At 46.1% G+C, this 71,821-nt stretch overlaps 3 protein-coding genes across 5 annotated transcripts; 2 read left to right on the top strand and 1 right to left on the bottom strand.

The window, feature by feature from the left end:
- The first annotated feature begins 7,928 nt into the window (after positions 1-7,928).
- LOC123408133 (cation/H(+) antiporter 2-like) lies at positions 7,929-10,828 on the top strand. Its single transcript, XM_045101321.1, has 2 exons — positions 7,929-8,255; positions 8,344-10,828. The coding sequence occupies exons 1-2, from the start codon at positions 8,085-8,087 to the stop codon at positions 10,705-10,707; spliced, it is 2,535 nt and encodes an 844-aa protein (XP_044957256.1). The 5' UTR covers positions 7,929-8,084; the 3' UTR covers positions 10,708-10,828.
- A 26,723-nt stretch (positions 10,829-37,551) lies between these two features.
- Positions 37,552-39,465, top strand: LOC123408122 (protein transport protein Sec61 subunit gamma-like). Its single transcript, XM_045101313.1, has 2 exons — positions 37,552-38,437; positions 38,528-39,465. Exons 1-2 carry the CDS (start codon positions 38,344-38,346, stop codon positions 38,641-38,643), a joined length of 210 nt encoding a protein of 69 aa, XP_044957248.1. The 5' UTR covers positions 37,552-38,343; the 3' UTR covers positions 38,644-39,465.
- Positions 39,466-42,983: 3,518 nt separating this feature from the next.
- LOC123427090 (embryogenesis-like protein) lies at positions 42,984-50,008 on the bottom strand. 3 transcript variants are annotated; one of them, XR_006622366.1, is made up of 4 exons: positions 49,481-50,008; positions 43,775-48,327; positions 43,420-43,673; positions 42,984-43,299 (listed from the first exon to the last, which is right to left on the bottom strand). XR_006622366.1 is itself a non-coding variant. In XM_045111047.1 (2 exons), exon 1 carries the CDS (start codon positions 49,933-49,935, stop codon positions 49,525-49,527), a length of 411 nt encoding a protein of 136 aa, XP_044966982.1. In that variant the 5' UTR covers positions 49,936-50,008; the 3' UTR covers positions 49,186-49,371; positions 49,481-49,524. The 3 variants fall into 3 exon arrangements, 1 of the variants encoding a protein (XP_044966982.1); XR_006622365.1 differs by having other exon boundaries at positions 42,984-43,673; XM_045111047.1 differs by lacking the exons at positions 42,984-43,299; positions 43,420-43,673; positions 43,775-48,327 and adding an exon at positions 49,186-49,371.
- Between the last annotated feature and the right edge of the window lie 21,813 nt (positions 50,009-71,821).

Here is a 71,821-nt window from a genome sequence, read left to right as displayed (position 1 = left end):
TGAGAGATCACCTCATAATGCTACCGTCGTTCTAAGCAAAATAAGGTGCATAAAGGATTAACATCACATGCAATTCATAAGTGACATGATATGGCCATCATCATGTGCTTCTTGATCTCCATCACCAAAGCACTGGCACGATCTTCTTGTCACCGGTGCCACACCATGATCTCCATCAACGTGTGGCCATCGGGGTTGTCGTGCTACTTATGCTATTACTACTAAAGCTACTTCCTAGCAATATAGTAAACGCATCTGCAAACACAAACGTTAGTTTAAAGACAACCCTATGGCTCCTGTCGGTTGCCGTACCATCGACGTGCAAGTCGATATTAACTATTACAACATGATCATCTCATACATCCAATATATCACATCACGTCATTGGCCATATCACATCACAAGCATACCCTGCAAAAACAAGTTAGACGTCCTCTAATTGTTGTTGCATGTTTTACGTGGTTGCCATGGGTATCTAGTAGGATCGCATCTTACTTACGCAAACACCACAACGGAGATGTATGAATTGCTATTTAACCTCTCTCCAAGGACCTCCTCGGTCAAATCCGAGTCAACTAAAGTTGGAGAAACCAACACTCGCCAGTCTTCTTTGAGCAACGGGGTTGCTCGTAGCGATGAAACCAGACTCTCGTAAGCGTACGAGTAATGTCGGTCTGAGTCGCTTCGATCCAACAATACCGCGGAATCAAGAAAAGACTAAGGAGGGCAGCAAATCGCACATCACCGCCCACAAAAACTTTTGTGTTCTACTCGAGATAACATCTACGCATGAACCTAGCTCATGATGCCACTGTTGGGAAACGTTGCATGGGAAACAAAAAATTTCCTACGCGCACGAAGACCTATCATGGTGATGTCCATCTACGAGAGGAGATTTGGATCTACGTACCCTTGTAGATCGTACAGCAGGAAGCGTTAAGAAACGCGGTTGATGTAGTGGAACGTCTTCACGTCCCTCGATCAGCCCCACAAACCGTCACATGAACCGTCCCACGATCTGTCCCACGAACCATCCCACGATCCGTCCCACGAACCGTTCCGATCTAGTGCCGAACGGATGGCACTCCGCGTTCAGCACACGTACAGCTCGATGACGATCTCCACCTTCTTGATCCAGCAAGAGGGGGCGGAGAGGTAGAAGAGTTCTCTGGTAGCGTGACGGCGCGCCGGTGGTGGTGATGATATACTCCGGCAGGGCTTCTCCTAAGCTCCGCAGAAATACGATCTAGAAGAAAAATTGTGTGGTATAGGGTTGAGCAGCACGTGGCAAAGTTGTGTCTCAAAAACCCTCAATACCTCTAGTATATATAGGAGGGAGGGAGGGGAGGAGGCAGCCTCAAACCCTCAAGGTTTGGCCGAAATTGGAGGTGGAGGAGTCCTACTCCAATCCTACTTGGAGTAGGATTCCACCTTCCCACTTGGAAACTCTTTCCACCTTGTGTTTTTTTCCTTCTCAAACCTTATGGGACTTAGTGGGAACTTATTCCAGCCCACTAGGGGTTGGTTTATCTCTTACCATAGCCCATGAGACCCCTTGGGGCGTGACACACCTCCCGATGGTCCCCGGCACCCCTCCCGGTACTCCCGGTACACTACCGATGAGCCCGAAACTTTTCCGGTGACCAAAACAGGACTTCCTATATATCAATCTTTACCTCCGAACCATTCCGGAGCTCCTCGTGACGTCCTGGATCTCACCTGGGACTCCGGAACTTTCGGTTACTAACACCTATAACTCAACTATACCGAAACATCACTGAACCTTAAGTGTGCAGACCCTACGGGTTCGAGAACTATGTAGACATGACCCGAGACACTCCTCGATCAATATCCAATAGCGGGACCTCGATGCCCATATTGGATCCTACATATTCTCCGAAGATCTTATCGATTGAACCTGAGTGTCAAGGATTCATATAATCCCGTATGTCATTCCCTTTGTCCTTCGGTATGTTACTTGCCCAAGATTCGATCGTCGGTATCCGCATAACTATTTCAATCTCGTTTCCCGGCAAGTCTCTTTACTCGTTCCATAATACAAGATCCCGTGACATACACTAAGTCACATTGCTTGCAAGGCTTGTGTGTGATGTTGTATTACCGAGTGGGCCCCGAGATACCTCTCCGTCACACGGAGTGACAAATCCCAGTCTTGATCCATACTAACTCAACGGACACCTTCGGAGATACCTGTAAAGCATCTTTATAGTCACCCAGTTACGTTGTGACGTTTGATACACACAAGGTATTCCTCCGGTACGAGTGAGTTATGTGATCTCATGGTCATAGGAATAAATACTTTGACACGTAGAAAACAGTAGCAATAAAAATGACACGATCAACATGCTACGTTCATTAGTTTGGGTCTAGTCCATCACATGATTCTCCTAATGATGTGATCCCGTTATCAAGTAACAACACTTGCCTATGGTCAGGAAACCTTGACCATCTTTGATCAGCGAGCTAGTCAACTAGAGGCTTACTAGGGACAGTGTTTTGTCTATGTATCCACACAAGTATTGTGTTTCCAATCAATACAATTATAGCATGGATAATAAACGATTATCATGAACAAAGAAATATAATAATAACTAATTTATTATTGCCTCTAGGGAATATTTCCAACATGGCCTACCGGAAGTTTGGATAATCCGTCGTGTCCTGAGAACGAGATATGCAGCTCCTATCGGGATCGTCGACACGTCGGGCGGCCTTGCTGGATTAGTTTTACCTTTTAGGAAATATCTTGTGCATCGGAATTCCGGTGATGCTTTGGGTAACCTCAGAGTTGAGGTTTTCCCCTAAGGAATCTGACGAGATCGCGAGCTTCGTGATCGAGGATTTCTATGCGGCTTGTGGTAATTTGTGATGGACTAGTTGGAGCACCCCTACAGGGTTAAATCTTTCGGAAAGCCGTGTCCACGGTTATGTGGCAATGTGGAAACTTTGTTTAACACTGGTTCTAGATAACTTGAAGTTGGCTTAATTAAAATATGCCAACTGAGTGCGTAACGATGACTGTCTCTTTTCGCGAGTTCCTTCTCCGATCGAGGACACGGTGGGGTTATGTTTGACGTAAGTAAGTGTTCAGGATCATTCATTTGATCATCAGTAGTTCATGTCCGTTATGCGTAGATCATCCCCCTCTTATTCTTGTACTCGTAAGTTAGCCACCAAATAAATGCTTAGCCGCTGCTGCAACCTCACCACTTAACCATGCCTCACCCATTAATCTTTGCTAGTCTTGATACCTTTGGAAATGAGATTGTTGAGTCCCCTGCGGCTCACAGATTACTACAACACCAGTTGCAGGTACAGGTAAAGGTTACTTGACGCGAGCGCATTGATTGTTCATTTGGAGTTTCTTCTTCATCATCATCGATCTAGAATGGGTTCCAGGCAGGCAGCCTGGGATAGCAAGGATGGACGTCGTTTTTCTTTTCTCGTTTGTTTTCGTCCGTAGTAGTACCCTGCTCTTCTTTGTGATACTTATGTATTGTACTGATGTGACTCTGATGTAGCATGTGGCGAGTGTAAGCCAATTCCATTTACTCTTCTCTTCAATACATGTACTTGTAACGATATCCATTCTTGCGAAACGAGGAGATGCGCTTCTGTACTTGTCGAGGCCCTCGCGCCAAAATAAGGATAGGATCGCATCTTACGCGTTACAGTGACTCTTCTCTTCTCTTGTGGGGGGGCGAGCACTCATTGGAGAAGTGTCTCGGCCTTCCACAATTGTAGTTGTTTCTTTCATGACTAGATGAACGCTTCTCTTCCTATCTTGAGTTGGAGCTTCTCTCTTTGCCTCTAATCTTGTAGAACTTGTTCAATTTCCTGACCATGAGGCTTATCTCTTGTTTGGTGACAAGGTTGTCATTTGAAATAGCGGGAGTATCACTTGAAGCTTTGTAAGCACCGCTTGACTTGTTATGAAGCTCTTCTTTGTCCTTGAGTGACATTTCATGGGCAACAATCCTTCCAATGACTTCCGTTGGCTTGAGACCTTTGTAGTTTGGTATCATTTGGATCAATGTGCACACAGTGTCATACTTTCCATCCAAGGCTCTAAGGATCTTCCTTATATGAATTTGTCGGTCATCTCTTCGCTTCCAAGGAGGCAATCTCATTTGTGATGAGAGAAAGCCTAGAGTACATCTCAGCGACTCCTTCACTATCCGTCATCTTCAACTTGTCAAGATGTCTTTGCAACACATCCTACTTAGATTTCCTGGCAGATTCGGTACCTTCGTGCATATCGACCAAAGTGTCCCAAATTTCCCTTGCATTCTCAAGACGGCTAATCTTGTTGAACTTTTTGGGGCATAGGCAGTTGAATAGAATGACGCATGCTTGAGAATTGTATTGCAACATCTTCAATTATTTCGTGGTCGCTTCACGATCCGGTTCCCTTCCATGACCAAAAAATTCACCTTGCAAACCAACACAAACAACAGCCCAAATGGCGGGCTTATGACCAAGAATATGCATTTTCATATTATGCTTCCAACTAGCAAAGTTTGTACCATCAAAGTATGGACCTCTATGGTGATAATTTCCCTCACTAGACGGCATACTCTCCTAGATTGTGAAACCAATGCAATAGAGACCAAAGCTCTGATACCACTTGTAGGATCCGAAGTATGACTAGAGGGGGTGATTGGACTACTTGACCAAATAGAAACTTAGACTTTTCCCAATTTTAGTTGTGGGCAAGTTTTAGCAATTGTTGCAAGTCAAGCACACCCTGCACATGCAAGTATAAGAGTATAGCAGCGGAAAGTAAGGACATTCACATGTAAATAGAGGGTAGAGATAGGAAGATCGAACACAAAGATTGACACGGCGATTTTTGGCGCGGTTTCGATAGGTGTTGCTATCGTACGTCCACGTTGATGGAGACTTCAACCCATGGAGGGTAACGGCCACGCGAGTCCACGGAGGGCTCAACCCACAAAGGATCCACGGAGAAGCAACCTTGTCTATCCAATCATGACTTACGTCCACGAAGGACTAGCCTCACTAGGGGTAGATCCTCACGAAGTAGGCATATCCTTGCCCATACAAACTTCTTGGTTCAACTCCACAAACGAAGTAGGAGGCTCTCAAGCGACACCTGACCAATCTAGGAGACACCACTATCCAAAATGTAATAGATGCGATAGTACGATGAACTCCTTGCTCTTGTGCTTCAAAATATAGTCTCCACAACACATAATAACTCTCTCATATATTTGGCATGGATAGAAGAGATTGATTGGATGGAAAGCAATTTGGGGAGGCTAGAAATCAAGATTCAAATGTAGCATTGGAATATCTTGGTCTTAACACATGAGTAGGTGGCTTTCTCTTAGAAAAATGGATATGGAAAGTGTATGTCTGTTCTAAGTGCTTACTCTACGAATAAAAGGTGATGGATGGGTATATACAGGCATCGACAAAAATCTAACCGTTACAACATTATTGCTCAACTTCGTGAAACCGAAGTAAAACTCGGTGGCACCGACTAGTGAAAAATGTGGCAATTGTTGTCTTTTTAGTGAGACCGATATATAAATCTCGGTGGTACCCATACGGGTGTCCTCGGTAGTTTCCAAATCTCGGTGAGACCGATTTCCAAAACTCGGAATTCCGATTCTTGAAAATGGTTAACCAGAAAGTTGGTCACTGATTTCAGTTGCACCGAATGGAATGTTGGTGGCATCGAGATGCTAGGGTTTGGCATGGAATATGACTGGTGGAAAACTCGGTAGAGCCGAATGGAAAGTTGGTGGCACACTGACACCGAATTTTGGACTTTGTGAATTTTGACAGAATATTTGTGGGAGAATTTCATGAGTACTTTTGGTGGCTATCTCTAAGCACTTGAGAAACCATATCATCATAGTCACCTCATCCTCTTTTAATAGTATTGACTTTCCTATGGACTCAAATGTGATTTCTCACAAAATGTAAAATGTAGGGTCTTCAAACTTGCTGCTAATAGATGTTCCTTGCATCTAGGGGTTCTCCTCACAATCCTTAGTGACTCCATCTTTGAACTTCTCTAAAATATACTCGATAGAATCATTAGTTCAATGACACATATATTGTTATTAATTACCAAAACCACCTTAAGGAGAAGTTGTGCTTTCATCTATCAACATTAGTCGCGGTCACTTTGGGTCTGTGCAGTTGTAGTCGAATTGCACCGTTTGAAGTTGCATGTCTAGTGGTGAACGTAGAACTCACGAGACAACCCTCTCTGTCCCTAGTTGAAGTCGTATTCTACCCGTGCAAGCTGTAGCCGAGTTATAACACTTAAAATTATGTGTGTAGTGGTGAACATGCAACTATCTTGATAACCCACAACCCACCATCAATTGAAGTCGCATTGTAGACCATATAGTTGCATTGGATTACAACGCTTGCAATTGTATGTCTAGTGATGAGCACGCAATTAACCCCGACAACTCCCATCCTGACCCTAATTGGAGTCGCTTTCTGCACATGCAGTTGTAGTCAGATTAAAACGCATGCAGTTGCATGTCCACGGGTAGACCTGCAGCTGGCATCAACAACACTCATCCTTAGCACAATTGCATTCGCTTTGTGCCTCTGTAGTTGCACTCCGATTACAAGCATGCAGTTGCATGTCTAGTCGTGGACATGCAACTGGCCTGCGCCCCGCCTCCATCCTATTCTTCCAATCTTACCTTCATTATTGTTTTAAACCTTTTTTCAAAAAAAAACTAACTTTATCAATTTGAAATAACAGTTACATCGTCCATAAGAAGAGGTACAATTTTTCTCGCGCTACTTAAACCATTTTTTAGTCGAGGAAAATCTATCCAACCTAGCAAGTTCACGATCAACCTTATTCGCTTGTATATCATTCCTTCTGTCTCAAAATAAGTGTCTTAAACTTAGTACATTTTTTACTAAAGCTGGTATAAAATTGAGACACTTATTTTAAGACATAGGGAGTACAGTGTTCACAAATAGTAAGAGAAAAATCACAAACAGAAAAATAGCAATCATTACAATTTGTCATGTCGCTCCCACAGAACGTCCTCCGTCTTCATGATGTCTATAACCTCCACATTATTAGCATTAGTAACAAGACGATTGCAGCTTGCCTCTTGCGCGAGAGATTAGCCAAATCATAGCCCAAAGCTTTAGTCGTCGGGAAATCCTCACACTAGTCAATCTTTCGATTTCTGCCAACGATGAATTTTCCTTTGTCATTTGCGCCAGTTGTGTCCTCAGTTCTTCATCAAAAGACGCATCAACAAGTTTTATATATCCCATTTTGGCCACAACATTTGTCTCACCAAATCTCCACCGCAAAATTTCATGACTGGATCAATAAAGTCCGAAACCTTAGACAAAAGATGCCCCCTCTCGACGTAATAACTTTCCTACTCGCACAATTTGAGATCCACATATCTTCTCAAATATTAATATTTTGTTCATTCCTAACTTACCAGATATAACCACGCTTCAAGCAATCTTCAAACAGTCAACTCTCGACATAATACTTTGTCAAGTAAATGAGGAGACTTTTTTTATGCCTGCATTCTTCAAATCACCACCAGAAAAATATTTAGCTCTCAATACAGTAGCAAACAAAGAATGATTATCAATGAGGCGCCAACACAAAAAAATTAGAGTTATCAAGGAACAACAGGTCCATTCCCATCTCGCCAGATATAACCATGCTTCAAACAGTTGACTCCCTCCATATAATACTTGTAGACAACCATTGATCGTTCATTGAGGATGCAAGATGGAACTAACTACGGATTGGCTGGCCATAATTGGTCTATATATTTTTAGAATGGACATCTTTGTCTTGTGGGGCTATGCATATATAAGCTCTGGTAGAAAACCGGGAGAAGCTCTTGTTGATGGATTTAGTTGTAACAACTCATTAAACAAATTAGATTTGTTCATCGATCACGTACGCCACCGGACAAATTAAGAAGAACCGCCTAGCTAGCTCATGAACAACATATATAGCAAACTAGCTCATCGGCGGAGGCCTGTCTGGCCGGCCGGCGACCGAAGAGACCCTGCGAGATATGGCAGAGGACGATGGCAGCAAGTGCTCCGCCGACGTTCTCGCGGGGTCCTACTTCATGGCCAGGTTGATGGTCGTCCTCGGCCTCATGGCCAGCGTCCTCGCCCTCTCCGGCCTTTTCCATTCCGGGCTTCGACGCCTGGGCCAGCCAAGCATCATCTCGCACATCCTGGTACGTACGTTGGTATCTTGGCAGCTTCGATCCATCACCCTAGGCTCCTAGCTAATGGATGATTAATTTGTTGTGCTAATGGATGAAGGCTGGCGTGGTGGTCGGCCCGACGGTGCTTGGTCGCATGGTCAACCTCCGGCAGCTAGGCCTGGAGGACCCCGGCATGGCGCTGGACGACGCCATCTACTACCTCCGCGTCATATTCATGTTCTTCACCGGGCTGGAGATGGACTTGTGTTACCTGCGACGCTACTTGCGTGCCTCCCTCGTCCTTGCCTCCGGCGGCTCCGCGCTGTGCCTCCTGCTCGCCGCCGTCGCCGGCCCATTCTTCTACGGCCTTCTCCACCCAGGGAAAAAGAACTTCTACCCAGACGGCATCTATGCTTCCACCGCTCTCTTCATGCTCGTCCTCACCAGCACCGCCTCGCCCGTCCTCATCCGCATCGTCACGGAGCTCAAGCTCACCGGCTCCGAGACCGGCCAGCTCGCCATCGGCACCGCCTTCGCCAATGACATAGCCAGCCTGGTTGTCGTTAGCATCATGGACGTCGACTGGACCACCTATGACAAGGATGGCAAGGCCAGGCCAGACGACCTTCTCGGGCAGCCGATGGCAAAGCTCATCATCTTCCTCTTCCTGTCGCTCAACGTCTGGATCGCCATACGTATGGTGGTGTGGCTGGTCAGGCTGCTCAACAGGGCCAAGAAGGGGCGGCAATACGTCAGTATGTACGTGCTATGCGCGATGCTCCTCTTCATCGTCAACACCGCGCAGCGCCTCAACGTATTCGGCTACAGCGCCTCCATGACCGCGTTCCTCATCGGTCTCGCCACCCCGCGAGACGGCCCTACGGCGCGCACCCTCATCGATCAGCTCACGTACCCTGTACACCAGATTGTCATGCCCCTCTGCTTTGGGGTCACCGGCGCCAGGCTCGACTTCACCAAGCTCGGCCGCTTCACCGCCACACAACTCATTATCGTGGTCGCCTTCACCACACTGCTCGGCACCACCGGGAGGGTGGCCGGCACGGTGGCAGCGGGGCGGATGATCGGCATCCCTGCGAGGGAGACGCTCGTGCTCGGCTTACTGCTCAACGTCAAAGGCTACGCGGACATCCTCGCCATCAAGCTTGGCGACAAGGCCGGGATTTGGGGCGACGCGGCGCAGAGCGTGCTTCTCTTGTCCTCCATCATCAACACCTTAATGGCCGGGCCGGCGTCCGCCGCCATCGTCCGCCAGCAGCGCCTGGCCTTCCAGTACCGCTCGCACTGCCTCCAGGACCTCAAGTTGGACGAGGAGCTTCGGGTCCTCGTTTGCGTCCACGGCGCCGGGAGCGTCCATGCCATGCTCACGCTGGCCGAGATCTCCAAGGGAACCACGCCGGTGGCCATATACATCCTTCACCTCATCGAGCTCATGACCGCGCACAAGTACGCCATCACGCATCTCTACCACCCCAAGGGCGGCGATCGTGACGACAACGGCCGTTGGGGCCACACCCGGGAGATCGACCAGGTGGTGGCCGCGGTCGACCGCTTCATCAACGATACCATTGTCGCGGTGCGTCCGATGACGGCCATCTCCAACCTCGTCTCCATGGACACGGACGTGTGCAATGCCGTCGAGGACACGCGCGCGTCCCTTGTCATCGTGCCGTTCCACAAGGAGCAGCGCTACGACAAGCGGATGGTGTGCCGCCGCGAGGGCCGGCGGGAGCTCAACCAGAGAATCCTGCAGAGAGCGCCATGCACCGTCGGGGTGCTCGTCGAGCGCCGCCTCGGTACCATAGCGATAGCGGAGAGGCAGCCGACGGCCGAGGGCAACCAGCAGAGCGGGTCGGTAGACCCCGAAGCCAAAGGGTCAGCCCCAGCGCACGACGTGGTGGCTGTGTTCCTCGGCGGACCACACGACCGGGAGGCTGTGGCGTACGCGACGCGGCTGGCGGCTCACCCGTCGGTGAGCGTGACGGTGTCGAGGTTCCTTCCAGAGCGAGCGAGCATGGACGCCACGGCCGAGGCGCGATCAACGACGCCCATGTCCACTACCAACGACTCGGGCGGCGATGATGACCACGTCACGTTGATGGTGGAGGGCAAGGTGGACGAGGAAGGCATGGCGGACGAGGAGTTCATGGCGGAGTTTTACGCGAGGTTCGTGGAGCCTGGGCATGTGTCTTACACGGAGATGTACGTGAGAAACGGGGTGGGGGTGGTGGAATCGCTCTGGTCCATGGTCGGGATGTACTCGTTGTTTATCGTGGGCAAGGGTGGCGGCGGCGGCGGCGCGGCAGCGGAGATGACCAAAGGCATGGGAGGCTTAAACGAGGAATGCCCGGAGCTGGGGCCAATCGGGGACTTCCTGTCCTCGGACGACTTGCTCGGCTACGGCACATCGGTGCTAGTGCTCCGGCACCACGACGTGGCAAAGAAGACGAGACAAACCCAATGATCGTCGCGCTCGCCATATCCAACCAGGAACGACGTCATCAGATAATGGAATATACAGCAATAGCACTGTACAGTGTATTGTATTTCGTGTATACATAAATACTTGTAATTAAAAAGAACTAGTCTATAAGTATTTTATTAGATACAAAAGGAATAGTATATTGTAAATGCGGCGACATAGATCGAAAAGTAACTAATTAATTGTTAGTCGGGGCGATTTGGATTTTTTTACATCGTTCTTTTTCTCTCACCATGACTGAAACCCTAGCCGTCAGGAGAGGCCAGCGTCGTCCTCCGACGGCTCTCCTTCATCGACAACCTCGGTCGTCGGTGCTGACGAGGGTTGACGGATCTACGCATGTGGATAGTTTTAGGTCAAAATAACTTAGTTTTTCTAGGTTGTTCATCTTTTGGCTTCGGCGGCGTCTAGAATAAAGTATTATCGGATCTTATTTCGACAAGACAATCGGTCCTATGATTGGGGATCGATCTGGAATCCAGACTCTTCAAGCAAGGATGATGCAGCGACAGCGGCATCCTTGTGATGGACATGTGCCATCGTGCTCCGTCGTTGTGACGACGTTTGCTCCAGCGCCAACGCAGGAGGTAGCCTAGGAGCAAATGCAGATTTTGGCATGCATCGACGTCATCTAGGAGATGATGGATCGTGTGTTGGGTCCGTGGTACATGGATGGCAGGTATAGTTTCCTCCTCCGACGCCTTAGTCATGCGGGGGTGCCAGATCTGGAGCTCGATGACGTGTCTGGGGTGTTGCCCGGTCTGATTCGGTCAACGATAATGGTTTCATCTTTGACGAGTCATCTTGAAGGTCCGCAAAGCTGCATATTAACGATGAAGCCACGTCAAGCTCGGATGTGAGGTGGTCCATCAATTTTTTTTATGGTTGTTGTGGTGGTGTCACAGGGAGATGATGGGCAAGCTCAGAGGTTTCTTTAGTCTTGTTTGTAATCTTACTTCTTGGTTGATGTTCCTTTTTACAAAGGCTAGCGTTATGTTATGTATTAGTTTTAACAAATCCGTGTGTATGTGTCTTATACTGTGACAGCCCGATGCCGACGTTTCAGAAGATTCCCCTTCTATTCCGTCTTCGTCGTGTGGTTATTTTTATTTGTCGCATCATCATCGCATCATGCGCATCATCAGCATTGCATCGGCATCCCGTTGCCGCCAGTTTTCAAAAGTTGCATCCGTTGTTAGTTCCCGGTTCTCGTCGTTGTCTGTTCTCAGCCCGACCGCACATGGACGCGCCCGCGGCATCGTCAAAACCCTGTTTTAAAAGTGTGTGTAAAACTTTCTCCGATTGGGTTGGAACTTGGCGTGCGGTCCTAATTAGTGGTAGCTAGGCCGTCTGTCAAATTTCGTCGCAATCGGAGTCCGTGTGGCAACCGAACGGTCGTCCGTAGCGGCACCGTATCCGGTCTATCGTGGGACGTCTTTCGATATTTTAAATCTCGTTGCCGGGTGCCCGTTTCCCTCTCTTCATAGCCCATTAGTGCCACCTAGCCCTCCGTTCGTGGTCGTCGGCTCACGATCGGACGGACGAGGTCCACCCCACCATAGCCCAACCCTATATAAGACCGCACCATGGAGAGACCTCTCTCACTTCACTAGGGTTCCCCCTAGTCATTTTTGCAGCCACGCCCCTAGAAAACCCCACCTGCTAGCCCACACCCTTCAAATCCCGCAGCCATAAGCTCCATAGCCTTTCTCAGCCTTCGGATATGAGATCTGGGGCTCAGATTCGCCCAAATTCCCACCTACCGGACATGTCCGCGGTCAAACCGGACACGTCCGGGTGTCCGCAGTGCCAGCGTTCTATCCCGAGAAGCCGCCCGCAGCCGCAGCCCATGGCGCTCGCTGCCCGCGCCGCCCCGAGCGCCTCCCGCGGCTCCTCGTCGTCGCCGACCGGAGCTCGCCGGAGCAGAGCCCCACCGGACCTCCTCCTCCCTTCCCTTCGCCTTCCCTCTCCACCATCTCTCTTTTCCCTCTCTCCTCTAACCTCTCTCTCTCTCTCTCTCCCGTCCTCTATTCTGGCAGGAGCCCTTGCAGGCCGAAGCTATCGCTGGCGGGAAGGGGTGCATCCCCTTGGATCCGGCGGATCCGGCCCTCCCGAGCTTTCCCCGCCGTTCGCCCTGACCTGGCCGGAATCACCCGCCGCCAGGAGCCGCCGCCAGGAGCGTGTGTCCTCGGTCCCAAGGAGGACGACAGCGGAGGCAGTCGAGCGCGTCCCAGATCCTGGACCACTTGCCAGCCGTGTGGGCCGGCATCCCGCGCAGGCCGCCTCGGCCCAGTACCAAGCGCCCCAGGCGGCCTCCCCCTCTTCCTCGCATGGGCCGGCCCCAGGCCCAGTCGGCCACCGCCCCGAAGCTGCTATTGTCTCCCCCTTCATGGGCCGAGCCCACCCGGTGAGAGCCCCCTGTTCTCTATCCCCCGCCCGTGGCGTGATATGCTAAAATGTGCTCTCTCAATTCGGTCCGGCAGTATTTTTATTTAGGGTTTTTCGAATTAGTTAAATTTCAGGGAGATAGGCATATTAAAACGTCTGTATCTTTTAATCCATAAACCGGATCGGGACGTGTTGTATATGACTTTTGTGTAGAATTTCACGTAGAATACGATTTTGCAACTTGCATAATTGTTTGACGTAGTTTAGCATGCCGAATGCCTAGAAACGCGTGTTGTTCTATTATGTTTTCTTCCGTAGTTATTTCTCGTGCGTGTCCGGATTGCTCGAATGCCGTAGTAGAAATGTTCATGTTTTAGGAACCCCTTTGCCATGTATTTTAGAGTAGTCGTTGGTATTTTTGCGTATATATTTCCGACACTAGTTTATTTTACCGTGTCGTGGACTTATTCCCGCATATACGTGTGGCGTTGTTTATATGTTGCAACCCCACATGTTATATATGTTTTCAGGGTCGAAAAATCCATAGGATTTAACTGTCTATTTAGTTTTAGCTTTAGAGCAAGTTAGTTCGCGTGATATTTTGCCGTGATGCCCTTTTGTTTATTCCGTAGGATTTATTCCGTGCTTGATATGATTAAGTTGTCAATTAGAGTTTTGCCCTTGGATGTTTAGTCTAGCCCCTCGTAATTTTGGTTGCAATAGAAATTCATGTTTAGGTGTGGTTTGCTTGCTCTCAAGTTGCTAGAAGATATTGCTGATTTGGAGATGCTGGAATATTTCTAAGTCTGAAATCTGTTATATTTTGTTGATGTCTTTGCATGAGTTTATCTTGTGATATGTAGCTCTTTTGAGGTTGGTGCAATGGAGTTAGTTGTAGACTTTAGGATTCTCTAGCATGGTGTGAATTTTCATGCCATTTGGAGTCATGCAGCTTATGGTTTTGCTGCTGTCAATATGCCTTCAGATCAAAAACTGCACTTTCATGAAGTGTTATTTTCACTAAGTCTGAAACTGTGTGTGAGAAGCCATTTTGTGACTTCTTTACCTAGTGATCCATGCTTCCATGCTATTTGTTGTTAGTTGTATGCAAGGAAAAAAATAGCGCAATAAACGCCGCTATAGCGCGCTAATAGCGTATTTGAGAACTAAACGCTATATTATGCATATTTCACTCGCTATGGCGCTATTCACGCTAAATACGGCAATTTCGTGCTATAGCGCGTATCGGCGCTATTTTTTCGACGCGGCGCTATTTTTTTCAGACGATTTTTTCATCAGCCCACTATTCTTTTGTGCTTTCCGGCCCAGTAACCCTAACCAGCGACGACCAAACCTATAGCAACGACCAGACCTACCGAGAAAACCCTAAATCCCTAACCAAACCTACCAAGCGACGGCGGCAGCGACGGCCACCGGTGCTTCGCCCGTCTCCTCCAGCCACGGTCGACCGCCTCTTGCCGCCTCCTCCGCTCGCAGCCTCCTCTCCTCTTGCCGCCTCTGCTGAAACCTGTCATTTATGTTGGTATATGCTGAAATCCGAACAATGTTTGGTGACACGCTATTTTACAAAATAGCGCGCTATTAGCACGTTATTTCGTTCATAGGGTTTTTTGAAGGCTGCGCTATTTCAAATAGCACGCTATTTTTTCCTTGGTTGTATGTGGTAGTGCTTCTTGCCTTCTAGTGCCTCATGCCTTGGTTGAGCATATTGGGTTTATGTAGCTCGTAGTTGTGGGGTGTAGGAAATGCTATGTGGCTGTTTTTTGGCAGATTGTAGCGATATCTTGTTTTGCCCGTAGTTGTTGAACCGTTGCTCCGTCTTGATCGTTCCCTATATGAAACTTGCCTAGAATCTCGTGTAGTTTCATATTAACTTTCTGGTTGTGTGTTTTGAAGTGCTCGTGACCGTCGTTGCACACATATTGCATTCATGCCATCATATCTTTCGGTGTCCGTATCTTTTGAACCGTAGCTCCGTTGGAGATGTTCTCAATGTGTAAATTGCTTGTAACGACGTGTAGAATCACGTGAACCTATTTGTTTTGCTGTTTAACAACTAATTAAATGTGTTAGTACAGATCTGGACAGAATTGTAAATTAACATGTGAGGTCGTCTCGGAGGTGCTATATGTCATATCCGACCTCATTTAAAATGCCTAGATAGGTAGTTTAATTGCGCTTCACCTCTTGCCATGTGTAACCACATTTAATATTGACGTGTACCTATTCGGGATACAACTAACTAATTCATATGTGGAGTTTCGTCAATATGCATTGCATATTGAACTTCACTTAATGTGTAGTGTTTGATTGTGTGACTTGTCATGCCGTGACTTGCATGTATTCAGATGATCATGCATCATATGTGGCTTGCATCTTGTCGTGCATATACCGTGGTGAATATCGTGTGTTGATGTTTGCTTCCGGTTTCCTCCGTCTCGATAGAGTTCTGCAAGCGTGTCGGATGTGAGGACCCGTTGGACTACATCGGCTCGTCTGCTTCACGGTGTCGTCTTCTTCCAAGCGGGATCTCAGGCAAGATGACCATTTCCCCATATACCATTACTATCATTGTCATGCTAGTATTATCGCTTCTATCGATTATGTCTCGGTGCCTACCACATGTTAAATGTCAGCCTCTCAACAATGCCATAAAAACCTTCAACCTGTTCACAACCTAGCAAACCACTGATTGGCTATGTTACTGCTTGCTTTACCATATGTTAGCATTGCTAGTTGCAGGTGCAGTTGCTTCCATGTGAAAACATTGGTTCATTGTTATATCACCCTATTAATTGCCATTAAATTAATGCAACTATATACTTGGTAAAAGGTGGAAGGCTCGGCCTTTCTAGCCTGGTGTTTTGTTACACCTTTGCCCCCTTAGTTTCGGCTACCGGTATTATGTTCCATAATTGAGCGCACCTAGCACGATCGGGGTTGTTATGGGGACCCCCTTGATAATTCGTTTTAGATTAAAGCTGGTCTGGCAAGGCCCAACATTGGTTCTACATTTTCCCAACATAATAATTGTGTTAAAACCGAAATGCATAGGGAGTTAGCGCTACCCGAGGAGTAATTCTACATAATACAGGGAGGGTCAGTGCTGATGGTGCTGGTCCAAAACAGAGCAGCTTACTAACGCTATCCGGGGCAACTCGGCGTTTAGCGTGGTAACCATCGCTCATCCGTCGTGTATTGAGAATGAGATACGCGGCTCATATCAGGATCGTCGACACGTCGGGCGGCCTTGCTGGATTAGTTTTACCTTTGACGAGATATCTTGTGCATCGGGATTCCGGTGATGCTTTGGGTAATCTCAGAGTTGAGGTTTTCCACTAAGGAATCCAACGAGATCGTGAGTGTCGTGATCGAGGATTTCTATGCGGCTTGTGGTAATTTGTGATGCATTAGTTGAAGCACCCGTGCACGGTTAAATCTTTCGGAAAGCCGTGCCCGCGGTTATGTGGCAACGTAGAAACTTTGTTTAACACTGGTTCTAGATAACTTGAAGTTAACTTAATTAAAACTTGCTTACCGTGTGCGTAACCGTGAATGTCTCTTTCGTGAGTTCCTTCTCCGATCGAGGACACCGTGGGGTTATGTCTGACGTAGGTAGGTGTTCCGGATCATTCATTTGATCATCAGTAGTCACGTCCGCTATGCGTAGATCTTCCCCCTCTTATTTCTTGTACTCGTAAGTTATCCACCAAATATATGCTTAATCGCTGCCACAACCTCACCACTTAACCATGCCTCACCTATTAACCTTTGCTAGTCTTGATACCTTTGGAATTGAGATTGTTGAGTCCCCTGTGGCTCACAGATTACTACAACACCAGTTGCAGGTACAGGTAAAGGTTATTTGACGCGAGCGCGTTGATTGTTCATTTGGAGTTGCTTCTTCTTCTTCTTCATCATCGTTCTGGGATGGGTTCCAGGCCGGCAGCGGGATAGCAAGGGTGGATGTCGTTCTTCTTTTCTCGTTTGTTTTCGTCTGTAGTCGGACCCTGCTCTTCTTCATGATGTTAATGTAATGTACTGATGTGAATCTAATGTAGCTTGTGGCGAGTGTAAGCCAATACCATATATCTCATCTTTTCGGTACATGTACTTGTAACGATATCCATTCTTGCGAAACGACGAGATGCGCTTCTATCCCTGACGAGGCCCTCGTTCCAAATTGAGGATAGGGTCGCATCTTGGGCGTGACATATACTATGATCTTTATAATATAAATAAGATATGTATTATCATGAAAAAATAACTGATTGTTGTGATTTATTCTGTTTCAGCTTTCCAAGGAACACCGATACAACTCATAAGTATACACCAAAATTCTTATGGGTGCAATTAGAGCATCTAGGACGGGACTTGGTAAATCAGCATCCAATACATCCGCTCACAAGTCGGGACGTGTCGGTGGACAGTGACCACACAATTCTCGAATCGCTACACACTCCCTCTGTAAAGAAATATTCACATAAAAATTAGTTCGCACAACAGGATTCCATCCTTGTATCCCTCGTAAGGTAACTCAACTAGTCAACCAGCTCACCTATGTTTTTTTCTTGACAAAACGAAACCAAATAGACTATTTAACTTGTCTCTTCTTCTACGTTTGCACAAAAGTTAACGCAATGTCCAATCTTTTTCACACTTAAGTAAACAATTTTTTATCAATTCATCTAGAGTTGATGACACCGTGGTAATTTTGGTGACGAGGGGGGTACACCCCGTCATTTTTATGTGAATATCATGGTAACTCGCATATCACAGGTCTGATAACTTATATAACCCAGTCTTGATAACTTTAGCGTGGTGGTGAGGGTTGATGAAATATTCCCCGGTAACTTTGGTGTTAATAGCATGGTAACTCACACATCGGTGACCTGATAACTTATGCAGTCCGGTCCTGGTAACTTTGACGAAAAGAGGTGATGGAATATATCTCCAATAATTTTTATGTGAATATCACGATAGCTCACACATCACTAACCACTTATGTACCTAGGTCTTGATAAATTTGGCGACCGGGTGGAGGGAGGCACGTTGATGAAATACCCTCGGTTATTTTTTTGTGAATAGCTTCATTGCATACCTGATAATTTTTAGAAAAAAAGGTGTTGGAACAAATCTTGATGCTAGCAGTTTCCATACTTGTAGTTTTATAGCCTAAAAAATCATGCTAAAGCTGAGAATTGAAGTCAAGAATTGAATATTGAGATCTTAACACACTAGCCAACTCACCCACTACATGGCTCCTGACAAGTTCAAATAAAATACCATTTTTTTGACCATCCGAGGTGAAAAAGTTATTGAAACATACCCCCGGTAACTTCAGTGTAATTAATGATAACTTACGCACAACTAACCTGGTAACTTACATATAATCACACTGATAACTTTTCACCTTGGGCGAAAAGTTCTAGAAATATCCCCTCATAACCGAGTGCAAATAGCATGGTAATTTACGCACCAGTCAGCCGATAACTTACATACAACACATTGATAACTATTTGCCCATGGAGAAAACATTATCAATGTGTTGAAACATGCCCTGGTAACTTCTGTGTAAATAACATGGTCATTTATGCACCGAGGATCTCATAAATTACGTTCAACCACCATGTTAACATTGAGTTTGAGGAAAAAAACATTGAAACATAACTCCTTTGGTAACTTTCATTTAAATTTATGACAACTTTATGCATCAAAGACCTAATATATTAGGTTTAAACACCATGATTTCTTTCATCCAAGGGAGAAAGGTTTTTGAAACATTTCACCAGTAATTTATGTGTTAAACTACTATACTGCCACATGCTTTAACCTTCTCGTACGATAGTTACCAGCCTTATTATAGTATAATTATCATGTTGCTCATACTATATTTATCACGCTGATCATGCCAAAGTTACCAAGCCAATCCTTATTATTTTTTCTGATATCACAGAAATAAGAAAGGTTCAAATAGCATTTTTTATCTATAATAGACATCAACAAAAGATGGCTTAGTTAGTTATTAGGCTCAATAGCTATCCCATAGACCTGGGTTCGAATCCTTTTTCAAACACTTTTATTTTCTTATAATATTATGCAGCGAAAGCCAGAAAAAACTACTAGTGATTCACTACGGTTTTTGAGAGAAAGAAAAAAATCAGTGCAAGCGGGCATGGGATGATAGCGATCACGTACTGTGGTTTTTGAGAAAAGGAAAAAAATCAGTGCAAGCGAGCATGGGTTTAGCACCCAAGATGCGATCCTATCCTTATTTTGACGCGAGGGCCTCGACAGGGATAGAAACGCATCTTGTCGTTTCGCAAGAATGAATATCGTTACAAGTAAATGTACTGAAACAAAGGATAAAAGAATGACGTTCATCCTTGCTTTCCCAGGCTACCGGCGTGAAACCCATCCTAGATCGATGAAGAAGAAGAAGAAAATCCAAATAGAACAATCATCGCGCTCACATCATAATATCACTTTACATGTACCTGCAACTGGTGTTATAGTAATTTGTGAGCCACATGGACTCAACGATCTCATTTTCAAAGGTATCAAGACTAGCAAAGCTTAATGGGTGAGGTATGGTTAAGTGGTGAGTCTGCAGCAAGCGATTAAGCATTTATTTGAGTGGCTAACTTACGAGTACAAGAATAAGAGGAGGATGATCTACGCATAATCGGACGTGATCTAATGATGATCAAAAGAATGATCCTGAACACCTACTTACGTCAGACATAACCCCACGTGTCCTCAGTCGAAGAAGGAGCTCACGAAAGAGACAGTCACGCTTACGCACACAGTTGGCATGTTTTAATTAAGCTTACTTCAAGTTATCTAGAACTGTATGTTAAACAAAGTTTCCAAGTTTGCCATATAACTGCAGGCACGGCTTTCTGAAAGATTTAACCCTACAGGGGTGCTCCAACTAGTCCATCACAAATTACCACAAGCCGCATAGAAAGCTTCGATCACGAAACTCGAGATCTCCTCGATTTCCTTAGTGCAAAACCTCAACTCTGAGATAGCCCAAAGCATAATAGGAATCCCGATGCACAAGATATTTCGTCAAAGGTAAAACAAGTCCAGCAAGGCCACCCGACGTGTCGACGAACCCAATAGGAGTCGCGTATCTCGTTCTCACGACACGGCGGATAAGCGACGTGCACGGTGGCCTCATAGAAATCACCCAACACTACATGAATTAGCTTCTTTGCCGTCTGCCATCACAAACGGCAAAGAGTATATTACAGACGGCAAAGAGTAAATCACAGACGGCAAAGAATCCCACTGTCGGCAAAATTTATGCGTCAACCTACGACGGCATTGTAGCTTCTTTGTCGTGTGCCTCACCGAAGTGAACGGCAAAGAGCTTTGCCGTCAGGTTTTCATAAGAGTAGTCGGCAAATATGTCGAGACGGCAGCCGGCGGGCGTTGCCTCCGTTAGGGGCTAACGGAGGCTTTGTCGTCTGCCTCCCCCTCTTCTTTGTCGTCTGCCTCCCCCCTCTTCTTTGACGACTGCCTCCCCCTCTTCTTTGTCGTCCGCCTCCCCCCTCTTCTTTGCCGTCTGCCTCCCCCTCTTCTTTGTCGTCTGCCTCCTCCTCCTCCCCCCCCCTTCCACTCTTTGCCGTCTGCCTACCCCTCCTCCCCCCTCCTTTGTGCCCTCTTCTTTGCCGTCTGCCCCCTAGAAGCATACGGCAAAGATACTATAGGGCCAGCTGCTGCTGCCCAGGTTGCACAGTTTGGCGCCACGTGGCACCTTTGCCGTCGGTCAACTGATGGCGAAGGCCTTTGCCGTCAGCTGGCAAGCGGCAAAGAGCCCATATTCTCACAGTTTTGTTTGTTTTGTTTATTTCACAACACATATACATATACATAGCACATATATAGGTCACAACACATATACATATACATAGCACATATATAGGTCACAACACATATTCATAGCACAAAGTTTCATCCATATTCATAGCACATATATAGGTCACAACACATATACATATAGTTCCACATATACTTTTCATCCATATATACATATACATATAATTCCACGTTGTTCATCAACTCAAATGAAAACTAGAACTAAAGCACTCCATCAATGCCAGCTTCCATGCATGTAGTACATCCAATCTGCAAAATGGGAATAAGAAAGTTAGAAAAAGAACAACAACATATATATGACAAATAAGCTAAATTGAAGAAGAAAGAGAAGAAGCAAGAATAGAACAAGGAGAAGAAAACAACAAGGAGGAGGAGGAGGAGGGGGAGGAGGAGAAGGAGAAGGAGGAGGAGAAGAATAAAAAGAAGAAGAGAAGGAGAAGGAGAAGGATGAGGAGAAGAAGGAGGAGAAGGAGGAGAGAAGAAGAAGGAGAAGAAGGAGGGCTCCTTCTCCTTCTTCTCTTCCTTCTCCTTCTTCTTCTCCTCCTCCTTCTTCTTCTTCTACTTCTCCTTCTCCTTCTCTTCTTCTTCTTCTTCTTCCTTATTTTCATTTCTCCTGTTCTCCTCTTCTTGGAGCTAAATTAGCTAACTATGTCTTTTTGCAGCTAAATGGGCTAATTATGTCATTCTAGAGGAAAACAAGCTAAGTATATAATATTAATGAGTTAACCAAGGTTCTTATGCCATTTTGAGCTTATAATGTCTTTTCGGAGCTTAATTGGCTAATTATGTCATTGTTGGGGAAATTAAGGCAAGGAGAATATGAAAGAGGAGAAGAAAGAGGAGGAGGAGGAGAAGAAGAAGAAATAAGGAAGAAGTAGGAGGAGGAGGAGAAGGACAAGAAGGTCCTTGGCCTTCTCCTCCTTCTCCTCATCCTTCTCCTTATTCTCTTCTTCTTCTTCTTTCTTTTCATTTTTCATATTTCTTCTCCTCTTCTCCTCTTCTTGGAGCTAAATTAGCTATCTATGTCTTTTTGGAGCTAAATGGGCTAATTATCCCATTTTAGAGGAAAACAAGCTAAGTATATAATATTAATGAGCTAACCAAGGTTCTTATGCCATTTTGAGGTTATTATGGCATTTTGGAGCTAAATGGGCTAATTATGTCATTGTTGGGGAAATTAAGGCAAGGAGAATATGAAAGAGGATAAGAAAGAAGAGGAGGAGGAGAAGAAGAAGAAATAAAGAAGAAGGAGGAGAAAAAGGAGGAGGAGGAGAAGGACTAGAAGGTCCTTGGCCTTCTCCTCCTTCTCCTCCTCCTCCTCCTCCTCCTCCTCCTCCTTCTTCTTCTCCTCCTCCTTCTCCTTCTCCTTCTCTTCTCTTTCTCTTCTTCTTTTTGTTCTTCCTTTTCATTTCTCCTCTTGTCCTCTTCTTGGAGCTAAATTAGCTAACTATGTCTTTTTGGAGCTAAATGGGCTAATTATGTCATTGTAGAGGAAAACAAGCTAAGTATATAATATTAATGAGCTAACCAAGGTTCTTATGCCATTTTGAGCTTATAATGTCTTTTTGGAGCTAAATGGGCTAATTATGTCATTGTTGGGGAAATTAAGGCAAGGAGAATATGAAAGAGGAGAAGAAAGAGGAGGGGGAGAAGAAGAAGAACAAATAAAGAAGGAGGAGAAGGAGGAGGAGGGGGAGAAGGACTAGAAGGTCCTTGGCCTTCTCCTCCTTCTCCTCCTCCTCCTCCTTCTCCTTCTCCTTCTTCTCTTCTTCTTCTTCTTCTTTTCATTTTTCCTATTTCTTCTCCTCTTCTCCTCTTCTTGGAGCTAAATTAGCTAACTATGTCTTTTTGGAGCTAAATGGGCTAATTATCCCATTTTAGAGGAAAACAAGCTAAGTATATAATATTAATGAGCTAACCAAGGTTCTTATGCCATTTTGAGGTTATTATGGCATTTTGGAGCTAAATGGGCTAATTATGTCATTGTTGGGGAAATTAAGGCAAGGAGAATATGAAAGAGGAGAAGAAAGAGGAGGAGGAGGAGAAGAAGAAGAAATAAAGAAGGAGGAGAAGGAGGAGGAGGAGGAGGAGGAGAAGGACTAGAAGGTCATTGGCCTTCTCCTCCTCCTCCTCCTCCTCCTTCTCCTTCTTTTCCTCGTCCTTCTTCTCCTTCTCTTTCTCTTCTCTTTCTCTTCTTCTTTTTGTTCTTCCTTTTCATTTCTCCTCTTCTCCTCTTCTTGGAGCTAAATTAGCTAACTATGTCTTTTTGGAGCTAAATGGGCTAATTATGTCATTGTTTGGGAAATTAAGGCAAGGAGAATATGAAAGAGGAGAAGAGAAACTTACCATAGTGGTCATCAAGGAGGAGAAATACCTGGAGAAGGGTCGTGTGATGCCGCTCGGGAGTTATTCTGCAGAATAGATATTTTGCAATGTCTCAGTTAGCATGATGACACTCAATTATTAATAGTAGTTTATCAGGACAGCTGCTCGACTAGCGCGCCTTGATCTCCGGGAGAGTGAGTGGAAAACGTATTATCCCATCTGCAATGGCTATCGAGCCATGGGGCCTCCCGCCACCAGATATCATCACCAGCTCTGGATCCAAAGGTTCCTGGCTAGGGTTAAAGTCATCTCCTTTCGTAGCCTTCCTCGCTCCACTGTGTGCCACGAGCTTGTGGTGGGATGATATGTTGGTGAAGTTATTTGGATCACCCAGGTCAGACTCAGAGAATGCCTTCGCCTTCTTGTACGAGGCAGTATGGGCCATGCCATAAAGGTCGTACAAGTGTGGCATCTCCGTCTTATTGTGATGCGCCTAAAAGAGAGGAACAAAATATTAGCATGAAGAATGAATTGCATGAATCTTGAAGCAAATCACATACCCAGTTTCTTCCGAACTGAAGTAAGTTGGCGCTGCCTTGATGGTGTGGCACACCAACCATTTGGCTACGCCGATCCTTCGCATTCTCGTGGACGGCTCACCAGCTGCCTGTGCACCACTCATCAACCAATGCCTCCCAACAATCCATCTTATCCGCACACCATCTCGGGGGCACCTGTAAGTTATTAGAAAGAATTTTGAGCGCTACGCCTATGAATGAAATCAAGAAAACTACGTAGAAGGACTTAAGAATAGGTAATTACCCATCCCCTGTAGTATGATAAGGTCAACACATTAGATATTTGACCAAACTTGAAGGCAAAAGCTAAAAAAAGAGTAAATGTACTTACCTATCTCCTTCAGGTTTAATCACCGGCCTCTGCTCGCGGGTAGCCGGCACGACCGGGAGACGTGTACTACCACGCTTGTACACGGTGGCCCCGTCCACCTGCACATCGCCCTCACTATCCGTAAACTCATCCCCGCCATCCCCGCCCCCTGAGCCACCGGGACCCTTTGTCAAATCCGGCAACTCGGTCCGATCCGGCCAGGTATCCCATCCGGGCCTCTCCACGTCGGGTGAAGCCTCCAGAACCGTAGTCTCGTGGACCGAATGCACCTCGACCCGAGGCTGATCCTGGACCGGAGTCTCATGGGACGAATGCCCATCAACACCAGGCTCCTGGACCGGAGTCCCCGTAGCCTCCTCCACAAACGGGTCGACCATAGTAGTCCTATGCTCGGGTGAATGAGCTGGTGGTGGTGGCGAGGACGGCTCAACAGTCCTCCTGGATCTTCCGCGGCCACCACCTCTCCCTGTACCCTTCCCCTTCTTCCCTACCCGACCAGCACCTCTCCCAGTGGGCAATGCCGCCGATGAAGAAGAACCCACGGGTGGTGTCGACAAACTGTCTGCCAAGGCTCCACGGAGAGATAGGGGTGGAAGGGAAGTACCACCCCTTGTGCAGGGCGGCTGGGAAGAACCCGTCGAGCGCTCTGGACCAGCGCCCACCATCTTTCAACACCTGGTGACCTGCCATGATAAAGATTAAAAGAAATTAGTACAACATAAAAAAATTGAATAACTGACATGAATAATAATATGTACATGAATAATAAAGATTAAAATATATATAATTTAAGTTGTGAATCTTACAAACTAATAATCATCATCAATAAATGCATCATCATCATCACTATCACGCATGTCTTCATGAATGACGTGCTCGTCGGGTTCAACGGCGTGAAGTTGTGAAAGACCTTTCTTTAATCGTTGAAGCATTGACAGGTCATCTGCATCAGCAACCTCTACGAGTTCTAGGTCTTCTGGTTCCGGCTCAGGGGTAGAGTCGGATTCATTGTCGCTGTCTACTTCCATGTTCTTGGGTGAAGCACGGCGGTTCTTGAAATGTTTCTTGGAAAGACGTGTTTCTTGGAAGAATTCTCCATCATATGTGTCTGGGTTAATGTAAGGTTCATACTCCTGTTCATTTGGGAGAGGTGGTCTGACATGTGGTGGCACTTCACAAACAACATACCAACCTTCCAGATTCTTATCTGTTTGGCATGCCCACGGTAGATAGAAAACTTGAGTCGTTTGTCGAGCCGTAATATAGACATCAGGAACATCTAAATGGGTGTTTGGATTGATTTCGACTAGTCCTATATGTTCATGAGTCCTTGTAGTCTCCTTCGGCTGGAACCAATAACATTTTAAGACTACGACGTTCGGTGGGTTTTCACCGTAGAATTGAAGTTCATAAATTGCTTCAGCTCTTCCATAATACTCGATAACACCTTCGCCGATAGCAGAGAAACCACAATTTGTATATTTCCGGTCGGGCATAGATAGCTCTTTGCCAAAGGTACGAAACAGATACCTGTTGATGTTGTATTTCTCAAATGAACGGACCTTATAGTCAAAACCATTAGCGACTTGTCTCAATTCGACGTCCATAGACTCTGAATTAGCCTACAAGTTTAATACGAAACGATTGTTCATTAGCCGCAAGTTAGACCAAGAAATGAAATGGCCCATTATTGATAATTACCGTTTGTTTGAACCAAGAGATGAAACCGGGATAGCCGCCTCCTGTCTTTGACAGAAGCTCATACTCTTCGACGAAATCATTTTCGATCACCGCTCCATCCGAGAATTTGGCGACGTAACGGCTGTTTGAAATATCCGGGAATAAGAGCAGTTCAAATGAATTAGAAGTTACGGGAAAATGTGCCGAGAACTCACTCGATGTACGGCGGCACTTCTGTTAGGTTGTTGAAGATATACAACGAAATGTTCTGCCATTCTTCGACATCCAACGTTATTGGTTTCGAAGCACCGGCTGGTGCGAGCTTCCCTTTGAATAGGCTGAGGTTGGACCCACCTTTTTTAGGGTCTGCATCATTGTGCCGAGGCTTCGGCTTATGCAAATGATGATTTTTGGCTTCGTAGTGTGTTGTCACAAAGTTTGCCACCTCCTCAGTAATGAATGCCTCAGCCATCGATGCTTCAATTCTATGCTTATTTTTACATTTAGCTCGAAGGGTCTTCTGCATCCTCTCAGTTGCATAGCACCAACGATCTTGCACGGGCCCACCCAATCTTGCCTCGGTCGGTAGATGTAAAATCAAATGCTGCATTGGATTAAAGAAGCCCGGTGGAAAGATCTTCTCTAACTTGCACAACAACTCCGGTGCAAACTCCTCCATGTCTTCTACCACGCCAGGGGACAATTCTTTCGCACGAAGAACATGGAAGAAATAGCTCAGCTCCGCCAGTACTAGCCATTCATCCTCAGGAATAAAGCCACGTAACATCACCGGCATTACCCGCTCTAGCCATATGTGCCAATCATGACTCTTGAGACAAAGATTTTAATTTTTTCAAGACTCGCTCCCCTCTTTAGATTCGCTGCATACCCATCGGGGAACATCAGGTGCATTTTGACCCACAAGATAATTTCCCTCATAGCTGGCCTTCCAAGATTGAACCAGGCCTTTGGCTTCGACCACTTCTGCTTTCCTTTGCCTTCTCACATGTTTTGTAATGGTCTATGACATAGTGTCTCTTGATCGACTCTAGCCTTAGTATTATCCTTTGTCTTCCCATCTATGTCGAACAATATACCAAAAATAGCCTCTCCGATATTCTTTTCAGTGTGCATCATGTCGATATTGTGTGGAAGAAGGAGGTCTTTGAAGTAAGGCAGATCCCAGAAGCATGGCTTGTGAGTCCAGGCGTGTTTTGAATTATACCCCTTGAAATACCCTGGACGCTCTGGATCAGGCTCGAGGGCGTTTAACTGATCCAGGATCTGTTGGCCTGTCAACGCAGGTGGTGCCAAGCTTTTGATAACTTTACCTTTGGTAAAGTTCTTCTTGTCTTTTCTGAACTGATGGTGAGGATCCAGGAACTGTTTATGCAAGTCAAAGCAAGAATACTTCCGACCCTCCTGCAACCAATGAAACTGAAGAGCTGCCTTGCATTGGGGGCACGGGAACCTTCCATGCACGCACCATCCAGAGAATAGTGTATACGCCGGCAAGTCATGCATAGAGTACATGTACCACACATGCATTTTGAAGTTTTGTTTTCTAGCGGCATCGTATGTCTTGACCCCATTATCCCAAGCGTCTACCAATTCATCCTTAAGCAGCTGCAGGTACACATTCATATTCTTCCCCCGGATAATTGGGCCCTAGAATTATCAACGTCAGAAATATGTTCTTTCTTTGCATAATCTGTCCGGGGGGAGATTGAGTGGAATGACAAATACAGGCCAACAACTATATTTGGTTGTCGTCATGCCGAAGGGATTAAAACCATCCGTGGCGATGCAGACTCGAGGATTCCTTGGATCTGCCGCTTTATCCTGATGCAATCCATCGAAATGTTTCCACGCTTCCCCATCCGATGTATGTACCACCATCTTATTCCCATCCGCATCTAGTTCTGTTCTTTTGCCCAATTTGTGCCATGTCATCTGTCTGGCTGTCTCTTCGACCATGAAAAGATGTTCAAGTCTTGGTACGATTGGCATATACCGAAGAACACTAACTGCGATTTTGGTCTGCCTCTTCTCACCCATACCGTTGTCTACCACAAGATACTTGTAAGACTCGCAATTGGAACAATAGTCCAAGTGTGCATACTCCTTCCTAAATAAGACACATCCTTTCTCACATGCATCTATCTTCTCATAGGGCATCTTAAGTACACGAAGTATTTTGTTCGACTGGTACAGGTTTGTAGGCATGACATGGCCTTTGGGTAGGAAGCGTCCAAATAGTGTCATCATCGCGTCATAGCATTCTCTTCCCAAGTTGAACTGAGCCTTCAGAGCCATTACTTGTGCAATTGCATCCAGCTGACAGAGCTCGGTGTGCTCATGGAGAGGACGTTTTGAAGACTCCAACATTTCATAAAAGGCCTTTGCAGATTCCTCCATCTCATCTTCCGAATCCCGAGCATCATCAAAGTCTTGCACCATGTCTTCGATCCGGTACCATGCTCGTCCGTGCGACGACGGACCACCTCAGCTCTTGTGCGTTGTATAGACTCACCATGAAATGTCCACACCGTATAATTAGGATTAAAACCCCTCCTCTGCAGGTGTTTAATCATTACAGCCTCTGTCGTCTTTTTATAGTAGTCGCATCCAGGACAGGGGCAATAGTTTCTTTCCTGGCCATTTGCGAATGCGGCTTTCACAAATTCCTTTGTTTTTAGAAACCATTCTTTCGTCATCTCTTTCTGACTAGGGTGACCGGTATACATCCACGCACGATCACTCATCTTGCCTAGCTACTAAAGACAGAAGAAATATATTTATATATAATTTAGCATTTATATTCATCGATCGATTAATCAGGTTCGCCATTTTTATTACGTCCAGGCAACCTACACGCTAATAGGTAAAGATAGGTCCTAATCCCACCCAAGTATGTGTAGATTGGGTTCGTTTTCCCATGCTCTGCTCTGGATCCAACGCAAAAATTCGGCAGCACCTCCCCGTTGTTCTCCTGATACACGTCTCCGCAATAAACAGAGAGGATGTGCATCCGGAGAACAACACGGAAGCACTGACGAAATTCCGCATCGGATCCAGAGCACAGCATACGGGAAAACGAACCCAATCTACACATACTCGGGCTGTCCATGGATAATGTTGGACAATTCGAAAGGATGGCGGTTATAAATATGCAAAGACATGCATATTTATAGATGTCGCCCTTTCGAACGGGAGACGCATACTGGTCACGCATACCGATAAATTAATTTAATTACCTAAATCTAGAAAGTTTCATCCGGAAACCGAGCCACAGTAAATGAAGGGGCGAGGAGGAGATGAAATTTGTACTGACCCACGAATGCAGGGGCGGAGCTCGTACAACGCACGGGGAGGTCTTCGCACAGCATACCTCACAACGACAAGACAACTATCACATGTAAATCCACCCGATCAACACAAATATTCTAATTATGTCATTTTAGAGGAAAACAAGTTAAGAATATAATATTCATGAGCTAACCAAGGTTTTTATGCCATTTTGTAGCTAAATGGGCTAATTATCTCATTGTTGGGGAAAATAAGGTAAGGAGAATCAGATAGAGGAGAAGAAAGAGGAGGAGGAGGAGAAGAAGAAGAAGAAATCAAGAACAAAGAGAAGGAGGAGGAGGAGAAGAAGGAGGAGAAGAAGGAGAAGGAGGAGAAGGTATTCTTCTTCTCTTCTTCTCTTCTTCTCTTCTTCTTTTCTTCTTCTCCTTCTTATTTTTGTCTTCTCCTCTTCTTCTTCTTCTTCTTCTTCTTCTTCTCCTCCTCTTCTCCTCTTCTCCTCCTCCTCCTCTTCTTCTTCTTCCTATTCTTTCTATTAAGCTAACTAACTAACTAACCTAACTAACCAAGCTAACTAAACCTATCGCCAAACCTATATAGCACTAAACAGCAAAAAAATAACAAAAACAGAATCTACCACTAAGTAACTAAAAAAGAATCTATCTACCACTAATTAACAAAACAAAATCTACCACTAAACTACCTACTAAATCTACTAATTAACTAACTAAATCTACCAACTAACTAAACTACCACTAAAACTACTAATTAACTAACCTACCAACTAAACTATATATGCCACAACAACTACAATAACAACAACAAATACAACAACTACAATAACAAGAACAACTACTACAACAACAATAAAAAATCATGCTGGTAGTTATAATCTAATTCCAAAAAACTAAATACCAAACAATAAAAAATCAACTTCTTCTTCTTTTTTCTCTTCTTCTCCTTCTTAGTTTTTTCTTATTCTCTTCTTCTCTTCTTCTTTACTTCTTCTCCTTCTTATTTTTTTCTTCTCTTCTTGTTCTTCTTCTTCTTCTTCTCCTTATATTTTTCTTCTCCTCTTCTTCTTCTTCTTCTTCTTCTTTTTCTTCTCGTCCTCCTCCTCCTCCTACTCCTCTTCTTCTTCTCCTCTTCTCGTCCTCCTCCTCTTCTCCTCTTCTCCTCCTCCACCTAACTAACCAAGCTAACTAACTAACCTAACTAATTTAACAAGCTACCACTAATTAACAAAACAAAATCTACCACTAAACTACCTACTAAATCTACCCAACTAACTAAATCTACCACTAAAACTACTAACAAGAACAACTACTAAAACTACTAACAAGAAAAACTACTAAAACTACTAACAAGAACAACTACTAAAACTACTACCACTAAAACTACTAACAAGAACAACTACTACAACAAAAATAAAAATCATGCCGGTAGTTATAATCTAATTCCAAAAAATCATGCAGGTGCGGGGGGGGTGTGGGGGCTCACCGGGAGGGGCGGCTGTGGCGGGGCCGGGGGTGGCGGGGCGGCGGCGCGACGGTGGTGGGGCAGCGGTGGCGGGGGCGAGGTGGGGCAGCCACGCGACGGTGGTGGTGGCTCAGGTGGGCATCGGGGAGAGGTGGGGCAGCGGCGCCAGGGGGCTGTGGGACACCGGGGCGGTGACGAGGGCGGCGGCGCGACGGTGGTGGCGGCGGTGGGCGTCGGGGAGAGGAGTGGGAGAGAGATAAAGGGGCAGGGTGAGCCGTTACACGGTGTGGGTGAGAGAGAGAGGGGCGGGGTGGGGGCAAAGAGCCGTTAACGGAGTTAGCTCTTTGCCGTCTGCCGGCGGACGACAAAGAGTCTAGACTCTTTGTCGTCCGCTAGCAGACGACAAAGAAGGGACTCCAGTTTGACCTAACGTCCCCGCGGTCAGGTGGGCCCATCTACATGTTTGTCGTCTGTTGTGCGACTCTTTGCCGTCTGCTAGCTGACGGCAAAGATGTGACTGATGGCAAAAACACTCTATGCCATCAGCCAGTGCTTTGTCGTCTGCTTTGTGGAAGCTGACGGCGAAGACACTCTTTGCCATCAGCTAGCAGACGGCAAAGATTTGGCAGATGGCAAAAAACTGTTTTCCAGTGGTGCAAGTTGCCCTGGGTTGGCCCCGCACAATGCTCTATTTTGGACCAATACTCATGAGGAGGATTGACCCGGGGGTTGATTAATTATCCGCGGGTGTCGGCGGGTCCCTATGTTTTTTATTAGTTATTGGGCAAATGTAGTACCAAAGTTGGGCCTTGCGAGACCACTCTTAATCTAAAACGAATTATCAAGGGGGTCCCCATAACAACCCTGATCGTGTTAGGAACGCTCAATTATGGAATATAACACCAGTAGTCGAAACTAGGGCGGCAAAGATGAAACAAAACACCAGGCTAGAAAGCCTAGCCTTCCACCTTTTAACAAGTATATAGGTCCATTAAATTAATTAGCAATTATATGATGATATAACAAGGAACCCATGTTATCACATGGAAGCAACGGCACCTGCAACTAGCAACGTTAACACATGGTTAAGCAAGCGGTAACATAGCCAATAAGTGGTTTGCTAGGTTGTAGAAGGTTGAAGGATTCATGGCAATGTTGAGAGGCTGACATTTAACAGGTGGTAGGCAATGAGACAGAATGAAAGAAACGAGACAACTAGCATGGCATTGATAGTAATGGTATCTAGGGAAATAGCCATCTTGCCTGAGATCCTGCTTGGGAGAAGAACGAATTCGTGAAGTAGACGAACCATGTAAGTGGGGTCTAATTGGCCCTCTGATCTAAATCGAATGGTCGCGGTAAAAAATAGGTTAGGGGGTACTATTGAAAAACCAATAACGATTTAGGGTAATACGGGGTTGATCCTGACCGAAAGGTCACGACCACCGGGTTCGGGTCCAGGGAAAGTATCCAGACTAGGTTGCGGGCAGGCCGGTGCACTGTGCAGAGGGGCTAGGCGGAGATGAGAGGGAAAACGGGCAACCCGGCGATAGAGTTTAAAACAACGAAAAACGTCTGACGATGGGCCAGCTATAGAGCCTCTATAGGTTCAACGGTCCGGGTACCAAATGAACTCCGATTGCGATGAAAATTGACAGGCGGCCTACGTACACTATATTAAGACCGCAAGCCAAGTTTCAACCCAATCTGAAAAAGTTTTATACACACTTCTAAAAAACAAGATTAAACAATGTCGCGGGCGTGTGTATGTGTGGTTGGTCTCAAAACAATCAATGACAAAAATGGAGAGAATCGACAACTAATAACGGATGCAAGTTTTGAAAATTGGCGGCAACGAAGTGACGATGCAATGCAGATGATGTGAATGATGCGATGATGAATGCGACAATCACAGGGCGGCAATGGAATAAAAGGGGAATCTTCTGGAGCGTCGGTCTCGGGCTATTACAATGGGTTGATAACGATCACGTACTGAAGGAATCGTGTGAAACTGTCGCTAACCTCCAGCCGACTGGAAGTTAGCACAGTCCATATCTATAACATGCAACGTGATACTAAACTATCGTAGATCATCAAACGGACATAGAAATACACGTAATTCACATAGCCGATCACCAAAAGATTATCACAGTTCACATAATCCACATAACCGATGGACAAGTTCTAAACTAGATTACTGTAACAACGGAGATAAACACGGAGAGAGGGCTGAGCTTCACCACTTCCTCGACGACCCTTTGCCCTTTCGATCACCGTCGTCATCATAAGCGTCAGCAGGAGTTGGGTCGTTAGAAGAGGAGTCAATGAAAATCGCAACCCTCCGAACGACACAGTCATGTTGCCTCTTCAGCTTAGCCGCTACGCCGCCTCGCTTGCGGACAGCTCCAGCCCAAGCCGGTGGGGTCGACGGGCGTCCCTCTCTATCATCGTAAGCGAGCGGCACTAGACCCACGCAAGGAGGCGCTCCTCGTCATTAGGCATCGTCGGCACGCCGTGGCGGCAAGGGGAGGACTATCCAACCGCTTTCAAGGCTGCCGTCCTCTCCCTAGCCCGCTGACGCTCTCGGTGGGCAACATCACCTCAAATTCGGGCGTGCGTCCGCGACGCCGATGGAGCAGGCACTAAAACTCACGATTGCCCTTACAAAGCAGCGATCGGGCGATGGGCCAGTGGCGCGGAGCAACTGCAACCGCTTAGCTCTATGTGTTGCGGGACGAGCCGATTCCGACATCAGAACTACGACGGTGAGCGATATGGCAGAGCGGGAGCTGTCGCTAGTGTCTACCCTCGAGCATTATCGTGTCGCTCGTGTCTACCCTCGAGCATTGTCGCGCCATGAGGAGGATTGTGTGACGCCCTCGGCTTAATCGTACGCTAATCATACACGCAAATGCGTACGATCAAACCCAAGGACTCACGGGGAGATATCACAACACAACTCTAGACACAAATAAAATAACATCAGCTTCATATTACAAGCCAGGGGCCTCGAGGGCTAGAATACGAAAGCTCGATAAACACACGAGTCAGCGGAAGCAACAAATATCTGAGTACAGACATAAAACATGGGGTGCCTTAGAGAAGGCTAGCACAAAAGATACATCGATCGAACGAGGCGAGGCCTCCTGCCTGGGAACCTCCTAACTACTCCTGATCATCAGCGGCCTCCACGTAGTAGCAGGCACCGTCGGGGTAGCAGTCGTCGGCGGCGGGGACCTCCATCTCCTGGGCTCCATCATCTGGTCGCAGCAAACGGATCAAGGGGACAAGGGGGAGCGAAGCAGCGGTGAGTACTCATCCAAAGTACTCGCAAGTCTTACATCAGAACTATTCTAAATATGCATCAGTATCAAAGAAGGGGGTTATATGTGGACTGACTGCAGCAATGCGAGAATAGAGAGAGAAGGCCTAGTCCTATCGAAGACTAGCATCTTCAGGGTCTTGCAGCAATAGACGAGAGTAGAACAGGGGTAACACATTAATAGTCATATTTTTGCAGCAATATTAAAGTGAGGTCACGCCTAAAGATCCTCCCTCGACTCCCTGCGAGGAAGCAATCCCGAGGCAAACTAATTCCAGTTAAGTAACAATTGTAGTTGTAAAAGATCGGGGCACAACTCCAAGTCGTCCTGTAACCGTGGACACGGCTATCCGAATAGTTAATTTTCATCCCTGCAGGGGTGCACCACATGTCCCGTCACGCTCGATAACACTCTGGCCGGACATACTTTTCTGGGTCCTGCCCGGCCTCGGAATATCAACACGTCGCAGCCCCACCTAAGACTAATCAGAGAGGCCAGCCCGTCGGTCTAAATCCTAAGCACAAAGGGTTCGTGGGCCCAGTTCCCCTTCACGCTCCTGCACGTGGCGTGGGCGGCCGACGTTAGTCCTAGCATCCCTTAATCACAAGCGCGATGCATCTCGGGACCACTCGGGCGCGCGCCGCTACATTGCTGGCATCTGAAAAGCTTCGGCTGATACCGCGACGCCGAGTACCCATAATTCTTCCCGCGTAGCCGGTTAGTGCGAAAAGGTCTCCGACCAACCCAGATCAAATACCCAAATCCATTAGCATTTTAATTAAGCCAGCATCACAGTCTCACGGGAATCCACCCGTCTTACAACTAATCACCAATGATCCCAGTAACATGGTCGAGTAACTGTGTGGTTGTAACATCGGGGGAATCCGAGGTATCACCCTCGTTGGATTCCGAACGATGTACCCGTCAAGGTGGGCTTAGAGGAATCACCCTCGGGGGTCCCACACTCGCGGGGTGGCACGACAGAGACGTCATCGGGAATGGTGAAAGAGGAATCACCCTCGATAACCACGACCGACTAGCTATACTACAGAAATATCATCAGGAGTACTTAGCGAGGTGTCACCCTCGGTACCCGATAGTATCTCTGTAGCGTCGTACAACGAACGGGGGTGAATGTGATGTGTCGGGTCTGGCTCGTCGATCAGAGATCGAGATTTGACAACAAGCGGGGCAACTGAACTACGGGGTCAGAGGGGATGACTGCTCCACCTATACTAAGCAGATTAAAGGTACAGGACTAAAAGTAGCAGTTCATCAAAAAATAGGCTATGCATCAGATATAGGAGCTAACTACAACAGTAGCAAAATACTAATGCAAGCAGTAGAAAGAAAGACATAGGCGATATAGGAATGATCAAGGGGAATTTGCTTGCCTTGCTGCTCTGCGGCAAAGGACTGATCGGCAGGGGCGTAGATGTACCCGGCAGCAGCGTCAGTCTTGGGGTCTACCGGTAAGAAGAGGGGTAAGAAACAATAAATAATAGCACCGATGCAACACAAAGCATGACATGGCAAGATGCAGGCTAGACATGAACTAACGCAGCATCATCCGCCATAGACGGGTCGGAAGAATATCTGACGATATTTTCCGGGTCTCGGGCTACTACCGGTTATACTGGAAACGATGGAAAAGTTCCATGTTTGCTATGCTAGGGACGCGTGACAGACGAACGGGCCGTGTATCCGGGTTCGTCTCGCTTTGCTGATCAACTTTCATGTTGAAAATATTTCGATCTGACTTACGGATTTTTTTTATATTAACTTTCAAAGTTTTATAATTATTTAAGAATTAAAAACAGATTTAATTATTTTAATAAAATCCTATTATGACATCATCGCGATGTCATGCTGACATTAACATTTGACTGGTCAACTGACCAGTGGGTCCCGAACGTCATAGGCACAAGTTTTATTTAAGATTAAATATTATTTAATCAGATTAATTTAGTGGGGGACCCGCGTGTCATACTCTAATTATTCTAATTAATTAATTTAACTAATATATCTATTTATTTATTTAATAAAAACATTATTTTTATTATTTATATTAACTACCGCGTGGGGCCTCCCTGTCATAGACAGCGGGTGCTTTGGCCCCACCGGTAAGTGACCTAATGCCATTTACTCGTTTCATTAATCACAAATACATAACCATACACATGTCGTATTCCTCTAAATATTCATATACGCAAATACATACATCGCATCTCATACATACATACATACATACGCGTCTAATACATCATTTATTTTTATTTTTTTTCTCTCAAAACTCTCATCTCCCTCTCTGCTAACAAAGAGACACAGAACTCTCTCCAAACTAACATAGAAGAACCTAAACTTCAATCCCTCCTACCGGTGTCTACCGTTGACGGATCGAGGTCCCGTTTGCCGGAACGGAACCGGGGCGGTGAGGAGATCGACATGGTGGGAGGAGCCCGAGGAGGGGCTCACCGACGGTGACGAGACGGCCCGATGAAGCCGGAGTTCGCACGAAGGTGAAGGTGACGACGGTGACGCGGTTCCGGTGAAGACGGGCGTGCCGGCGAGGAGGAGCCGACCGGAGGTTCGCCGAGAGGGGCCCCGGTGAGGAGGGCCCCCCGGAGATGGAGTCGGCCAGAGTGGGTGAGGCCGGCAAGAGGGACCTCGAGGAGGCCGGGGCCCCTACCGGCGGGGTGGAGGCCGAGGGGGGGCGGCTCGCCGGCGGGAAGGAGGGCCGAGGGGGGGCCGGGGCTCGCCACGGGAAGGAGGAGGCCAGGGGGGCGGCTCGCCGGTGGGAAGAGAGGAGCCGACGGGGAGAGAGGCCGCCGGCGGGAGGACCGAGGAGGGAGGGGGATGGGGGATCGGCTCGCCGGCGGGGGGGAGGCGCGCCGGCCAGGGAGGGGTGGAGAAGCTCGCCGACGGGAGGAGGCAGGAGAGGGGCGCCGACCGAGGTGGGGCGAGGTGGAGAGGAGGGGCGTGAGGGAGGGTCTCGGTGGGGGATCTGGCGTGGGGTGGGGGGTCTCGTGGGCAGGGAGTTACGGGAGAGATGGGAGGTGGGAGCGCTGTCGGTGGGGGGTGGGGCCGCGAGGGGAGCGTGGGAGGGTGGCGGCGCTAAGGGGGAGGGGAGGGAGTAGCGAGGGGCTCCCTCGCCAGGAGGTGGGAGGCGCTAGGGTTCGGCCGGTTGGGCCGGTGGGTGGCCCAGCTGGGCCGGGGGGGTTGCTTTTTCTTTTTTTCTTTTTTTTCTTTTTGTTTTATTTTACCTTTTCCCTTTTCTATTATTTCTTTCTTTCATTATTTATTTTACTATTTGATTTTTCTTTTTAAATACTTTCTTTTATTATATTTTCTTTTACAATTTATTATACATACTTTTAATTCTCTCTTTCATATACATATCCTTTTAATATTTGTAACGAACTTATAAAGTACTTTTCTTTTGTTTTCAAATTTGGAATCCGGACAAACTCGAATCAACGCGGGTCTGAGATGGGAATTCGATGATGTGGCATCATTAGCAGGTGATCACTGTAGCTTAATCACAATAATTACTGTAGCAAAAGTCGAGGATGTCACAGATTGGCTCTCCTCGTCGCTCGTCACATCACAAAGGAAGGCGTCATAATCGTTATGCCTCCGCCGCTGCCAGAGCTGGACAGAGAGGTAGAGGGCATCAGATTGGGGAAAGGAAGGAGAAGAGACGGAGAGCGGATCAAAGTGAAGTGATCTAGGGTTTTCTCAGGATAAGGGTTTTGGGGGGATGGAGTGGGGTCATGATAGGCCAGCATGGATCGGGCTGACGTGGCGGCGTACCTGGGGCCTTCTATATCTGCTCCAGGTTTGATCTGAATATGAGAGGTGACGGACAACCCGGAATTTTGAGGCCGGTTTGAGCCGCCTGTTTGGGACGCCCAACTATAGGTGCTCTTAGATTATTTCATGGCACTTTCTGCTTTATCCAATGGCTCTTCGAGGTGTCCTGGTTATCTCTACTATTAAAGGGGGATGTGCCGTCGTGATGGTTCAACCAGCGGGATGGTTCGACCTCTCGTTAGCTCCCCTAGCAGTTCCACCGATTTTTTCCATCCCTCGAGTTAGTTAAATACAGAAAAAACCGGTTGACAGAAAAAACCGATCCCCACCTTCCTCGTGATAGTGCGACCCTGCGCAAGTGGCAAGATTTCACGCGAAAAACGTCACCCCCACGATCCCCTCCTCCCCGTCTCTCACAACCTTCGTTATCCTTAGAAAACGGAACGTCGGCGGCGGCTCCGAGATCTCGCCCGCCCGCCAGCCAGCCATGGACGTCGTCGACTCCGTCGTGGAACCCCTCCGCGAGTTTGCCAAGGACATCGTCCGCCTCGTCAAGCGCTGCCACAAGCCCGACCGCAAGGGTAAGGACCCGCGCGCTCGTGCGCTCCCCTCGTTTTCCGATCCGGCTCGTTTTCCTCTCTCGCCAGATCTGACCCTGATTCGGCGCGCAGAGTTCACCAAGGTGGCCGCGCGGACGACGGTCGGGTTCGTCGTCATGGGGTTCGTCGGCTTCTTCGTCAACCTCATCTTCATGCCCATCAACAACATCATCATCGGCTCGGGCTAGGGTACGCCCGTGTCTTGATCCCCTCCTTCGTTTTGGTGTTATCTCCCTTTGCCTGGGAGAGATCTCGTTCGGGTCACTGCTTTGGGCCCAGGAAGCGAAGGGAATGAGCTCGGCTGCTTCTCCCCCACACTTCTTTATTTCTCCGTGCCCCTTCCGCAGGATCGGTCCGTCCGGCACGCACACGTGGTCAACGCGCTGCGGCAGTTCAAGGTCAACCCGTTCAGGGACGAGTTATTCGCCGCGTTCCAGGTGTCGCACCGGCAGCAGCTAGCCATGCTGGACATGGCTGCGGTGGCAGAAGCGCCGGCTGGGCCGGCGCCTGCGGTCGGTCCGCGTCTGGCGTCGCGTGACGGGCGTCGTCTTCGCGGCGATCCTCGTTTGCTCGGTGGTGGCCGTGGCTCTCCCTCTCGCTTTCTCGTCGTTGAGTCCCGCTCCACCTCCGCCCTCCATCTACTTGCTTCAAGATGTCTTCCACGGCCGGTAGCTTTCGCGATTTGGGTTTGTAGCAGGCGTGAACTATGCGATGAGGGTGTGCGTCCTCATCACAGGCGGCTACGGCAAGTACCGTGCAGCACAGCGGATGGTGTACGAGAACGCGTAGAAGACCAACAACTCAAACTTGACGCCCTTTGCCTCCGTCAAGGACAATGTAACAGGTGCGTAGATCTTGATCCTTTCCTTCAATGCCGTTGTTGTCTGATTGTCTCCGTTCCTGTGAAGCCAGTATTCTGCCTGGCCGGCGCTTTCGCTTGATGGAAAAACAAAAAACATAGCAAACCTGACTTACTGTAAGATGGATTGAATCAGCTAACAACGTACTAACTAGCTTTGCCATGAGATGGATCGGTGAATTGATTGATCGACTAGCTAGCAACGCACGCACAGACTGGCATGTAACGTGTTTACTGTTTATACTTTTTCAACTCACGGCAATAAAACCTAAGAGCTACATGACTAAGCAGAGTTAGAATTTCTGTATTACTTTGGACAAGCAATCATTGGTGAATTCTGGCTATATGTGAGATTTATTGGCACCCAACAGAGAGAACTAGCAAGCTGGTGATTTCATCGTTTTTAGGAGGTCAAGCTTGAAAAAGGTACAATTCTCGACTTCTCAAGAATCATGTTTTTTTAAACATCTCGAGAATCATGTTAATCATAATATTTCCCCTGCTTCAAAATGCTCCCCGATGTGTTAGTTAACGGTCCTCTGGATATAGTTTATTTGATTTTTTACAGAATTTGACCATTTGTGGAGGCTTTCGTTAATGATGGATCAACCTTGGTTTTAACGATTAGCCTATCCGACATGCAACCCTTGGGGAAATGGGTTGCAAAATATAGCCTGTTTTTCGTTTGTATGATTGTGGTCATAGTCTATTTTAAGCTTGTATAAGTTTCTGCGGTTGTGAACTGACGATTCTGCTAGCTCCTGTGATCTGACCATCAGTTTAGTTGATGCCACTAAGCTCTACTTAAAGGGCTTAGGTTACACCATCTCTGAAGGTCCATTGCCAATGAGATGATTTCAATGAGAGGAAACAGGGGTGAGCTGCGAGATTTCATGATGTGGGAGGTGCTGTTCTGAGAGGTTCAGAGGTGATCGCGAAGGTAGTTTGAATCCTGGAGATGCAAGTGTTAGCTGCCATGACACATGTTGTTGTGGTAGTGCCAGAATTCCGATGTGTGTTCAGCAATAGACACACACATGTAAATTGAAACCTATATTTTTGGTCCTCATGTGACCTGTTTAACTTCACCCCAAGATAGCTGGCGTGGAAGCTCTTGTGTCACGATGAGCTTACATGATGAGTGTTAAATGTACGAAGACATATCTTTATAGTATGCGTGGATGGTGAGAAGAGAGTTCACATGCTGGAAGAGTTTGAATGATGGTGATGTTACAATTTGAATGATGTCCACATAGCATGGCAAGAGGGGTAGTTTTCTTCAAGATTGTGGTTAGCGTACGTGGTTCGAATTTTGAGTATACATGCTTTGCATTGTCTAATATCATGATATAGCTTTAAGAAAACTGACTTAGACTTCAGTTCCATAGAATCACTCATTAGAAGTACATGGATAAGGAACTATGTATCAAATAACTTATGAAGAACCCAAATTCGAGCTCAGTTTGCCTTTAGTGAGCTCTCATATCTCTACTATGAAAGAATGAGTCTTTCAAGACAATAAATACTTCGATATGAACTAAAGGAACATTATTTGTTGAGCTGCTTTTTTTGTAGCTCTATGATAAGATTTAGCATGTCGGTATCCTTACATTCGAACACGTTCTTAAACATCAATAAGATCCATGGGCATCTTGATCGTGAGCAGAGGGAGGGGAGCAGAGCTAGGTGGCGAAGAGAAGTCGTCGGCGTCGTGGTGCACCACGCGATCCACTCCTGGTCGATCCCCGCCCATCCCAGCGAACATGGTTTGTGGAAGGGTCTCCTGGACACGACACGCATTGGGTGTTGCCACAAAAGATTCAGACCGGCGTGGCGCTGTTGCGGCGGGGTCATGGGGCAGGGCCACCGCGCGATGGATGACGTCGTCCAGACTGCGCGCGCGTCCAATGGAGCACTGCACCCCTCCCCCCTCGATCTCAGCTCACAACTGCGTAGCTAGGAGGGAGGGTTCAGAGGCGCATTGTGGAAAGTTGGGCCGTGATGGGTGCCTCGCACGCCGTTCTGATGCGCGTCATGACGCGTCGGCGGCTACATGGGGAAGCATGGTTGGTGGCTAGCTGAAAGGGGGAGGGGTGAGTAGTGAGGAGAAAGTGAGACTGGGAGTGTTCACGGCTGTAGGATTGCTTTTTATCCCGCAACTTTATAATTTTTGTTTCTATATATTGGTGTATATTTTAGCATAAGAACGGGGGTATTTACACGATCTACCAGGGTTATCAAATTTCTTGGCTAGATTAAGAAACTGTTATTTTGCATGTTCTAGATGTATGTCTATCTAGCCTTTTATTTTGCATGTTAAACATGAACATATGATACTATGTCCCGCACAGGTTGTTAGGGCTATGGGAGGACGACGATCCTCTCTTGAGCTATTGATGAGGGGAGCAAGGGTAGATCAAGTGTTCAATGATGGTGGTGAGACAACTAGCGAGGTTGAGTCAACGGCGAAGATCAATAATGATGATAAACGATATGAGTTTGTTGCCCCGTGGCAATGCACGGGCACTAAACTAGTAGATGCTCTTAGTTGCAGAATTAAGAGGCTTATGTTGCATCGAGAGTTTATTTCATCTAAGCATCGAAGAGAGCAAAATAGCTTCGAGGAGAGCAAATATTTCATCTCTTTGAGGCCTCAGGAAGAGATGGAGGCGCATAGGCTCAAAATTGAGGAGCATCAGGCGATCAGCAGGAACTAGCAAAAGGGCCCATGCGTTGCAACGGGAGAAAGAAATACCACACGCTCTTAATTTATAAAAAATGGTCTATAATCTAAGAATTTGTAGTTACGACACAAATAAAGATAGTCTTATCCTACAAAAATGAAGTTCAAAATTTCACGGGTCTTCTATTTTAACACGGCTTGCATGTAGATTTAATACGTACAAAGAATCAGTCAAGTGACGTTCAATTTCATCTCTAATCCTGATTTTGTTGACGTGTTTATCCCCAACCCGGATGAATACAAGTATGAAAGAAAGACGAATAATGACTTATTTATTAAGATTGCATCCTAGATAGTATTTTTATTAAACGTTTAACAGATAAAATAATATCATATTTAAATTCTACATATTTTTCTAATCAAATTCCATATATAATATGTTAAATTTGGAGTTACGGTTTAAAAGATATGAGTATTTTAAAAAACATTTAATATATACTACGAGTTTAATGTCATAAATAGTAAAGGCTTTTTTGTAAAATCACCTCGGTGGGTTTTCCGATGGAAGCGATAGCCTTTTTATTATTATATATTAGGTAAAGATAAAGATTGCAATAGGCTGGCGCACGGACTAGCGGCCCATGCTAGAACTGTTGGGGATCAGATCATGTTTGGAAGACGTCCCAGCCCGGCTACAGGATGTTCTGTGTAATAGTGATCGGATGATGTTGAGTTTGTAATGGGTGTTCTTACCCCTAAAAACATTATGTGCTAGTACATGAATGCTTTTAAAATGGTACTGTCGTCTCTGGCTTCCACAGAGACGACATAAAGCTGGCTGGCGGGATCAGTGCGTAGAAATACCAGGCTGGCTTCCACAAGGAAGACAAGGCGAGAGAGACATGGGCAGTTGGGCACAAGGAATACCAGTAGTCTAATCCGAAAATGGGCCTTTTGAGGAATGGACTGCCCTCTAATTCATCATATACATCAAAGGAATTATTAAGGCCAAGGATAACATAAGATTCAAGTGACCCAAAGTTGCAACATATAAGCCCAGATTACTTGACACTGAGATTTTGTCTCTCAATGGGCATATCAAAGTGCAGTAGATCAATCATTTCCATGGAGCAAAAGCTCACAAATGGAGCTCAGATCAGTACTATGGTACCAAAACAGGAATCGAGGGTCGTCGTGCATGTGGATAGAATAGTTTGAAGATTGCTTAGTATCAAGAAGATCCCTGCTTTGATGCTCAAGCTTGATGTGGAAAAGGCTTTTGATGTCTCGTGGGAATTCCTCCTGAAAGTATTGTCGGCCAAAGGTTTTGTCAGGAGATGGAGAGATTGGATTGCGGTGCTGCTGGCCTCGTCGTCGACTAGGATCTTGGTAAACGGCGAGTTCTCTGAAAAGATTACTCACCAGCAGGGCTCCGCCAAGGAGAGCCATTGTCCCCTCTCCTGTTTGTGCTGGTTATGGATACTCTTGCAGGGATTTTCTTTGGGCTAACAAGGCCGTGGTAGGTGTGGTGAATTGGAAACAGCTCTGTGTCCTGTGCCCTTGTGGCGGGTTGGCTATTCTGAACCGTCTCCTAAAGAGTGATGCGCTTCGTTGTCGTTGGCTATGGCTGTCTTGGATGGACAGCTTAGGCCGTGGATAGTGCTGCCGTCAAGTCCCTGTTTGAGGCTTCCATCAAATTTAACATTGGCGATGGTGCGGCAATCCAATTATGGATCGATCTTCGGTTAAATATAAAACATGTTTCAGCATAAAATACCTGGAGTTGTTTCGTCAATGCACGTTGCGAAGGATTCACAATTAAAGATGCCTTGGCACAGGATAAATGGATGCGTCACTTCAAGGCTGATCTGACAGCAGCTTCCTTACTCCAGTTCTTGGGCATGTGGAACAATCTCCATCAGTTTCAGCTTACCCCGGGCCAGCCGGGCTCATTGACATGGCTATGGACTGCTAGTGGCACCTACAGTGCTAGCTCGGCCTATGCTCTGCACTTCTCACTTTCTCAGGTTGTATCAAGCCACCTTTTGCCAAGATGGCCTGGAATTCTGATGCTCCACCCAAATGTCAGTTGTCCCCTTGGCCATTGCAAGGCCGGTGCTTACCTGCGGATAACCTTGCCTTCCGTGGCTGGGACCATGACCCCAGCTGCTTGATGTGCTTAACTACTGCTGAATCCTCACTGCATCTTTTTGCGATCTGTCCTTTTGCTTCGGAGCTATGGCGTCTAGTATTGGACAAGTTGCAGCAACCGGCTAGTCTCATTCCGGCTGCGACTGATGGTACTCTGACTGCTTGGTGAGACCGTAGCTCCTTGGGTTTCAATCAAGATGCAGCCAAGTCCTGGAGATCGATTGTGGTGCTAGTTTGGTGGTCAATCTGGAAAGAAAGGAATGAATGTGTCTTCAGCCATCACTCATGCTCGGTCGCCACTTTGTTCCGTAAACTCCAGATGGAAGCTCAGATGTGGACTGAGGCTGGCCAGATGCGTGCCCTACTGCTTGACGACCGTCCTCATGAGCCTGATTAAATGTGAGATTGCATGTTTCCCCCTTCGTTTTGTTTTCTCTTCTCCTTCTTTGGGAGCATTTCACTCAGGCTTTAGTGCCTGGGCTGTAAAACTCTGTTCCTATCTACTCCCTCTGTCCCAATATTCTTGTCTTAGGTTTGTTTAAAAATGAATGTATCTAAATACTAAAACGTGACTAGATACATTTATATCTAGACACATCTAAGACAAGAATTTTGGGACGGAGAGAGTATTCACAATGAAAGCAGTGTAAACTGCCTTTCGTCAAAAAAGATGTCATCAAAAGCTGCCAGTTTTCCTAAGCATTACTACAGATAGCAAATGATAGTTGCAGCTCAAAACCCTCCTATCTCTACTATTAAAGGGCAATCAAACGTCGTGATGGTTCGACCTCGTTCGATTATCCTCGCCCTTAGTATCGATGGTTCGACCTCCCACTGCTGCAACCCCGCCCCATATCGAAGAAAACACCCCACGTTCGAGGACAGCGAGAGAAAAATGACTGGACGCACGTCCCACCTGATCCACTCCCACGCGGTCACGCCCCACCGCCTCCAAATCCCAACCACCTTGATGTTGATCCCGTGTCTCTCCCCAGAGAAATTGCCGCAGTCGGCCTCCTCCATCGTCGCTGCCGAGAAAAATCATCGCCCCCCCCCCCCCCCCCAACACACACACACACACCTTTGCCAGGACAAGCCGCCCTTCACCGTCACCGGCGTAGCAGCTCGCCTTGCCGCAGCGGTTGGGGTCGCCGGTGCCCGGTGTGGGAGCAGCCGCGGTGATGTCTTCTTAAGCCGCCCCCATTAGGGAACACGACGAAGAACCCACCACCCAAGATGCCATTCCTGGCAGAGAACGTGGTGGTGCCCAGCACGGCGACACCGTCCCAAACAAATGCATCGTGTGCGAGCTCGCCTATCCATGGACACCATCCCGGCCGGCCATCAACAAGATCGGCGTCCTAGGGGTCCCACACGGGAGCGAGAGGAGAGGGTCGCACCGGTGACCTCGCAGCCCTCAAGCACGTCAACGGTGATGAAGGCGAGACCGACGTTGGTTGCGGCACACGCAGCAATGCCGGCGCAGAATCCACGCGCTCGCAAGGGTCCTTTGTAACCCCGTCTTCTCCATTGGCGCTATCAGGATCTGCTCATGCATGTCTTCACTGGTGCGTCGTTCCAATATCTTGCTTAATCGCTCGTCCAAGTTACTCTAGCTGTGGCATGGCATGCACGGTAGGTGTTCGATCAATTATTTGTTGCCTGTGATAGGTTTCAAGCCCATCAAAAAAATTCACCTTGCTGAGAAGTACATTTCCTTGACAAGTATTCAGCAGCCACAAACATTACTGAGGTCTACTTTTATTTTTAACTGCTGGATCCAATATAAAAACGTTTGTGGAATGTGCATGCAGAGTCGTCATTGTTGCTGTAAAATTTACAATATCTTTTGAAGATTAATAACATATACTGTATTATATATTAACTATAGCCTTTATATTTTGTAGAAGCATGTTATATTCAGCAAGTTATTTGTAAAAGTGAAGTCGGAGAGGAGTGATATGGTGGTTAGGAGAAATTAGCGAGATTCGAAATCAAGTATTGCAACTTCTTTCAATTATATTATGCTTTGATAACTTGCAAAAAAAATAGTATGCTTTGATAAATAAATTTCTAGCAATTTGGTTTCTACTAGAGCAAGTATGGTTTCAGCAAGAAAATTGTGGAGCGCCCAAGCAAGTTCTGATTAGTACTGGATCTGACTAACTAAATGCCGTCAGTTCTCAGTTGTTTACACTCTGTTCATGGAATGAGAATTTGTTAATACTGATATTCATAATATAATGGTAGGATATTAGCCCTCAAGTGTCAATGCATTTTCAATTTTTGTTTATTCCTGTGGCCTTGCAATATTCTTGTTATAAATGCGTGGAGTTGTTGTCTGGAGATGTCAATTCTTCATCTGACAGTGTGCAGATCATGCTGACCTAGAATAACTCCTGATGGAAAGTTCTTGTTCTTCTTTACCTATATTGGTCTAGAACAACTCCTGATGGGCAGGTGAGTTTCTTATCATGGAAGCTTTGTTCTATTTTTTGCAAGACCATTTTGCATTCATATGTTGATATATTCATATTTGTGCTGGTGCAATTGCATTAAATTTCTAACCATTTAGATTCATAATATCAATCTGCTACAGCTTGGGTTTCTTTTTAGAAATTTCCAATCAGGATTGTTTCTAATGGTGATTAAAGCTGTCATAGAGTCAACATATTACAAATGTATACTTCTCTCCTCCAGATACCAACCATTAGATTAAACAATCAGATATGCTGCTACTTTAGCTGTAGGATAATGTGGATTACATGCACCTACTTTTAATAATAATCCCCTAGCCTTTTCAATAGTTGTGCTGTTTTGCTTCTCTGCATGAGTACTATTTGTTTCACCATTTGTAGCTCACTATATAGTAGCATCTGGTGTTCAAAACAAATGCGAACTTGTCAAGATACAATTTTAATTTCTTCTTTTTGGACGAGCTGCACACAAGTATGTGTATACCTTCTGCATGTTCCACAAATTGTTCCCAGTCCATTGTAGCCCTCAAAGTTATAAGGTTATTGATGATCTAAATTAGTTTGCTTAAATCTGCTTGCATGTTTAGGCTCTTTTGATTGCCTAATAATGCACCTGGAACTCAGCTTAAAAAATAGAATGCATATGGAATTTCTCTCTATCAGCTAGCCATTTGGTTGTTTAATCCATCCATAGTTACATTTTTAATCCATTTTTGTGCTTTAGCTATATTACTGAATTTTCTTATTTCCTGAATACAAGTCTTATAACTTTTAGGACCTCTGACACATGAGTTTGAGCCATCCAATTGTACTGCTACCAATTTTGTGTCATTATATCCTTTTTTACACTCTTGGTGTTCAACGTGGCGAAGTTGGATTTTTTTTCCCTTCTGGAGGTTTTTGCACTCTGATCAATATTTTTTCAGATTAGAATCACCTTAGCAGTACCATATCTAATACAATATGTAGCAGACGTAGAGTTTTGCATTTAGTAGAGATTACAATAATAAATTGGTGAAATTAGTTTGTTCTCTGATGTATGCTAGCTTAACTTGCTAAGCCACATAGTCCTATTTTTAGTACTAGGAGGAGAAACTAAATTAATCTATGCCACCCAATGAGTTGAGGTAGGTTCTCTGTTGTGCTGGGGCAAGCTAAACCAAAGCAAGCAGCCACTCAAGGCAAGGAGCAGTGCTCCTATTTTCTCATGGTTGAGGTAGGTTCAGGTTAAATTATGTGTTGATTCCATTTCTTGTGCATGTGCAGGTCTTTGTGCCTGATCAAGGTGTTCTTTGTGAAGTACTATATTTGAGTGCGACATCTTGTGATCTGCTACCACGTACAAATGATTCATGCCACCCCGGTCAGTTATTAGGACTTCACCCCGTCATATCTGATTGGTCGATTTTGTTCCTGATTTTGTGGCTTCCTGGATCTGTTGGGTAATTCACATTGCACCGTTCGATAACGTATTTGATGCTATAACATAGTGGACGAAGTGATCTGTTTAGCATGGAACTAAAATTGCACTCCGAAATGTAGATATGTTGTTTCTCTTGCCTTTATGTGCTGAACTAGCCGTCTAGCCCGTTGGAGGTGAGGGAGCAGACGTTCGAGCTCACTAGCTGTTACTTGTTCTGTAGCAACTTCCACGCAAGAATAGGCTAAAATAAGTTGACACCGGACTTGGAAGCTGTACGCACTGGAAAAACAATGTAATGAACATGTAGCCATCTAAAATGATTCAAAGCATTCTAGAATAGTATGCCTACTTCCATTATTTAGCTAACATTGTCTGTTGTGACTATATACAGAAAAAACATCCAAGGATTCAGAGAAGTTGATGCGATCTCAAATGAATTTAGAGTTCCAAGTTTGAGATTCTAGGATGGAAAAAAGATAGAGTGACTGAAGTTGATCACTCAGTCCAGTCTGGTGCTACATTTAGATTTGACTATGGTTTGTTCAACTGGAATTCGAGACTGAGCATGAACCTATCAGATTTGGTTTCCTTTTCCAAAAGAAGGAGATGTTATCTATGACATATTTGCTGGTATTGGCTGAATTTCTACCCCAGTTGTACAAAAAGGATCTGTTGTATGTGCAAATGAACAGACGGTGCTTATTATCCAAGGACAAATGCAAAATCGAATATGCATAAGTGTTTTTTCATTGATATGCACATGTGTTCATATCTGATTTTGTTTAAGATTTGAGAACACTAAGTAGAAGACAACACATGTTCCGTCAGAAAAGAATGGATCGATTTTGCATTTAAAGGTTGTGAATCATTATGCAGGGCACTCCATACGTGCTATAGAGGCTGCCATTACGATGACTCTGACAGAGTTGCTCTAATTTTGTTGTCCCGTGGCAATGCACGGGCATTCAACTAGTCTATCATAAGAGCACTGAGCCAGTCACATTATGCTTCATTCCTTCACCACACACTTACAGATACAGATCTGAAGTTAACATGTCTAACCTATCTCCTTGGCTCCTTGCTCAATCTTTTTCAAGGATAAATTATAAAGCAACGCATATGCAAATGTGACAATCCTTTTTAACTGTTAAACCTCAATTAATATCACAATTGGCACATAAACAAATTATAGGCTTCGCTCTTCTAATTCAATTCTGAGGCTCCATCTATCGAGAATGAACATAAATACCAATTTTGCCGGTTCAAATTGTATGCGACCAATTTGCATCAGCATGGACAATTAGCTCCAAATCTAATCTCCCGCTACAGGAATAAAGTGCAGCAGCTTTAATTTTATTTCCCAATCAGAATATCCAGGAACTATTTTAGGATCAAAACAAAGATCGCCACGATTTGCTCCTAAAAAACAAACCTGTGAGCTCGATGCGCTCATCAAAGGACGGCCTGGAGCAACCACTACTCCTCGAGCTGCTTGAGCTCGGCCTTGAGCTGCTCCATCTTGAGCCCCATGGACCGGCGGAGCGCGTCGGCATCTGCGGGCGGGACCCGCGCGAGCAGCGCATCGAAGGCGCCGAGGGCCGCACCGGCCGCGTCGCGCGCGCAGGCGGCCTCCTCGTTGAAGTACACCGTCTCCTTGCTGTCCATGGCAGCCTCGATCTCCTCCCTCGCTTCGGCGAACTTGCGGTTCACCTCGTCGACGTCCTTGCCGTAGTCCGTCGAGAAGGCGCGGCGTTGTGCGGGGAGGATGAGGCCCCGCGGAGAAAGCGGCAGGGGAGGTCTGGCATTCGTCAGGGGTTGCGGAGCGGCGGTGGAGGGGCGGAGGAGATGGGCGGCGGCGCGGAGGAGGACGCGAGGGTTTCGGTGCATCCTCGCTTGCGGAGTAGTTTCTCTTTCTCCTCCACCTTTTCTTGCGAGACTTTAGAGCACCTCCAAGGCAACTCATTTGGGACCGGTTCTTTTTAGATTTTGATTCTTCAGAATCAGCTTTTGGGAAACTTCTGTTAAAATCAGCCAAATAAGTCATCGAGTTCTTTTTTAAGATTATAGTTTGAGATTATGAAATAAGTTGTATGCTGAAATGTCTGTAACGTCCCTGAATAAAAATTAGATGCTGAATTGCTAACACTCGTAGGTTTTGAATAATGTTTCGTCAAATATGAATATGAATACGATTTATGAATATCTTAGATAGATAAATACAATAAAGAAGGTTTCTGCGTTTCTTTTGCTACAAAAGAAGTTCAAGTACAAATAAAATAACTAATCTCATGATATAAAACTAGTAGCAATAGCCTCACGGTCATAGTATCATCATCTTTTTCCTACGACTTGGCAAATAAGAACATGGCATCTTCTTTTCACTCTTGGCACACTTTGGGCGAGGTGTAGCTTCGACATAGCGAATAAAAATAGTGTACACTGGACTGTTACAATTTGCTTTAGGTGCCTTGATTTTGTTTTCTTTCTCAATCTACAATGTCTATTCATTAGCTCATAGCATTAGCAAAATAGAATCATCCACAAGTAGCATAATCATCTACCTACACAATACAGAGAAGAGTTGGGGAACGTTGCATGAGAAATAAAAAAAATCCAACACATATAAAAGATCTATCCATGGTGATGACCATCTACGAGAGGAGAGATCGGATCCACATACCCTTGTAGATTGCTAAACGGAAGCGTATATAACGCGGTTGATGTAGTCGAACATCTTCGCGATTCAAATCACAGTCCGTCCCGCGATCCCATCACGATCCGTCCCGCGATCCCATCACGATCCATCCCGCGATCCCATCCTGATCTAGTGTCAAACGGACAGTACCTCCAGCACACGTACAGCTCGATGACGTCTTCGCCTCCTCGATCCAGCGAGCGAGGGAGGAGTAGTAAATGAGTTCTTCGGCAACATGACGGCGTGATGGCGGCGATGGTGGTGCTATCCCGGCAAGGCAACGCATAGCGCTACCGAAACCGCGAACGGAGGAGAAAACGATCTACGGAGAGAGAGGGGCGCCAAGGGATTTGTGTGTCCTCTTGGGGCGCCCCCTCCCCTCTATATATAGGTGGAGGGCATGGGGGAACAGCCCCTCCAAGCCCTAGGGCGCAGCCAAGGGGGAGGAGCTGGAATCCTAGTCCCCCTCCTTCCCTTCCATACAAAGGTGGACTTTCCACCTTTCCCAACTCTATGGCCTTGAGGGACGTGCGATTGGCCCAATAAGTCCACGATGTCCCCCCTCACCCCATGCAAACCCTTGGGACGTGGTAGTGCCATTGATGAAGTTTCGGACTCCTCTAAGTTTCCGGAACCTTCTAGAAGTTTCCTGATACAATACGGGAAAACCCGAAACTTTTCCGGTAGCCAAAATATGACTTCCCATATATAAATCTTTACCTCCAGACCATTCCGGAGCTCCTCGTGACGTCCGGGATCTCATCCGGGACTCCAAACAACATTCGGTTACCATCACACATAACTCACTAATACCAAATCGTCACCGAACCTTGAGTGTGCAGACCCTGCGGGTTCGAGAACTATGCGGACATGACCGATACACCCTCGAGCCAATAACCAATAGCGGGACCTAGATGTCCATATTGGCTCATACATATTCTACGAAGATCTTTATCGGTCGAACCACGTTGTCAAGGATTCGATCAATCCCGTATACAATTCCCTTTGTCTATAGGTATGTTACTTGTCCGAGATTCTATTGTCGGTATCTCTATACCTAGTTCAATCTCGTCATCGGAAAGTCTCTTTACTCGTTTCGTAATACAAGATCCCGTGACTACCTCCTTAGTCACATTGCTTGCAAGGCTTATTGTTATGTTGTATTACCGAGTGGGCCTCGAGATACCTCTCCGTCACACGGACTGACAAATCCCAGTCTTGATTCACGCCAGCCCAACAAACACCCTCGGAGATACCTGTATAGAACCTTTATAGTCACCCAGTTACGTTGTGACGTTTGATACACACAAGGAATTCCTTCGGTGTACGGGAGTTGCATGATCTCATGGTCATAGGAAGAGATACTTGACATGCAGAAAACAGTAGCAATAAACTGACACGGTCACATGCTACGTTCATAGTTTGGGTCTTGTCCATCACATCATTCTCCTAATGATTTGATCCCGTTATCAAATGATAACTCATGTCTATGGTCAGGAAACCTTGACCATCTTTGATGAATGAGCTAGTCCTTAGAGGCTCACTAGGGACATTGTGTTATCTATGTATCCATACATGTATTTGAGTTCCAATCAATACAATTCTAGCATGGATAATAAATGATTATCATGAACAAAGAAATATAAGAATAACTAATTTATTATTGCCTATAGGGCATATTTGCAACAAGAAGAACTCTCGTTCCATGTACACAGAATAATCTAACAAATAAACTATTGGGGAACGTTGCACGGGACACACAAAAATTTGTATGCACATATAAGATCTATCCATGGTGATGACCATCTATGAGAGGAGAGCTCGGATCCACATACCCTTGTAGATCGCTAAGAGGGAAGCGTTAAGAAACGCGGTTGATGTAGTCGAACGTCTTTGCGATCCAAATCGCAAGCCGTCCCGCGATCCAATCACGATCTAGCGCCGAACGGACGACACCTCCGCGTTCAACACACGTACAACTCGATGATGATCTCCGCCTTCTTGATCCAGCAAGAGAGACGAAGAGGTAGCTGAATTATCCGACAACACGACGGCGTGACGGTGATGATGGTTAAGCTACTCCGGCAGGGCTTTGTCGTGCCGTACCGAAATGACTACGGGGTGTCACGAAGTGGTGGAGGGAGAGAGGGTTGCGTCGTGGCTTGTGGTGCAAAAATCCTCTCTACCCTCCACTATATATAGGAGGGGAGGGAGGGGTGGTGCCCTAGGGACTTTCCCTAGGGTTTGGCCGACGCAAGGAGGAGGGAGGTGTTGGGGAACGTTGCATGGGAAACAAAAAATTCTACGCACACGAAGACCTATCATGGTGATGTCCATCTACGAGTGGAGATTAGATCTACGTACCCTTATAGATCGCACAGTAGGAAGCGTTAAGAAACTCGGTTGATGTAGTGGAACGTCTTCACGTCCCTCGAACCATCCCACGAACCGTCCTGCGATCCGTCCCACGATCCGTTCCGATCTAGCGCTGAACGGACGACACCTCCGTGTTCAGCACACGTACAGCTCGACGATGATCTCGGCCTTCTTGATCCAGCAAGCAAGACGGAGAAGTAGATGAGTTCTCTGGCAGCGTGACGGTGCTCCGGTGGTGGTGATGATCTACTCCTGCAGGGCTCCGCCCGAGCTTCGCAGAAATCCGATCTAGAGGTAAAACTGTGTGGAATAGGCTAGAGTTGCATGTGGCAAAGTTGTGTCTCAAAAAGCCCTAAACCACCAATATATATAGGAGGGATGGGGAGGGGCTAGCCTTGAGGGACAAGGCCCTCAAGGTGCGCCGGTGTAATGCCCCAGATGTAACCTTGCCATATTTGGAACCTTTCATGTTTGGATCCATGTGGTCATGCTATATGAGAGTTATCATTTCATGTGTTCTTATGTGGTGTCATCACCTTTGCATTATACCATTCAATGCATCATGTCTTCTCCTTGTGTTGTTGTTGTTGGATCCATGAGGAGTGCATGTGTTATGTGGTGTGTGATGATGTGGTGATTGAAAAGCTTGGGTTTCAAACTATGCTTGTTTTTTAAACTAAGTTTCAAAAGGCCCCTTCTTCTTTATTTAATTGAGCTCAAGTTTAACTTGCTCCAAACCTATTTTAAAAAGGTTGTTAATTTGGTGTGTTATCTTATGATTGAGGGGCATTGTTTTGGGGTTTTTGAAACTATAGTTAAGTGGGGTTTATTTACAAAACAGCAGTGAAAATCTCTGTTTTGGATTTAATTTAAATCCTCCAAAAATCTGTTTGGCATTTTATTTAAATAGGGCATAATTCCCTTATGCCCTATGTGCCTTAGTTTTATTTTTCCAAACCCTGTGGAGCACTAGGTTTTGCTTTCGTTCTAGTTTAATTAAAATAGGAAACCCCTTGTTTATTTCTCCCTGTTATCTGGCGCCAGCAAGGTGGGCTTTCTCCTTCCCGCAGGCCCAGAGCCTCTTCTCCTCGCGCGCTAGGCCCAACTGGCGTCCCTCTCCTTCCTCCTCGCGACGTCACTGTGTGCGATCGCAGCACAACCACTGATCCTCCTCCCCCTTTGATCTTGTGGTTGCAAGCATGCCTCCCGAGGCCATTTAAGGAGCCCGTCGTCCTCTCCAACACTAGACCGGTATGTTTTCCCCTTGTCCCCATCCTCGTGCCGTCAAGGTAGGGCCTCCGACGCCGACGCCATGAGAGGGCTTCGGTGAGCTCGCAGCAGCAACAGATCGTGAGCTCCTCCGCCCCTTCGATAGCACCAGGAGGACGCGGTGGCCGTGGAGATCACGTTCCCGCAGAAACTAGACGGCTTCTTCCATGACATCCACGATGTCATCTTCCTCCCCTGCTGCCGGCGACCTCCTCTGCTTCGGATCGACGCCTTCTTCCTCTCCTGCGCCGGTTCATCGCCTAAGTTCTGGGTGAGCTGCGCACCGGCTTCCCCGCTCCTTCCCCCTTTCTGTTAGCGCGTGAAGGTGGACGTGGCGACGCCTTGCCGGAGTAGCGCGTAGGAGCTCGAGCAGCAGCACGTGTCGTAGCTAGGTGGTCGTAGAGCCGTCGTAGTAGTCCATCTCTCGGTGAGCTTAGGGCCGGAATGGAACCCTGGTGGTTCCCTCTTCCCCCCGTAGCGCGTAGCCATCGGCTGGTAGCATAGTGTTGCCGTAGCAACGCCGATGAGGTTCCCCTGTTCCGGTCGCCGCAACCCTGTGGCAGTAGCAGAGGGGATGCTCAAAAGGGCAACGCCCCCTCTCTGTTAAGTATCGTTCGCATAGCACAGTGGTGTGTAGGTGGGTTTTGCGCATGGTGGTCGTGGGTTCGATCCCCAAAGGCGCCCCTTTTATTTTTCTATTTTCGTGGCAGTAGCTCGACAGGGGAATGATACCATGTTTCCCTCCTCTTCTCTCTCGAAGAGCTTGAGCTAGCACAGTGGTGAGGTGTTATCTGTGCACCAGGGGGGTCCTGGGTTCGGTCCCAGTGATCTCCCTTTTATTTTTTTTGCTGTTTTGTAATTATTTGCTTCACTATGCTTTGCTTGGGCAGCAAGATGACTTGGGGTTTATCAAAACCAATAGGTCAATCCTTTTATTTGTATGTTTGAGTGTGTATGCAAGTGCTTGTGTGAGTGTGCACTTGTATGTACATGTGCATATGTGTATGTGTGTGTATGTGTGTGTGTGTGTTACACACACATGCTTGTGCAAGTTTGCACAAACACATGAGTGGGAATATGTGAGTAGTGTGTATGTGTGTGAGTGCATGTGTAGATGCATTAGAGTGTGTGTGAGCACCTACATGAGTGTGCATGCACTCATATAGTGTGTCTATGTGCTTTAGTGTGTATGTGAAGGATGTGGATATGCATACATGCGTGTGTGTATGTGGGTGCACCCATGCACATGTGCATGAGGGTTTACCCCCTCATGAGGCCATTCTTGTGTGTGTGTGAGCACACATATTTAGGTGTAGGTGTGTATGTGTTCATGCATGAGTGTGTGGGCATGAGTGCACCTATGCACTTGTGCAAGAGGGCTAACCCCTCATGCTTGCCAATATGTTGATGTGATGGTGTATGAACCTTGTGTGTGTGCATAGGTAGGAGTAGTGGATGCCACATATGCTTTATTCACATGTGATGATATTCCTATATGATCATATGAGTTTCTATGTTGTTTTTCGAGCTAGCTTTGTGCCTACATGTTCCATGCAAGTACCCATGTATTATATATTATTTTGGGGTAGAATCATCCCAGGAATCCACTGGTGGAATCTGATTTCACTTTGGAGCAATTTCATAAACTGTCATTTTTCTGTCTTGGTGCCATGTTTAGAGCTTAGTATCATGTAGTGCTTTGACCCTATGAGGATGAATCCTTGATGAGGCAGTAGTGGGTGAACCCCTCTACGGCATGGGGACTTTGTTTTGTTCATAGAAGTTTGTATACTTGTTGTGCCTTGTCAAAGTTGACACTTGGCTGAAATTGTCAGCTTTGTGAAAATATGTGATTTTCACTAAGTCTGAGAATCTGTTGTTATTTTCTTCCCTTGTTGTTTTGTGTGCACAAGCTCATGTGTTGGGAATCAGCCCATGCAACAAACTAAGGTTTGTGAGCTTTTGTGTTTGTCTAGATCTATGTTAAATCTCATGCTCTTTCACTTCCTGTAGATATCATTTTGGAGGCTGCCAAAATGCTTCAGGGCATAAGCAGCTGGTGAAAATCTGAGATTTTCACTAAGTCCTAGAATCTGTTATTTTTTTCCAAGTTTGTGTCCATAGATATTCTCATGTGAGATGCGTGTGCAGTAGCTTCTTGCTCAAGCTTGTAGAGCTTTTGAATGGCTTTTGCCACATATCTTGTTTGGCTCATTTGGGTGGCTGTAGGTACTTTGAATGTTGTAGACAAACTGCTATGATGCTGTTTAGAACAGATTACATGTTTTAGTTGTTTTGAAGCTTGTGTGGGCATTGTTGATGGTGTGGTGTGATTCCATGCACCACCCCACTTGTATTTGATTACTTGGTCATGTGGCAACCTGGTAACACGAGAGGAGTGCCATTGGAGTGGGCTTGTGGTGGATTTGAACCGTAGGACTCCATATCTTGTTTCGTAGTTTTCGGTTGATCCGTAGCTCCGTTCTCAACGTTCTTTATATGTTTTTGCATCATTTTCTCGTGATGCACCTGTTCATGCCATCATCATGCATGTCAAGATAGCTTAGTATGAAGTTCTGTCCATAAGTTTATCAACTCATCTCATGCATCATATTGTTTGTTGCATCATGTTGTGTTGGTGTTCATTGGTTGTTATTTTCATCTTGGGTAGCACCGGGATCAAAGAGCGAGTATGTGGATTCTGGAGAGTACGTGCAGGAAGATCACGAGCAGTTCCAAGCTCAAGACATCACAGGCAAGATGACCGTGACCTTGATACCGTATCTAGCTTTGTTATGCTTAGAATCACGTTTCCTTCGATATATGCTCGCTGCCTACCACTTGATAAAAATGCCTCCTGTTAATGCCATGAAGCCCAAACACCTTCCCCTCCTAGCTAATGTTGTTTGGCTAAGTAGGCTTGCTCAGCTTCTAATGTATAGCTTTGCTAGTTGCAGGCGCCAGCTGTCTCATGTGATAACATGAGTATTTTGATATCATTATGATTAAACTGCTATTTAATTAATGCACCTATATACTTGGTAAATGAAGGAAGGCCTAGCCTTTTGCCGGTTAATTTGTTTCGTTGTTGCCGCCTTAGTTCGGCTACCGGTGTTTAATTCCATAATCGATCGCTCCTAACACGTTCGGGGTTGTTATGGGGACCCCCTTGATAAATCGTGTAGTGTTAAGGCTTGTCCGGCAGGACCCAACATTGGTTTTAATTTGCTAATCACCTAATAATAATTTGCATAGGGAATTTCTACCCCGAGGATTTAATCAACAACCTGGGCCAGTGCTCCTCATGAGTGCTGGTCCAAACTAGAGCACTGTGCGGGGCCAACTTAGGGCAACTTGACTGATTTCTATCAGGCCATCATGCGCGTAGCTTATCCGTTGTGTCCTGAGACTAAGATACGCGGCTCTTATCGGGGTCGTCGACACGACGGGAGGTCCTGCTAGATTTGTCTTACCTTAGCGATATATCTTGCGTATAGGAATCCCGGTGAAACTTTGGGTCTCCTCAAAGTTGAGGTTTTCCTCTAAGGAATCCGACGAGATCACCAGTTTCATGATAGAGGATTACTTTGCGGCCCGTTACAATTTGTGATGGACTAGTTGGAGCACCCCTGCAGGGTTTAATCTTTCGAAAAGCCGTGCCCGCGGTTATGTGGCAAACATGGATAATTTGTTAACATCCAGTTCTAGGTAACTTGAATTAACTCTAATAAAACTGCCAACTATGTGCGTAACCGTGATTGTCTCCTTCAAAGACCTCTCTTCGATCAGGAACATGGTGGGGTTATGTTTGACGTAAGTAGGTGTTCAGGATCACTTAGTGATCATCTAGTCTTCGACCGCTCGCGTAGACCACCATATCAAATACTCTGATCGTCGTAAGTTAGCCACCATATAATGCTTAGGATGCTGCAACCTATACACTAAACCTTCCTCACCTAATAACTTGACTAGTTTCGGTACCAAGGTCATCCGATTGCTGAGTCCCCGTGGCTCACAGTTTACTACAACACCCCAACAGGTACAGGTACGCCCGACGCAGGAGATCTTGATGGCACGCAGCTGGCGTGGCAATACGATGAGGAGTCTGACCGACTGTACATGAACTATCCGGAGGACTGAGGCCGTGGTCGTGATCGTGGGCCAGCATGCGGGATATCATAGTCTCTTCCTTGTTTCATGCTGTCCGTAGCGGGACTAACTTGTTCTGAATAATTGTGTGGATGTAAACCTTATATTATACTATGTCAGATGGCAACTGTATGCCCTACTTGTCATTCTTTGAATATGTAATGTTATGATTATCTCGCTTGCGAAATGTTTAGATGCGCCTCTTTCCCTTTTGGGGCATCGCCCCCAAAATAGAAAAGGGTCGCATCTTAGTCGTTACAAGTTGGTAATCAGAACCTTATGACCATAGGAGCCTTTGAGTGATCGAACTTCGCCGAGTCGAGTCTAGTAAAATGTTTTGAGTTTTAGTTATATCGGAGAGTAGGTTTCTTTTTTCTCCTCTTCTATGCTCTGGTGAGGTTCTTGACTTAGGAAATCTTAATTCTACTCCTCTTCTCGCTTAATTTTTTTAGGATCACGCGGGTATTTTGAAATCTATATGATATCGATGTGACGAAGTTGTGTCTTGGTGCCTCCTGTCTGACTTGATTTCTTCCAGGGAGTCGAGCTCTAGGGGATTCTTGTGCACATCGCCATCATTCAGATTTCTTAGTATCTCAGGACGAAGGATGTTCGAAATTGCTTCAATACTACTAGTGGCGAGATAACCCCGATGTCCCCAGTACTGGTGCAGATTGTTCGGGAGTACTTCCATACTTGTATCGTTGTGATTACGAGGGTCTGTAATAGATGAAGGTCCGAGATTCTGGTTATGTGTTGACGGATGTGATACACTGTACGGGTTAGTATAGGAGTTGTGTGAAATATTACTCCTTGTATCCGTATTCCAGATTGCATGAACAGATATTTCAGGAATTCATACGTGGGATATCAAGTAGTGACTTATAGGACAATCTTCCTGCAGATGGATGATGTGAGGTTGGGATTCAACATTCAGTGGGTAAGTTTGTTCACGGTCGTCTTACACGGTTCTCGTTGTGTCTTAAAGAGTCCTTGTAGCTTGCTATGACTCGGTGATGCTTCGTAAGTCGTGTGCACTGCCTTGTACAGGATGGCTACTGTAAATTCGAGCCCGTGCGATCATATCCACGAAGATATCGGATGAAATCTCTGTCATACGTTTGTTCCGAGCTGTTGTAGCTCATACTTGGTTTGCAAGTGGTCTTTAATCAGATTTTGTCGACAATCACTTTGAGGAAGCATTCTTACTATTTTGTTCGAGTGCAATTGCTAATATTCTTGTTCAGATATTCCTACCTTTTGATTCAGCTTTACCTTCAATATTGTTCTCTGGTCTAATGTGTTGTCCGTCTTCAGGATGGCTCCACCAACTCATCAGAATCCGGGTTGTGAGGGTGCTGAGATGCCGCGACCACCCCCTCCACCTCCTCCTGCAGAGGCTTGGCAAGCGGTGATGGCTACAACAAATGCTAACACTCAGATGTTAATCCAGCTGTTGAAAGAGATGACTAATCAGCAGCAGGGCAATTTCAACCATGGTGGTGTTCAGTTTGCTACTCTGGGTCAATTCCTGGCGAACCAGCCGAAGACCTTCATGTCGTGTGATCAGCCGTTTGACACTGAGGACTGGATTCGGGACATGAACAAACACTTTGAGTGCAGCAATGTCCGTCCAGAGGACTTCGTCAAGTTTGCAACGTTCCAGCTCAAGGGGCAGGCAACAGTTTGGTGGCAGTAGTTGAAGGACTCCAGGGGTGACAGAGTGATCACTTGGGATGAGTTCTACAGAGATTTCAGGTCCCACTATATCCCGTCCAGCTTTGTGGAGGAAATGCGGGAGAAGTTCAGGCGCTTGAAGCAAGGTGGTTCCTCTGTGTACAAGTACAATGTCGAGTTCCATGAGCTAGCCCGATATGCCTTGCAGGACATTCCATATCAGAAGAGCAAGATCTATCAGTTCAGAGGTGGTTTGAAAGAGGACTTGCAGTTGGCCCTCGCCTTGCACGATCCTGATGAGTTTGATAAGTTCTACAACTTGGCTCTCAGGGCTGAGGCAGCTTTGCTCAGGGTGGAGAATTCGAAGAAGCGTTTCAGAGATTCCAGCTCGTCTTCCTCAACTCAGGTGGTTCAAAAGCAACAGAAATATTGGGTGTCTCCTCCTCCTCCTCGGCACACTCAGCAGTTCAAGCAATCAGGTGGTCGTGGTTCTTCCCACCCACCCAACCTAGCTTTCCAGCAGAGGTTTCAGCAGCAGAAGCAAGGGAATCCTCAGACGCAGTTCTGTCAGCCGGTAGATGTTACTTGTCACAAGTGTGGGAGAAGGGTCACTATGACAACAAGTGCACCTCTCAGCTGCGTCTTCTGCCTCCTCCAGGCAAGCCTCCAAGCAATGCTATAGTGAAGTTCAACCCCAGGTCTGCGAGAGTCAATATGGTGAATGCAGCTAAAGCAGAAAACTCCTCAGACGTGATTATGGGTAATCTCCTCGTTAATGATATTCCTGCAAAGGTTTTATTTGATTTTGGTGCTTCTCATTCATTCATGTCTAGACCATTTGCATGGAATCATGATTTCGTTTCTAAGACGTTGGACAAACCTTTCCGTGTGGTTTCCCCGGGCATGTTGATGAGTTCTAATGTGGTAATTCTGGATGTTTCTGTCAAGATGGGTAAATATGCTTTTCTGGCTTCTCCTATTGTCCTTGGCAACTCCGATATTGATTTGATCATTGGGATGGATTGGTTGGCTATGAACAAGGCGTCTATTGGTTGTGAAGCTAACTCATTCTTCGGAGGACGTGATTATCTTCGCAGCGCATGATGACACGGTCCGTCTGTTTTCTTTGAATGAGAAGGGTGAGATCTCTCCAATTTCGCAAGTCCCAGTGGTCTATGAATATGAAGATGTTTTCCGAAAGAACTGCCAGGAATGCCTCCGCACCGAGCAGTTGAGTTCGTAATTGAGCTTGAACCGGGTACTGAGCCTGTGTGCAAACGACTGTACAAACTGGGTCGAGAAGAGTTGAAGGAGCTGAAGAAACAACTTGATGAGCAAGAGCGTCTAGGCCTGATCAGACCAAGCTCATCTCCTTGGGGTTGTGGAGTTCTTTTCATCAAGAAGAAGGATGGTACGGAACGACTCTGTGTCGATTACCACCCATTGAATAAGAAGACGATTAAAAACAAGTATCCACTTCCTAACATCAATGAGTTTTTGAGCAATTGAAAGGGGCTAAGATCTTCTCAAAGCTTGATCTCAGGATGGGTTATCATCAGATTCGCATTCGCGAAGAGGACATTCCAAAGACTGCTTTCAGAACAAGCTTTGGCTCATATGAGTATACAGTGATGTCTTTTGGTCTGGCCAATGCTCCACCGACCTTCTGTCGAATGATGAATTATATCTTCTCCCCATTCAAGAATGAATTTGTTTTGTTGTATCTTGATGATATTCTGGTCTTTTCGGAAACTGAGGAAGAGCATGAAGAACTTCTCAGGCTGGTGCTTGATAAGCTAAGAGAGCATAAGTTATATGCCAAGTTTTCCAAATGTGAGTTCTGGTTGAAAGAAGTTGTCTACCTTGGGCACATCGTCTCTGACGAGGGCATCAAAGTTGATCCATCGAAGGTGTAGGCCATTGTTGAGTGAGAGCCTTCGCAAAATGTGAAGCAGCTTTGAAGCTTTCTCGGGCTTGCAAGCTATTGTAGAAGATTCGTTGAGAATTTCTCCAAGATTGTTAAGCCTCTCTCAATTCTTGTTCAGAAGGGTGTGAAGTATGTCTGGTCTCCAGAGTGTCAGTTGGCTTTTGACACACTCAAAGAGAAGCTCACTTCTACTCCAGTCTTGGTTCCTCCTAATGACTCCAAACCTTATCAAGTGTTCTGCGACGCCTATCTTCAAGGTCTTGGTGCAGTGTTGATGCAAGGCAAGAAAGTGGTAGCTTATACCTCGAGGCAGTTGAAGCCAAGTGAGAAGAATTACCCCACTCATGATCTTGAGTTGGCGGCAATGGTACATGCTCTGATGTCTTGGAGACACCTCTTCTTGGAAAGAAAGGTTGAAGTGTTCACCGATCACAAGAGTCTCAAGTACATCTTCACCCAGCCTAACCTCAATCTTCGGCAAACTCGTTGGGTGGAAATGCTCCAAGATTTTAATCCGAGCGTTGAGTACACTCCAGGCAAAGCTAATGTCGTGGCAGATGCTTTGAGCAGGAAGGCTTACTGCAACAGTCTCATTCTGAAGCCTCTCCAGCCCGACCTTTGTGAATCTTTGAGAAAGCTCAACCTTCAGTTAGTACCTCAGGGATTTCTTGCAAATCTTCAGATCTCTCCTACCTTGGAAGACCAGGTCCGACAAGCTCAACTTCTTGATGCAATGGTGAAGAAATTTAAGATTGGCTTGTCAAAGGGAGTTCCCAAATATAAGTGCTTCAGTGTGGATGCCAGAGATACATTGTTCATTGAGGATCGTCTTGTCGTTCCAAAAGGGGATCTCAGAAAGGTTATGATGGAAGAAGCTCATAACTCTCTTCTCTCCATACATCCAGGAAGTTCCAAGATGTATCAGTATTTGAAACAGACCTTTTGGTGGACTCGCATGAAGCGTGAAATTGCTCAGTTCGTAAATGAATGTGATGTATGTCGAAGGGTGAAAGCAGAGCATCAACGTTCAACAGGTCTTTTGCATCCTTTGCCCATTCCTGAGTGGAAGTTCGACCATATTGAGATGGATTTGGTCACCGGGTTTCTGAAGTCCAAGAATGGTAACGATGCCATCTTCGTCGTCATAGACAAGTTGAGCAAAGTAGCTCATTTCCTTCCAGTCAAGGAGTCCATCTCGGCAGCTCAGCTTGCAGAGCTGTACACTTTGAGGATAGTCTCTTTGCACGGCGTGCCAATGCTGATTTCTTCGGATCGCGGAAGCATCTTCACTTCCAAGTTCTGGGACTCATTTCAGTCTGCGATGGGTACTAAGATTCGATTCAGCACAACCTTTCATCCTTAGACTAGTGGGAAAGTGGAGAGAGTCAATCAGGTCCTCGAGGATATGCTAAGAGCCTGTGTTATTTCCTTTGGCATGAAGTGGGAAGACTGCCTACCTTTTGTTGAGTTCTCTTATAACAACAACTATCAGGCAAGTTCAGGCAAAGCTCCGTTTGAGATTCTCTATGGCAGGAAGTGTCGTACCCCGCTCAACTGGTCAGAGATTGGCGAGCGTCAGATTCTTGGGAATGACTTGATCGAAGAAGCAAAAGAAATGTGTCAGGTCATTCAGGATAATCTCAGAGCAGCGCAGTCCCGTTAGAAGAGCTATTATGATAACAAGCATCGTGACATGTCTTATGAGCTCGATGACTTCGTCTATCTCAAAGTGTCTCCCATGAAGGGCACTCAATGTTTTGGCATCAAAGACAAGCTTGCTCCTCATTTTGTTGGGCCTTTCACAATTGTTAGCAAGAGAGGCGACCTTTCTTATCAACTCGAGCTCCCTTCAAACTTCGCAAATGTGCATCACGTGTTCCATGTCTCTCAACTCCGGAGATGCTTCAAGACTCCCGAGCGCACAGTTCATCTTCAGGATATCGACCTTCAACCCGACCTATCCTATCGTGAGCATCTAGTTGTAGTTCTTGAGATGACTGAGCGCAAGACTCGCAATAAGTCAATCAAGTTTCTCAAGGTGTAGTGATCACATCATTCCGATAAAGAGGCCACTTGTGAGCGCGAGGATCACCTCCGTTCCGAATTTCCAGATTTCTTTCAGTCCTAGATCTCGGGTCAAGATCTTCTTATAGTGTGGGAGAGTTTGTAATGCCCCAAATGTAACCTTGCCATATTTGGAACCTTTCATGTTTGGATCCATGTGGTCATGCTATATGAGAGTTATCATTTCATGTGTTCTTATGTGGTGTTATCACCTTTGCATCATACCATTCAATGCATCATGTCTTCTCCCTGTGTTGTTGTTGTTGTTGGATCCATGAGGAGTGCATGTGTTATGTGGTGTGTGATGATGTGGTGATTGCAAAGCTTGGGTTTCAAACTATGCTTGTTTTTCAAACTAGGTTTCAAAAGGCCCCTTCTTCTTTACTTACTTGAGCTCAAGTTTAACTTGCTCCAAACCTGTTTTAAAAATGTTGTTAATTTTGTGTGTTATCTTGTGCTTGAGGGGCATTGTTTTGGGGGTTTTATAACTATAGTTAAGTGGGGTTTATTTACAAAACAGCAGTGAAAATCTCTGTTTTGGATTTAATTTAAATCCTCCAAAAATCTGTTTGGCATTTTATTTAAATAGGGCATAATTCCCTTATGCCCTATGTGCCTTAGTTTTATTTTCCAAACCCTGTGGAGCATCGGGTTTTTGCTTTCTTTCTGGTTTAATTAAAATAGGAAACCCCTTGTTTATTTCTCCCTGTTATCTGGTGCCAGCGAGGTGGGCTTCCTCCTTCCCATAGGCCCAGAGCCTCTTCTCCTCGCGCGCCAGGCCCAACCGGCGTCCCTCTCCTTCCTCGTCGCAATGTCAGTGTGTACGATCGCAACACAGCCACTGATCCTCCTCCTCCTTTGATCTGGTGGTTCCAAGCGTGCCTCCCGAGGCCATTTAAGGAGCCCGTCGTCCTCTCCAGCACTAGGCCGCTCCGTTTTCCCCTTCTCCTCTCCCTCGTGCCGTCAAGGTAGGGCCTCCGACGCCGACGCCATGAGAGGGCTTCGGTGAGCTTGCAGCAGCAGCAAATCGTGAGCTCCTCCGCCCCTTCGACAGCACCAGGAGGATGCGGTGGCCGTGGAGATCCCGTTCCCGCAGCAACCAGACGGCTTCTTCCATGACGTCCATGACATCATCTTCCTCCCCTGCTGCCGGCGACCTCCTCTACTTCGGATCGATGCCTTCTTCCTCTCCTGCGCTGGTTCATCGCCTAAGTTCTAGGTGAGCCGCGCACCGGCTTCCCCACTCCTTCCCCCTCTCTGTTAGCGCGTGAAGGTGGACGTGGCGACGCCTTGCCGGAGTAGCGTGTAGGAGCTCGAGCAGCAGCACCCGTCATAGCTAGGTGGTTGTAGAGCCGCCATAGTAGTGCATCTCTTGGTGAGCTTAGGGCGGGAATGGAACCCTGGTGGTTCCCTCCCCCTGTAGCGCGTAGCCGTCGGTTGGTAGGGTAGTGTCACCGTAGCAACGCCGATGAGGTTCCCCTGTACCGGTCGCCGCAGCCCTGTGGCAGTAGCAGAGGGGATGTTCAAAAGAGCAACGCCCCCTCTGTGTTAAGTATCGTTTGCATAGCAGAGTGGTGTGTAGGTGGGTTTTGCGCATGGTGGTCGTGGGTTCGATCCCCGAAGGCACCCCTTTTATTTTTCTGTTTTCATGGCAGTAGCTCGATAGGGGAATGATACCCTGTTTCCCTCCTCTTCTCTGTCGAAGAGCTCGAGCTAGCGCAATGGTGAGGTGTTGTGTGTGCACCAGGGGGGTCCTGGGTTTGATCCCAGTGATCTCCTTTTTTTTGTAATTATTTGCTTCACTATGCTTTGCTTGGGCAGCAAGACGACTTGGGGTTTGTCAAAACGTGTAGGTTAATCCTTTTATTTGTATGTTTGAGTGTGTATGCAAGTGCTTGTGTGAGTGTGAGTAGTGAGTGTGCACTTGTATGTACATGTGCATATGTGTATGTGTGTGTATGTGTGTGTGTGTGTGTTACACACACATGCTTGTGCAAGTTTGCACAAACACATGAGTGGGAATATGTGAATAGTGTGTATGTGTGTGAGTGCATGTGTAGATGCATTAGAGTGTGTGTGAGCACCTACATGAGTGTGCATGCACTCATATAGTGTGTGTATGTGTTTTAGTGTGTATGTGAAGGATGTGGGTATGCATACATGTGTGTGTATATGTGTATGTGGGTGCACCCATGCACATGTGCATGAGGGTCTACCCCCTCATGAGGCCATTCTTGTGTGTTTGTGAGCACACATATTTAGGTGTAGGTGTGTATGTGTTCATGCATGAGTGTGTGTGGGCATGAGTGTACCTATGCACTTGTGCATGAGGGCTAACCCCTCATGCTTGCCAATATGTTGATGTGATGGTGTATGAACCTTGTGTGTGTGCATAGGTAGGAGTAGTGGATGCTACATATGCTTTATTCACATGTGATGATATTCCTATATGATTATATGAGTTTGTATGTTGTTTTTCGAGCTAGATTTGTGCCTACATGTTCCATGCATGTACCCATGTATTATATATGCTTTTGGGGTATAATCATCCCAGGAATCCACTGGTGGAATCAGATTTCACTCAATTTCATAAACTATCATTTTTCTGTCTTGATGCCATGTTTAGAGCTTAGTATCATGTAGTGCTTTGACCCTATGAGGATGAATCCTTGATGAGGCAGTAGTGGGTGAACCCCTCTACATCATGGGGACTTTGTTTTGTTCATAGGAGTTTGTATGCACTTGTTGTGCCTTGTCAAAGTTGCCACTTGGCTGAAATTGTCACCTTTGTGAAAATCTGTGATTTTCACCAAGTCTGAGAATCTGCCGTTATTTTCTTCCCTTGTTGTTTTGTGTGCACAAGCTAATGTGTTGGGAATCAGCCAATGCAACAAACTAAGGTTTGTGAGCTTTTGTGTTTGTCTAGCTCTCTGTTAAATCTCATGCTCCTTCACTTCCTGTAGATATCATTTTGGAGGCTGCCAAAATGCTTCAGAGCATAAGCAGCTGGTGAAAATATGAGATTTTCACTAAGTCCCAGAATCTGTTATTTTTGTCCAAGTTTGTGTCCATAGATCTTGTCATGTGAGATGCCTTTGCAGTAGCTTCTTGCTCAGGATTGTAGAGCTTTTGAATGGCTTTTGCCACATATCTTGTTTGGCTCATTTGGGTGGCTGTAGGTACTTTGAATGTTGTAGACAAACTGCTATGATGCTGTTTAGAACATATTGCTTGTTTTAGTTGTTTTGAAGCTTGTGTGGGCATTGTTGATGGTGTGGTGTGATTCCATGCACCACCCCACTTGTATTTGATTGCTTGGTAATGTGGCAACCTGGTAACACCAGAGGAGTGCCATTGGAGTGTGCTTGTGGTGGATTTGAACCGTAGGACTCCATATCTTGTTTCGTAGTTTCCGGTTGATCCGTAGCTCCGTTATCAACGTTCTTTATATGTTTTTGCATCGTTTTCTCGTAATGCACCTGTTCATGCCATCCTCATGCATGTCAATATATCTTAGTATGAAGTTCTGTCCAGAAGTTTATCAACTCATCTCATGCATCATATTGTTTGTTGCATCATGTTGTGTTGGTGTTCATCGACTGTTATTTTCATCTTGGGTAGCACCGGGATCGGAGAGCGAGTATGTGGATTCTGGAGAGTACGTGGAGGAAGATCACGAGCAGTTCCAAGCTGAAGACATCACAGGCAAGATGACCGTGACCTTGATACCGTATCTAGCTTTGTTATGCTTAGAATCACGTTTCCTTCGATATATGCTCGCTGCCTACCACTTGATAAAATGCCTCGTGTTAATGCCATGAAACCCAAACACCTTCCCCTCCTAGCTAATGTTGTTTGGCTAAGTAGGCTTGCTCAGCTTCTAATGTATAGCTTTGCTAGTTGCAGGTGCCAGCTGTCTCATGTGATAACTTGAGCATTTTGATATCATTATGATTAAACTGCTATTTAATTAATGCACCTATATATTTGGCAAATGACGGAAGGCCTAGCCTTTTGCTGGGTGATTTGTTCCGTTGTTACCGCCTTAGTTTCGGCTACCAGTGTTTGATTCCATAACTGATCGCTCCTAACACGTTCGTGGTTGTTATAGGGACCCCCTTGATAAATCGTGTAGTGTTAAGGCTTGTCCGGCAGGACCAAACATTGGTTTTAATTTGCTAATCACCTAATAATAATTTGCATAGGGAATAGCTACCTCGAGGATTTAATCAACAACCCGGGCCAGTGCTCCTCATGAGTGTTGGTCCAAACTAGAGCACTGTGCGGGGCCAACTTAGGGCAACTTGAGTGATTTCTATCTGGCCATCGTGCACGCAGCTTATCCATCGTGTCCTCAGACTGAGATACGCGGCTCTTATCGGGGTCGTTGACACGATGGGAGGTCCTGCTAGATTTGTCTTACCTTAGCAATATATCTTGCGTATAGGAATCCTGGTGAAACTTTGGGTCTCCTCAAAGTTGAGGTTTTCCTCTAAGAAATCCGTCGAGATCGCGAGTTTCGTGATAGAGGATTACTTTGCGGCCCATGACAGTTTGTGATGGACTAGCTGGAGCACCCCTGCAGGGTTTAATCTTTTGAAAAGCCGTGCCCGCGGTTATGTGGCAAACATGGATGAATTGTTAACATCCGGTTCTAGATAACTTGAATTAACTCTAATAAAACTGCCAACTGTGTGCGTAACCGTGACTGTCTCCTTCGAAGACTTCTCTTCGATCGGGAACACGGTGGGGTTATGTTTGACGTAAGTAGGTGTTCAGGATCACTTAGTGATCATCTAGTCTTCGACCGCTCACGTAGACCATCATATCAAATACTCTGATCGTCGTAAGTTAGCCACCATATAAATCTTAGGATGCTGCAACCTATACACTAAACCTTCCTCGTCTAATAACTTGACTAGTTTCGGTACCAAGGTCATCCGATTGCTGAGTCCCCGTGGCTCACAGTTTACTACAACACCCCAACAGGTACATGTACGCCGGACGCAGGAGATCCTGATCGCACGCAGCTGGCGTGGCAGTACGATGAGGAGTGTGACCGACTGTACGTGAACTATACGGAGGACTGAGGTCGTGGTCATGATCGTGGGCCAGCATGCGGGATATCATAGTCTTTTCCTTGTTTTATGTTGTCCATAGCGGGACTAACTTGTTCTGAATAATTGTGTGGATGTAAACCTTATATTATACTATGTCATATGGCAAGTGTATGCCCTACTTGTCATTCTTTGAATATGTAATGCTATGATTATCTCGCTTGCGAAACGTTTAGATGCGCATCTTTCCCTTTTCGGGCATCGCCCCAAAAATAGGAAAGGGTCGCATCTTAGTCGTTACAGCCGGCCTCCAGGAGGAGGAGGACTCCTCCTCCAATTCGGTTTGGGAAGGAGGAGTCCTCCTCTTCCTTCCCACCTCCCTCTTTCCTTTTTCTTTTTTTTTCTTTTGGTATTTTGTTTATGTGGCACCATAGCCCTCTTGGGCTGACTCCACCAGCCCACTAAGGACTTGTGGCGCCACCCTAGGGCCTTGGGCTCACTCCCGGGTGGGTGGGCCCCTCCCGGTAAACACCCGGAACCCATTCATCACTCCCGGTACAGTGCCAGAATTGCTCGAAACTTTCGGGGACCAAATGAAACCATCCTATATATCAATCTTTGTTTATGGACCATTCCAGAAACCCTCGTGACGTCTGTGATCTCATCCAGGACTCCGAACAACATTCGGTAACCACATATATAACTCAACTATACTAAAACATCATCGAACCTTAAGTGTGCATACCCTGCAGGTTCGAGAACTATGCAGACATGACCTGAGAGACTCCTCGGTCAATATCCAATAGCGGGACCTGGATGCCCATATTGGATCCTACATATTCTCCGAAGATCTTATCGGTTGAACCTCAGTGTCAAGGATTCATATAATCCCATATGTCATTCCCTTTGTCCTTCGGTATGTTACTTGCCCGAGATTCGATCGTCGGTATCCGCATACCTATTTCAATCTCGTTACCGGCAAGTCTCTTTACTCGTTCCATAATACAAGATCTCGTGACTTACACTTAGTCACATTGCTTGCAAGGCTTGTGTGTGATGTTGTATTACCGAGTGGGCCCCGAGATACCTCTCCATCACACGGAGTGACAAATGCCAGCCTTGATCCATACTAACTCAAAGGACACCTTCGGAGATACCTGTAGAGCACCTTTATAGTCACCCAGTTACATTGCGACATTTGATGCACACAAGGTATTCCTTCGGTGCCAGTGAGTTATATGATCTCATGGTCATAGGAATAAATACTTGACACGCAGAAAACAATAGCAATAAAACGACACGATCAATATGCTCCGTTCATAGTTTGGGTCTAGTCCATCACATGATTCTCCTAATGATGTGATCCAGTTATCAACCAACAACACTTGCACATACTCATAAAACCTTGACTATCCTTGATCAACTGGCTGGCCAACTAGAGGCTTGTTAGGGACATTGTTTTGTCTATGTATCCACACATGTATCTATGTTTTCATTCAATACAATTATAGCATGGATAATAAACGATTATCTTCGTAACATGAAATATAATAATAACTATTTATCATTGCCTCTAGGGAAAATTTCCAACAGTCTCCCACTTGCACTAGAGTCAATAATCTAGTCCTCACACCGCCATGCGATTTACATTGTAATAAATCTAACACCCATACAGTTCTGGTGTTGATCATGTTTTGCCCATGGAAGAGGTTTAGTCAGTGGGTCTACTACATTCAGATCTGTGTGCACTTTGCAAATATTCACGTCCTCTCCTTCGACGTAGTCGCGGATGAGGTTGAAGCGTCGTTTGATGTGTCTGGTCTTCTTGTGAAACCTTGGTTCCTTTGCTAGATCAATGGCACCAGTGTTGTCACAGAACAGAGTTATTGGATTTAGTGCGCTTCGCACAACTCCAAGATCCGTCATGAACTGCTTCATCCAGACACCCTCCTTTGCTGCCTCCGAGGAAGCCATGTACTCCGCTACACATGTAGAATCTGCTATGACGCTTTGCTTGGAACTGCACTAGCTTACCGCACCCCCATTAAGAATAAATACGTATTCTGTTTGCCACTTAGAGTCATCCGTATCGGTGTCAAAGCTTGCGTTGACGTAACGCTTTACGACGAGGTCTTCGTCATCTCCATAAACAAGAAACATTTCCTTAGTCCTTTTCACGTACTTCAGAATATTCTTGACCGCCGTCCAGTGATCCACTCCTCAATTACAAACCTGCCTGCCATACTTATGGCCAAGCTGACGTCTCGTCTAGTTCACAACATTGCATACATGATAGAACCTATGGTTGAAGCATAGGGGGCGGAACTCATTTGTTCTCTATCTTCCGCAGTTGCTGGGCACTGAGTCTTACTCAATTTTATACCTTGTAACATTGGCAAGAACCCTTTCTTGGACTGATCCATTTTGAACTTCTTCAAAACTTTATCAACGTATGTGCTTTGTGAAAGTCCTATCAGGCGTCTCGATCTATCCCTATAGATCTTAATGCCTAGAATGTAAGCAGCTTCTCCTAGGTCCTTCATAGAGAAACTTTTATTC

The sequence above is a fragment of the Hordeum vulgare genome, chromosome 1H (genome assembly GCF_904849725.1).
Source record: "Hordeum vulgare subsp. vulgare chromosome 1H, MorexV3_pseudomolecules_assembly, whole genome shotgun sequence".
Lineage (NCBI taxonomy): Eukaryota > Viridiplantae > Streptophyta > Magnoliopsida > Poales > Poaceae > Hordeum > Hordeum vulgare.
The sequence above is the reverse complement of the archived record's forward strand: the minus strand, read 5'-3'. Positions and strand labels throughout refer to the sequence as shown.

Coding starts and splice junctions, on each gene's coding strand:
- LOC123408133 (XM_045101321.1), top strand. CDS start 8,085: ATGGCAGAGGACGATGGCAGCAAGTGCTCCGCCGACGTTCTCGCGGGG. Junction 8,256..8,343: donor GCATCATCTCGCACATCCTG/GTACGTACGTTG, acceptor TAATGGATGAAG/GCTGGCGTGGTGGTCGGCCC.
- LOC123408122 (XM_045101313.1), top strand. CDS start 38,344: ATGGACGTCGTCGACTCCGTCGTGGAACCCCTCCGCGAGTTTGCCAAG. Junction 38,438..38,527: donor CCACAAGCCCGACCGCAAGG/GTAAGGACCCGC, acceptor TTCGGCGCGCAG/AGTTCACCAAGGTGGCCGCG.
- LOC123427090 (XM_045111047.1), bottom strand. CDS start 49,935: ATGCACCGAAACCCTCGCGTCCTCCTCCGCGCCGCCGCCCATCTCCTC.